Source organism: Amphibalanus amphitrite, unplaced genomic scaffold (assembly GCF_019059575.1).
Source record: "Amphibalanus amphitrite isolate SeventyFive unplaced genomic scaffold, NRLGWU_Aamphi_draft 000118F_arrow, whole genome shotgun sequence".
NCBI lineage: Eukaryota > Metazoa > Arthropoda > Thecostraca > Balanomorpha > Balanidae > Amphibalanus > Amphibalanus amphitrite.
The window spans coordinates 438154-501453 of record NW_024881613.1 but is presented as its reverse complement, the minus strand read 5'-3'; the positions used below and the strand labels follow the sequence as shown (position 1 = coordinate 501453).

The window sequence follows — 63300 nt, the reverse complement described above, 5'->3', positions numbered from 1 at the left end:
AGATGACTGAACTTCAGGATTGATCAACCTTTTCTTCTTAGCCACAGCTTATATACGAGAAAGACTAAATACTTGGTTGATTGACTGCCTTGAAAATTTTATGATCCATCTTCAATTCTGACATGAAGGCACAAAGACAATAGTTCCCTCTCCTCTTGGAATACACAAAACAAAATATGTAATATTTAATAACTTCTTAGTGGATGGACAAGAGCAATTATCATAGCTTCCCCTCAAGTTAACCTCTGGCACTGATGAACTACACTGACACCTCTGATCCAAGATAAACTTGAAATGTGTAAATATGTCTAGTCAATCATGCAACGGATGGAACTTGAGGTCAATATATTTTGCGATATACAACGTTACTTTGGAACCTTTTTGCATGTTTGCTTCATATTTTGTAACAAACGCGCAAGAACTGCAATATTACAGCACTATATGCTTCTGGACAAAATGCAATGGTAATGAAAACTTAGCGCTGATGGTATTCATTCTTGGCCAAACGTAATAACAAAATGTTTTGTAGTAACTATTAAATTCCAGCCAAAAACAGTGCCCGGGTTCAAAAAGAATCATTCCAATGGCGGTCCATTCTTGCGGTCCTGAAATCGCCACTATTTCCGGCCTCTCCAACGCAACTCGTTGTCCAGACGTAAATATGCTGATGCCGTTGACTCAAAACAAGGTGCTTTATTTCTGTTCAATTTGAAAAGGAGTTAGCGAATGAGATGGCTTTGGAAGGAAATTAGGCGAGACATCAGCATGTTGCTAGGTAACATGCGTCTTTTTCTTAAAGGGACCCTCCCACCTTAACATTAGTTTTGAGTTGAGATAGCCAAGTTTGCGGCCAGGCTCAGAAACCACCATTTATCCTGGTCGCAACCCCCGCAGCTTTATGGTGTTCAAGAAATTTCTTCCCTTTACTTGCAGGGTGGGACCAGCGTGGTCCCTATCTCTTAACCATTACGGGAATCTGATGACGTCATCAGGCTTCCGAACGTCCGTTAAATGTTTGACTAAAACGTTTTGTAGCACGCGGTGGTATATGCTGCGTTGCGCGCAACAAATGCCGCACTTTTAAATAAAGTCGCTAGGAACAGCGGAGATCCCAAAAAGTAAACAAAAGTAAAAGTCTAATATCTTGAAAACCGGTGAATATTTTTCGGTGAAATTTGGTAGATATTCGTTTTCGCTCTTTCTGAACCGAGCGACATCACTTTCATGCCAATTCATAAACTTTTTTTAAGGTGGGAGGGTCCCTTTAAAGGGACCCTCCCACCTTCAAAAAAGTTAATGAATTGGCATGAAAGTGATCTCGCTCGGTTCAGAAAGAGCAAAAACGAATATCTACCAAATTTCATCGATAAATATTCACCGGTTTTCAAGATATTAGACTTTTACTTTTGTTTACTTTTTGGGATCTCCGCTGTTCCTAGCGACTTTATTTGAAAGTGCGGCATTTGTTGCGCGCAAAGCAGCATATACCACCGCGTGCTACAAAACGGTTTAGTCAAACCACTGAGCCCTCCTCGCGAGGCCGGTAACGTCAAGATTACTTTACGGTAACGTAAGTTAGGGCCACTAAAAAAAAAAAAAAAAAAACTATAATGAGTCAAACCAAGGCCCTAAATACAAGGTTGCACGGACTTATTTCTACTAAACCTACCAGAATATAGTTTCACGGTTGATTGTTTAAATAATTATTCAATCAAAATTTCTTTATTAATATCTCGTAATCATTTATAAGCAATTTTATGAATCAACTTTCAATTTGCTTGCCTTTTACTAGCAAAATAACTTTTCTAGTATTGGGTCAACATAGTGGTGTAGCAGTAGGAACCACATCTGGCAAAACCCCAATACCTACATACAGCAGAAAAGCAGCCACCAGGTGTCGCTACAGTCGCAGCACAGATGTCGCGCGCGTCGCCAATCGCCAAACTACCGATTTCCATAAGGCTGTATATGTACAGATATGTAACGGAAAGTCGCCCCTTAACCCGCGCCCCACTGGGGGGGGGGCTATTTATAGCCCCCCCTCCCGTTTTTCTGCAATAACTTCCAAACCGCTTGACGGATCGACGCCAAACTTTCAGTACCTTCGGCTGCATCAATTTGACACCTTGTGTCAAAATTTGAACTTCGTAGCTACCATAGGTCGGCCGGAAATGACGTCAGAGTGACGTCATGTTCGTCCGATTTCGACGCAAAACATTGAACCACGGCAATCGCTCCCAAGAGCTCAGTTTTTAAGCTAGATCCAATTTCTTTGCATGAAAGGACTCAAAATCGACCGCGCTATCAAACTGCTATCTCGGATTTTCAAAATTTTGAAAATTTCGAAAATTTTATATAATTATATTCAAAATTTATATTTTTATATTTTTTTCAAAAAGTTTTTGACTTTTCGAAAAAACCGGAATATATGTGACAGAACGCATGATTATGACTAACTCTAGCAAGTTTTAGCTAAATATCTTCAAAAATGGCCAAGTTATACGCATTATTGCAAAAAATTCACAATTATCAATTTTTCAAATCAATTTTTCAGTACGTATTTGACATCGTACACCAATATAAATGGCACCATCGTGTTCCTGAGCTCAAACTGCATCCAATAGACACCTTTTTTGTTGAAAAATTTTAACTTTAAAATTTGACCTTTTTTGACCTGAAAGTGACCTGACCTAAGCTAGATTCGACTCAAAATGACCTCGAATGACACAGACGACATCAAATTCGAAATCTATGGCCTAAATGGACCATAAAACATGCGTCACGTGACCGACGCATGATATAATATTTTCGTGACCTGTGATGACCTGACCCTGACCTGAAAATCAAGGTACAAGTTTGGTACCCTCAAGGTATCTAGAGCATCTGTTCACGAGTGTGGAAACCAAAAATGAGCCTGATCTGACTTGTAAGACGGCGGCCAGAGCCCAAAATGTGAACAAGCCAAAGTGCTTATAATTTTTACTTTGACCTGACCTGTGACGTCATCGGTGACCTCGAGGTCAATGAAATTAGGTTTCGCTCGACAGTTTTTCCGGGGTTATCAGACGCCGTTTGAATTTTGACGATCGGCCCAGTAGTTTCGGAGTTAGGAGGGGGGGCTATGAATAGCCCCCCCCCCCCAGTAGGGCGTGTTATACACAGACCCCAGTGGGGCGCGGGTTAAGGATTACGCTTACATCCTTTGCTTATCAGGTCGATGGTTGGAAATTGGGAGGGTCTCGGCTATTTTCGACCACGGATATGCCTTTATCACATGATTAGGAACAGATGTCCATAAAGTTAGCGTCGTATTCGTATTCGGATTCAAATTCGAGGAATGATTTCGCTCAAAATTGGCATACAGATAGCCCATGGCACGCTGAGTTCGAAAATGGTGACCTTTTTTTCCTAGGTCAAACCGTTTGACCTTGAGAGGTCAAACTACTGCGTACCCTGTAGAATCTTTGTTTATGGTCCGATTTGAAAAATTCGACCACCAGTGTGTTCGTCTCATCGAGAAGCAGTAGCACATTCAAAAAAATCCAAGGTCAAGGTCATAGGTCAAGGTCAAGGTCATTTTAAAAATCGCCGTACCCTATAAAATCTTCATTTTTGGAGCTATCGAAAAATTTCGGCCACCACTGTGTTCGTCTCATCGAGAAGCAGTAGCACATTTGAAAAAATCCGAGGTCAAGGTCATAGGTCAAGGTCAAGGTCACTTTAAACGTTAATTTTAGTCCCCGTACCCTATAAAATCTTCATTTTTGGAGCTATCGGAAAATTTCGGCCACCACTGTGTTCGTCTCATCGAGAAGCAGTAGCACATTCGAAAAATCCGAGGTCAAGGTCATAGGTCAAGGTCAAGGTCACTTTAAACGTTAATTTTAGTCCCCGTACCCTATAAAATCTTCATTTTTGGAGCTATCGGAAAATTTCGGCCACCACTGTGTTCGTCTCATCGAGAAGCAGTAGCACATTCGAAAAAATCCGAGGTCAAGGTCATAGGTCAAGGTCAAGGTCACTTTAAACGTTAATTTTAGTCCCCGTACCCTATAAAATCTTCATTTTTGGAGCTATCGGAAAATTTCGGCCACCACTGTGTTCGTCTCATCGAGAAGCAGTAGCACATTCGAAAAAATCTGAGGTCAAGGTCATAGGTCAAGGTCAAGGTCACTTTAAACGTTAATTTTAGTCCCCGTACCCTATAAAATCTTCATTTTTGGAGCTATCGGAAAATTTCGGCCACCACTGTGTTCGTCTCATCGAGAAGCAGTAGCACATTCGAAAAAATCCGAGGTCAAGGTCATAGGTCAAGGTCAAGGTCACTTTAAACGTTAATTTTAGTCCCCGTACCCTATAAAATCTTCATTTTTGGAGCTATCGGAAAATTTCGGCCACCACTGTGTTCGTCTCATCGAGAAGCAGTAGCACATTCGAAAAAATCCGAGGTCAAGGTCATAGGTCAAGGTCAAGGTCACTTTAAACGTTAATTTTAGTCCCCGTACCCTATAAAATCTTCATTTTTGGAGCTATCGGAAAATTTCAGCCACCACTGTGTTCGTCTCATCGAGAAGCAGTAGCACATTTGAAAAAATCCGAGGTCAAGGTCATAGGTCAAGGTCAAGGTCACTTTAAACGTTAATTTTAGTCCCCGTACCCTATAAAATCTTCATTTTTGGATCTATCGGAAAATTTCAGCCACCACTGTGTTCGTCTCATCGAGAAGCAGTAGCACATTCGAAAAAATCCGAGGTCAAGGTCATAGGTCAAGGTCAAGGTCACTTTAAACGTTAATTTTAGTCCCCGTACCCTATAAAATCTTCATTTTTGGAGCTATCGGAAAATTTCGGCCACCACTGTGTTCGTCTCATCAAGAAAAAGTAGCACATTCGAAAAAATCCGAGGTCAAGGTCATAGGTCAAGGTCAAGGTCACTTTAAACGTTAATTTTAGTCCCCGTACCCTATAAAATCTTCATTTTTGGAGCTATCGGAAAATTTCGGCCACCACTGTGTTCGTCTCATCGAGAAGCAGTAGCACATTCGAAAAAATCTGAGGTCAAGGTCATAGGTCAAGGTCAAGGTCACTTTAAACGTTAATTTTAGACCCCGTACCCTATAAAATCTTCATTTTTGGAGCTATCGGAAAATTTCGGCCACCACTGTGTTCGTCTCATCGAGAAGCAGTAGCACATTCGAAAAAATCCGAGGTCAAGGTCATAGGTCAAGGTCAAGGTCACTTTAAACGTTAATTTTAGTCCCCGTACCCTATAAAATCTTCATTTTTGGAGCTATCGGAAAATTTCGGCCACCACTGTGTTCGTCTCATCGAGAAGCAGTAGCACATTCGAAAAAATCCGAGGTCAAGGTCATAGGTCAAGGTCAAGGTCACTTTAAACGTTAATTTTAGTCCCCGTACCCTATAAAATCTTCATTTTTGGAGCTATCGGAAAATTTCAGCCACCACTGTGTTCGTCTCATCGAGAAGCAGTAGCACATTTGAAAAAATCCGAGGTCAAGGTCATAGGTCAAGGTCAAGGTCACTTTAAACGTTAATTTTAGTCCCCGTACCCTATAAAATCTTCATTTTTGGATCTATCGGAAAATTTCAGCCACCACTGTGTTCGTCTCATCGAGAAGCAGTAGCACATTCGAAAAAATCCGAGGTCAAGGTCATAGGTCAAGGTCAAGGTCACTTTAAAGGTTAAAATTCGGATTCAAATTCGAGTAATGATTTCGCTCAAAATTGGCATACAGATAGCTCATGGCACGCTGAGTTCGAAAATGGTGACCTTTTTTTCCTAGGTCAAACCGTTTGACCTTGAGAGGTCAAAATACTGCGTACCCTGTAGAATCTTTGTTTATGGTCCGATTTGAAAAATTCGACCACCAGTGTGTTCGTCTCATCAAGAAGCAGTAGCACATTCAAAAAATTCCGAGGTCAAGGTCATAGGTCAAGGTCAAGGTCATTTTAAAAATCGCCGTACCCTATAAAATCTTCATTTTTGGAGCTATGGGAAAATTTCGGCCACCACTGTGTTCGTCTCATCGAGAAGCAGTAGCACATTCGAAAAAATCCGAGGTCAAGGTCATAGGTCAAGGTCAAGGTCACTTTAAACGTTAATTTTAGTCCCCGTACCCTATAAAATCTTCATTTTTGGAGCTATCGGAAAATTTCGGCCACCACTGTGTTCGTCTCATCAAGAAAAAGTAGCACATTCGAAAAAATCCGAGGTCAAGGTCATAGGTCAAGGTCAAGGTCACTTTAAACGTTAATTTTAGTCCCCGTACCCTATAAAATCTTCATTTTTGGAGCTATCGGAAAATTTCGGCCACCACTGTGTTCGTCTCATCGAGAAGCAGTAGCACATTCGAAAAAATCTGAGGTCAAGGTCATAGGTCAAGGTCAAGGTCACTTTAAACGTTAATTTTAGACCCCGTACCCTATAAAATCTTCATTTTTGGAGCTATCGGAAAATTTCGGCCACCACTGTGTTCGTCTCATCGAGAAGCAGTAGCACATTCGAAAAAATCCGAGGTCAAGGTCATAGGTCAAGGTCAAGGTCACTTTAAACGTTAATTTTAGTCCCCGTACCCTATAAAATCTTCATTTTTGGAGCTATCGGAAAATTTCGGCCACCACTGTGTTCGTCTCATCGAGAAGCAGTAGCACATTCGAAAAAATCCGAGGTCAAGGTCATAGGTCAAGGTCAAGGTCACTTTAAACGTTAATTTTAGTCCCCGTACCCTATAAAATCTTCATTTTTGGAGCTATCGGAAAATTTCGGCCACCACTGTGTTCGTCTCATCGAGAAGCAGTAGCACATTGGAAAAAATCTGAGGTCAAGGTCATAGGTCAAGGTCAAGGTCACTTTAAACGTTAATTTTAGTCCCCGTACCCTATAAAATCTTCATTTTTGGAGTTATCGGAAAATTTCGGCCACCACTGTGTTCGTCTCATCGAGAAGCAGTAGCACATTCGAAAAAATCCGAGGTTAAGGTCATAGGTCAAGGTCAAGGTCACTTTAAACGTTAATTTTCGTCCCCGTACCCTATAAAATCTTCATTTTTGGAGCTATCGGAAAATTTCGGCCACCACTGTGTTCGTCTCATCGAGAAGCAGTAGCACATTCGAAAAAATCCGAGGTCAAGGTCATAGGTCAAGGTCAAGGTCACTTTAAACGTTAATTTTAGTCCCCGTACCTTATAAAATCTTCATTTTTGGAGCTATCGGAAAATTTCGGCCACCACTGTGTTCGTCTCATCGAGAAGCAGTAGCACATTTGAAAAAATCCGAGGTCAAGGTCATAGGTCAAGGTCAAGGTCACTTTAAACGTTAATTTTAGTCCCCGTACCCTATAAAATCTTCATTTTGTTGAATGTGCTACTGCTTCTCGATGAGACGAACACAGTGGTGGCCGAAATTTTCCGATAGCTCCAAAAATGAAGATTTTATAGGGTACGGGGACTAAAATTAACGTTTAAAGTGACCTTGACATTGACCTATGACCTTGACCTCGGATTTTTTCGAATGTGCTACTGCTTCTCGATGAGACGAACACACTGGTGGTCGAATTTTTCAAATCGGACCATAAACAAAGATTCTACAGGGTACGCAGTATTTTGACCTCTCAAGGTCAAACGGTTTGACCTAGGAAAAAAAGGTCACCATTTTCGAACTCAGCGTGCCATGAGCTATCTGTATGCCAATTTTGAGCGAAATCATTACTCGAATTTGAATCCGAATTTTAACCTTTAAAGTGACCTTGACCTTGACCTATGACCTTGACCTCGGATTTTTTTGAATGTGCTACTGCTTCTCGATGAGACGAACACAGTGGTGGCCGAAATTTTCCGATAGCTCCAAAAATGAAGATTTTATAGGGTACGGGGACTAAAATTAACGTTTAAAGTGACCTTGACCTTGACCTATGACCTTGACCTCGGATTTTTTCGAATGTGCTACTGCTTCTCGATGAGACGAACACAGTGGTGGCCGAAATTTTCCGATAGCTCCAAAAATGAAGATTTTATAGGGTACGGGGACTAAAATTAACGTTTAAAGTGACCTTGACCTTGACCTATGACCTTGACCTCGGATTTTTTCAAATGTGCTACTGCTTCTCGATGAGACGAACACAGTGGTGGCCGAAATTTTCCGATAGCTCCAAAAATGAAGATTTTATAGGGTACGGGGACTAAAATTAACGTTTAAAGTGACCTTGACCTTGACCTATGACCTTGAACTCGGATTTTTTCAAATGTGCTACTGCTTCTCGATGAGACGAACACAGTGGTGGCCGAAATTTTCCGATAGCTCCAAAAATGAAGATTTTATAGGGTACGGGGACTAAAATTAACGTTTAAAGTGACCTTGACCTTGACCTATGACCTTGACCTCGGATTTTTTCGAATGTGCTACTGCTTCTCGATGAGACGAACACAGTGGTGGCCAAAATTTTCCGATAGCTCCAAAAATGAAGATTTTATAGGGTACGGGGACTAAAATTAACGTTTAAAGTGACCTTGACCTTGACCTATGACCTTGACCTTGGATTTTTTCAAATGTGCTACTGCTTCTCGATGAGACAAACACAGTGGTGGCCGAAATTTTCCGATAGCTCCAAAAATGAAGATTTTATAGGGTACGGGGACTAAAATTAACGTTTAAAGTGACCTTGACCTTGACCTATGACCTTGACCTCGGAGTTTTTCAAATGTGCTACTGCTTCTCGATGAGACGAACACAGTGGTGGCCGAAATTTTCCGATAGCTCCAAAAATGAAGATTTTATAGGGTACGGGGACTAAAATTAACGTTTAAAGTGACCTTGACCTTGACCTATGACCTTGACCTCGGATTTTTTCAAATGTGCTACTGCTTCTCGATGAGACGAACACAGTGGTGGCCGAAATTTTCCGATAGCTCCAAAAATGAAGATTTTATAGGGTACTGGGACTAAAATTAACGTTTAAAATGACCTTGACCTTGACCTATGACCTTGACCTCGGATTTTTTCAAATGTGCTACTGCTTCTCGATGAGACGAACACAGTGGTGGCCGAAATTTTCCGATAGCTCCAAAAATGAAGATTTTATAGGGTACGGCGATTTTTAAAATGACCTTGACTTTGACCTATGACCTTGACCTCGGATTTTTTTGAATGTGCTACTGCTTCTCGATGAGACGAACACACTGGTGGTCGAATTTTTCAAATCGGACCATAAACAAAGATTCTACAGGGTACGCAGTATTTTGACCTCCCAAGGTCAAACGGTTTGACCTAGGAAAAAAAGGTCACCATTTTCGAACTCAGCGTGCCATGGGCTATCTGTATGCCAATTTTGAGCGAAATCATTACTCGAATTTGAATCCGAATACGAATACGACGCTAACTTTATGGACATGAGGAACATGCTGATAAGCGTTTTATGTGTCATAACAGCACAAAAGTATTTCTAATCATTTTTCAAAAATAGCCGTTCTGCCGTATCTTTCAGTGCAAGGTGCCGTCGGTCATCCCCGACGTGACGTCACGCCGGGGATTTCCAGATTTTCCTACTAGACTTCGACGCCCCCTGAGTCAAACGTTTGAAATTACTTATAATAATGGTCGTTCGCGCGGTGAGGGTCGTTGGTTAATTCTTTTTTAGTTTTATGTGAAGATGTTGCAAAGCATAAAATGTTTAAAAGCATTTAACGCTGTTTATATGCTTTATCATAATTCATAACTAAGGTTTTACGAGAATCAGAATGGTTGGAATGCCATAGACTTCAAAAATTGTTCACTTACATCTGTGAAATTATATTTATACAATTAATATAGCCATACAAAATATAGGCACAATATAAATAAATATTTCACCGACGCTGCCAGCGCGCTCCCAGCACCTTTCACAAGCTGACGTCATGCTTATTGCTTTGCGGTTATCTTGGAGATACGACTTTGTTGATGTCTCCAAGGAAACCAAATTTGATGTGTGCTGGCCAGGGTATATTGATATGGTGCTGGCAGTGTGCTGGCAGAAGCTGTGAAACAGGGCCCTGATGGCACAGCTCATTTCATTATTTCATTAGTCTTACAGTTGGCAATCTCATTTCACTATGTATGGTAAAGTTAAAGTGACCATCCCACCTTAACACTAGTTTTGAGTTGAGATAGCCAAATTGGTGGCCATGGCCTGCAAATACCGGTTTGGGCACTCACAACATCAAAAAATGCTTTAATTCGGAGATATGGAATTTCAAACATGCAGTTTTCGGATTCTAAGGGGCTAATGCATTGAGATGCCCCCTTAGAATTTGTGACGTCAGCGGTGATCTAACGATTTTAAAACCTTATACTAACATCTTTGTGAAGCAGTGGTGGTATATGCTATTTGCGCGCAACATCTGCCGCAAATGCCGCACTTCCAAAATGAAATCGCTAGGAACAGCGGAGATCCCAAAAAAGTAAACAGAAGTAAAAGTCTAATTTCTTGAAAACCGATGAATATTTTTCGGTGAAATTTGGTAGATATTCGTTTTTTCTCTTTCTGAACCGAGCGACATCACTTTCATGCAAATTCGTTAACTTTTTTGAAGGTGGGAGGGTCCCTTTAACTTCATGATAATACATTTTGCAATTGGTACTACTACTGACCTTGCCTCATTGCTGCAACCATCAAGGAATTTGATAATGAACTGGTCATGCAGATCAGCAATTGATAGGATTCATGAAGTGTTGTGCTTCAGAACAAGAATGTGTTTTTCCAAAGAATTTGTATTTATTGGCAATAAGTAAAGTGCATCATCTATCTGGTCTCTCACTCTGTATACCAGATATATGTATATGGTATGCTTGCAGAGGTTTGCAGAGATCTGTGGTGGGCAACAATGTGCAGAGAAGCCAGAGATGTGGAGTGATGTGCCTCCAATAAGATACAATTGCACCCATTGTGTACCTACCTTATTTATGTTTGATGTCATTCTTTTTTTCAGATGCAGGCTGTCTTTGGGTGTTAAATTGAAGTCAAATGACGATTTAGCAAGCCAACTAATCTGTAATCTCCTGACAAGATCAGCAAATCACCAATGCTTCCTCTAAATTCCTGTGAAATGTTACATTTGGGACTGAAGAACCCTAAGGCACTATATATTTTCTTTTTCTCAAATTAGAGTTATTTAACACTGCATCACCTGATTGAGTAGCTACCCAAAATCACAAGGAGTACCTACTATTCATTACAATTCACTGCAGGTACTGGCTCAGGAATTTAGGAGCACAAGCGAAAGACGACTTCTTTCACCACCCTGAAGAATCCATCATGTCGATGGAGCGGCCGCTGCTGTCTGAGTGCCCCGGGACGGACGGCGGTGAGCCGGAGGCCCCGCTGCCGCCCGGCCGATGCGCCATGCTGTACCTGCTGACGGCGATAAGCGCCATCGGCGGCTTCCTGTTCGGCTACGACACGGGCGTGGTGTCGGGCGCCATGGTGCTGGTGCGCGCCGAGTTCCACCTCTCAGACACCTGGCACGAGCTGATCGTCTCGGCCACGGTCGGCACCGCCTGGCTGCTCTCGATGGCTGCCGGACCGCTGGCCGACCGGCTCGGCCGCCGGCCCGTCATACTGGCGGCCAGCGCGGCGTTCGGCGCCGGCGCGCTGCTGGCCGCGCTGGCCGGCTCTCAGCAGACGCTGCTGGCCGGCCGGCTGGTGCTGGGCGTCGGCATCGGGCTGGCCAGCAGCACGGTGCCGGTGCTGATCGCCGAGGCGGCGCCGGCCGAGGCGCGTGGCTTCCTCACCACCGTCAACATCGCGTTCACCACGGGCGGCCAGCTGGCGGCGGCGCTGCTGTGCGGCGCGCTGGCGGACGTCACCGACGGCTGGCGCTGGATGATGGGCGTGGCCGCGCTGCCGGCCGCCGTCCAGCTGCCCGGCCTGCTGGCGCTGCCCGAGTCGCCGCGGTTCCTGGTGACGCGCGGCCGGCGCAGCGAGGCGGCCGCCGCGCTCACCCGACTCCGGCCGACCGGCTTCCCCGTGCGCACCGAGCTGGCGCGGGTGGCGGCGCAGTGCGCGCGCGAGCAGCGCGGCCGGCGCGCGTGCGGCCCGACGGCGATGCTGCGCCGGCCGGCGGTGCGGCGCGCCCTGCTGCTCGGCTGTGGTCTGCAGGTGATACAGCAGCTGGCCGGTATCAACACGGTGATGTACTACAGCGCCAGCATTATCCAGATGTCGGGCGTGCGTGACCCGACCACGGCGATCTGGCTGGCGGCGCTGCCGGCAGCGGTTAATTTTGCCGGCACGCTGGTAGGTATGGCGCTAGTGGAGCGGGTGGGCCGCCGGCCGTTGACGCTGACCAGTCTGCTCGGCACGGCCGGCGCGCTGGCGCTGTTGGCGGCCGGATTCTGGGTGAACGCGGCCCAGTCTCTGCCAGTGACGGTGCCGGCCGAGTTCCCGCAGTGCCGCCAGTACAACTGCGCCTCGTGCCAATCGGCCGGCTGCGGGTTCTGTTTCGACGAGACGCCGGTCGGGCCGGCCAACGGCTCCTGCCTGCCGCTGCTCGCCGGTAACGCCTCTGCGCCGTCGGCCGAGTGCCGGGCTGCCCACCAGGTCTGGGCGGCCGACTGGTGTCCGGCGCCGCACTCTTGGCTGCCCGTGCTGGGGCTCTGCCTCTACCTGGTGGCGTTCGCTCCGGGCATGGGCCCCATGCCATGGACCATTAACGCCGAGATCTACCCGGCTTGGGCGCGCGGCTCGGGCAGCGGCCTGGCCGCCTCCTGCAACTGGCTGGCCAACCTGGCCGTGTCCCTGACCTTCCTGAGCCTAGTGGGAGCGCTGGGCCGTCCGGGCACGTTCCTGCTGTACGCGGCGGTGGCGGCCGCCGGCTGGCTGCTGCTGCTCCGCTGGCTGCCAGAGACCCGCGGTGTGCGGCTGGAGAACATGGCCGTCCTGTTCGGCGGAGACGGGGACGACCCGCCGCTGGACGAGGTGAGGGAGGTGGCATGGATGAGAGTGAGGAGAAGGAGAGTTAATGCCGAGGTGATGGGAGGGAATGGTGCTCCTAAATGTGACATGACAAGACTGTGCAGCAAGTTGATATGAAATTTATTGATAATGTGTCATGCATCGGTTCTTTCTCATTTTTTTTTCAGAAAAAAATAGTTTTTCCCCATCCTCAGTGTTTTCTTTACCGGGCTGTAGTTTGGGATATCTTGCTCTAAAGTCTGAAGTTTCGTGCCGCTGTTATAATCACATGCCATCAGCAGCGGCTGACCCCTGTCGTATCACCCCTCACAGGACGACTGCGAGCCGCCGCCGGAGGAGGACGCTGCGCTGCTCGGAGCCAACTCCTCCCCCGAGGGAAGTCCCCCCCCCCCGTCTGTCTGCGGGCGGACGGCTCACCCCCGACCTCCAGCCGCGGTGACCGCCCGGCGAACTGAACTGCCTGACCGGTCACTGCAGGGCGAGGCGGGTTCACAGGCTCCAGCGTCCCGCCATCCCCTGCCACAGCCCTAATGAGGCCAGTCGGGGTTCGGTAAAGTCTGCGATTGGAAGCCGGGCGACTACTTTACCGGCCGTGTAACGCGTCTACTTCGGTACCTGGGCGGTAGTTTGTATTATTTTTGGTGATATACGTAACGGTGGTGCTTATCTACTGCATGTGAGTTGTGCGCTGATCGTCATTGCGGGTATGAGTTTTATTCAAGCCTGTATTCCCAAGGTGGTAATCTCGTCTGAAGGAAATAAGTTGTGACATTCTGTGCTTCCCAGGCTCCTCGCCGTCTGTCAGGTTGTGTCAGGGCTCCGTGCAATTGAACACTCCGTTTTCGCTATTGCTTTTCGATCTTACGTTTTCTTGAGGCTTCATGAGTTTACGGGCAGTTTTGTGTATTATGTGTAAAATGCCAGTAGCAACGTCTTCCGCGCGATGAGTGCATCTTTTATCTTGTTTCCTCTTTTGTTGAGTTGTGCCGATCAAGAGACCACCGTCCCACTGTTTTCGTGGGCGGTGTATGTGATATGACAGTGAAGGTAGTTTATATGCCAGATTTACATCCAGTGCCTTCCATGATATCAATGGTGCGACCTTTCGCAATAAAAGCCAGTCGTATTGTCTCTGTAAGATGTATTGGGTGGGGTTCGAACGTGGCTGCAGCGGCTCTAAGGGCGACTCGCTGGCACAATCGCTATGGACACCACACACACCACGAAGACAGGTCGAGCAGAGGGCAGAGCGGCGGCCGACGGAGGGTCCCGGCTGGGGCGCGCGGGCGGCCGGGGTCCTCACCAGACTACAGAGAGGTCGGTCGGCCGCTCCTGATCAAACTACAGACTGAGGAAGGCAGCGTGAACTGGACGCCGGGAAGCGGCGGTGAGCTATACATCGAGCGAGGGAACTAGCTGGTGCGCTCCTCAGCGACGCAGCGCAGGCGGAGCGAGGCCGGGCAGAAGGCCCTATCAGAGAGCTGATTGGAATGACGGCGGAGGGCCGGATAGTATCTCACACTCCTCACAAACACACAGAGAGAAGCTCACAACGCGGACTCGCGTGCAGTGTGCATACGGAGTACCGCCGCCGGGGGAGACTGTAACGTCGCCACCCGGCCCTGCACCTTAGCCACCGACAAACCAACATTGACAGACGCGGCTATCCCACATTAGGTATACCATCGGGCCTGACCCCCGCTACCGAGATAAATATATAAATTAGGCCCCAAACGTCGTCACGGCGGCATAACATAACAATACGCGCAGCCGCCCGGACACGGCAGCTCCGGGCACCGGCGGAAAGAAGCCGAACGCAGCGCACTATCACACAAACAAGTATACGGCAATAAACAGAGTTCCAGCGCCCGCTCGGAGCGGACCTACCGTCCAACAAGATGGACTCGCCCTCCTCCGGCTCAGGACAGGCCTCCCCTCGGTCCGAATGGACTCGCCTGACCTCCAGCGATGTTCGGATGGTTTCAGCGGCGGGGCGCCTACTTGAGGTCCTCCTGAATGGTCTTCTTTATCCGGTTGAGCATCATGGTGGTCCACTGGTCAAGTCGCGAGATGGAGTCGTACTCGGTGACTGTCTCGGTGAACGCGTCCACATTCTCCTCCTCGAGGTGGGTCGATATGCTCTGAGGGAGGGGGAGTAAGAGTCAGAGTCACACCGGCGGGGGAGGAGCAGCAGGTCATAGTCAGTAGTCACCACCTCACCGCACCTGACTGAGGAAAGAGACACGTCTCTTCCTCCAGGTGGGTCGAGATGCTGCGACGGGGGAGGAGGGCATGGTAAGGTAACTGACCGGGGGAGGGCAGCTGCAGGGGTTAGCATCAACACCAGCGGCGGGGGATGGATGTCCACTGTCCAGAGCCCAGACCACGCGACAGGTGTTCATACACCGTGGTAGGACCATGTAGCTAGTCAGAAGAACTGACATTGAAACATGCTATATATAAACAACAGTCCGCCTCAGAAGCAAAGTTTCGGGTTCCCGAACAACGTACCCGGACGTTACACGTAAAACATCACTGGAGAAAACTGCCGTCGGGAGGAAAAAAAGCCGTAAATCGCATGAAAAACTGCCCCAGATACGGCTTTTTTCCTCCCGACGGCAAAAGTCAGTAGGATTTAAAAAGAAAAACAGTATAAGTAGTTTCCGTACCATTAAGCAACACTCTAGGGTGAAGCTGGCGCTGAAGGAAGAAGGCATCAAGTACAAGAAAGGTTGGTCATTGAAAATGGAGGCAGATGAAGTGTCCACGTTAAAACGAAGCCGATTTAGGACTAGGGATTGAACAAATATACCAAATGACTGAGATTACATATAGTTTAATGTATCCCACCTGGGATACATTAGCTATCCCAGGTGGGATAGCCCACTCGTTCAACTGCGGCAGCAACCAGGCCAGGGCCATCAGACCCGCCAGTCGTATCCACCGGTCCACAGAGTGGCGTGACGGCCGACCATCCGAGACAAACCCGGAGTCCCGGCCCGGCCGCCCGGAGTCCCACAACACGCACCTTGATGAGTTTGCACTCGCGCGAGTCCTGGAAGGCGGGGTACATCTCCTGGTAGCGCGTCAGGGCGTTGTTGGCGTTGATGACGTCGATGCAGAGATGGCACAGCAGCGCCCGGAAGAAGTAGTCCTTGGCGCTATACTTGAGCAGCGAACTCTCCAGTGAGGTAGCCGCCACCTGCAGGCAGCGGGCGCGATCAACGGCATCGTTCGAGATATCACAACACAAAGACCTCATACTTTCATATAGCAGAGACGTTCAGATTCTTATCCGCATGACACTAGGTTGCTGCTGTAACATAGTAAATCGGTATATTTTAGTTCGTTCATCGTCCGTTACCTACCGTCATACCAACCAAGTTGACTACGATATAGGTCTTTGGCTGGTCATCCGTTGAACATGCTGAAACGCAAGACTTACCGGTCCGAGCTATAAAGGCGACCCGTTACACATCCACGTGCAAGACCAAATCCGTCATGCGGTATTGCATGTCAGTTATATTATTCATAGCTAATTAACATTCAACGCATGACGGTTCCAGTTCTTTGAGACTTTGGGACTTGGGAGTATCTTAGCATATTTTGTTGAGCAAAAATACCGTAACCTATACATTGGCCGATGAACCTGAATGATAAGCCAGCCCTATCGTCCGACAAAGCGGTCTGTCAGCTTTGTCGATATAGGTCTTTCATAGGTCGATATAGGTCGAACCCCCCCCCCCCCCCTCCTGGCATGGAAGTTGACGTGGGTCGATGGGATGGCCGCCACTTGTGTGGTTTGGTGTGTTCTGCGGTCTGGCACAGCTGCTGCCGCCTCAGAGAGCACGAAACAAACGAGCTGGGCAAGGCCAAGGCAAGGCTAACATATCGCTGAATGTTTACTCAGAAATGTCGCATCGTCGAAACTCAATCGATGCCACAGACACCTTTGGCTGCGCTAAAATCAAGAAAGTTGCTTTGACGAAGATCTGAACCCAGAAGCACGGTTACATCGCCTACATCTTTTAATCAGCGTGTACGGATCATCATAAAGCTGCAAAAGCCAAAAGGTGCTTCATACCTAAAAACGCAGAATTAGCTGTTCGAAGCCAAATTAATAGGTACATTTGGGAGCTGGTATGAGGAGCCAAGAAATTCCTAACCAAAAGTATGGGTGCGCCAACAGGAGCCACGCACCAACACTTTCTGTTCACGCACCCACACCCGAAACAAACGCATCACGATCCTTTTTTTCTGACAGACAGACAATGACAATACAATAGCAATGCAAATTCTCATTGTCATTGTCTGTGATAAAAAATGTCAACTCTGACTTATAATCACGATCTATATAATAATCATGACATCCAATGTTTTATGCCGTCCCGAGGAGAGTAGGCCGCCGGCCGGTGCTCTCACCTGGTCGTAGATGCTGATGGCCTTTTCGTAGTCCTTCATTTCGGCGGCGTACTGCGCCACCTTCAGCTGGCACTTGTTGGCGGAGGAGGTGGACTCCTCGCCGCGGAAAAAGTCAGCCGCCTTCTCGTAGTGTTTGATGCACTTTTCCAGGTCGACCTTTTCGGTCTCGTAGATCTCGGCGATGGTCTGGTGGTGTTTGGCAGCCACCGTGAAGCGGCCCATGTCGGTGAATATGTCGATGGCCTTCATCAACGTCGTTACTGCCTCTGTGGGACGGAGTGGAACATTTCGTAAAATGGTCGAGAATGGAACCAGAGTTTTTATTTTACGTCCCTAAAAAAACTCGCTGCCTATCCTCACAGCAAATAAGTGAGCACCACCTCGACCCCGAACCAAAGCTCAAACCACCTGCATTTCCTACAGCATTTCCTGAATGCTTTCCGGAACTATATGTGGAGAGCGAACGAGGTGTCAGTCAGCGTACGAGACGTCAGTCAGCTGTCAACGGACCTGTGGGGGCAACCTTCTTGTAGCAGTTTGCTGCATCGACAAAGTTGGTGGCTGCATCATGGCGGTTCTGGTTCTTCAAGCTGAGGTTGGCAACCTCACAGAAGGCATCGCCAGCCTTGCTCCAGTTCTTGGACATCTTGAACATGTTGGCGGCGCGGTGGTACATCTCGGAGGCCTCCTCCACCTTTGAGCCTCCACTGTGGGTCATACACCGGTGGTCAGAAAGCGCTCTGTCTCAATCACCTTTCTATCAGATAATTAACTCTTACTCATAGGTGATGCCATTTTGGTAATGGGTGCAAATGACCTCCGTAATTAACCCGCTCATCTAAGCCCCCTGCCCCTCCTGTTGTGACGAGCACATGCTAATGGAGAAGGCCGGAGAGGCAGGTTTCTCACTTTTGAGTTTAGCCTCTGTCTGTTCGAGTGTATTGGTATGCCAAGGATGCCAATGGGTTGATGTTAAGAACAGATAAAACATTGTCAGTCGGGGAAACTATGGTAAAATCTGCTATTTTTAGCAGTCTGCTATTTTTAGCAGTCTGCTATTTTTAGCAGAAATCTGCTAAAAATGGGTACGCATGTGACGTCATCGTACCCAAATATAGCAGATTTGGGTACGGCCCCCGACAAAAGCAGATCTGCACCCTAATTGAAGCAAATGCGCATCAAATGCCTGGCAGATTCATGATTAGAATAGTGCTGAGAATGTCCTCTGATATTTTTGTTCAGATCCGACTATTTTTAAATAATGAATTTGAAATAGTCGGATCTGAACAAAAATAGCAGAGAACACTCTCAGCACTATTCTCATCATGAATCTGCCAGGCATTTGATGCGCATTTGCTTCAATTAGGGTGCAGATCTGCTTTTGTATGGGGCCGTACCCAAATCTGCTATATTTGGGTACGATGACGTCACATGCGTACCCATTTTTAGCAGATTTCTGCTAAAAATAGCAGACTGCTAAAAATAGCAGATTTTACCATAGTTTCCTCGACTGTTGTACATTGTAAGTGCCACCTACTCTTTGCATCACATGCCACTCGAGAGCCAATCAAACTGCCTACACAATGCTTTTTCCTGTGCTAATGAGACGCCCAGCCACACACTCATACTTTTATATTTCGCCAGGACCTGACCTGCCTCGACTTTTCACCCCATTAACTTTTCGCCTAATTTTTGCACTGTAACTATATTTTTGAATATATAAAGACTACCTCCATAATACCTGATACCTGATACCTGATTAATGGGATCGGATGAGGCACTAGGATGGCCTGGTAGATCCGTCTAATCGAGCTCGGGACGCGTCAACAAGCTTGATCTATTGGTTTGCTTGATACTGGAGTTCTCTCCAGTGCTTGTCAAGCCGGTTTTTGTAGCTGTTGGTTGACGGTGCGCAGACAACATCTTCAGGGAGGCCGTTCCAATCAGTCACTACCCGGGCTGAAAGGTGCTGGCGCCTGACTCGGTTGGTTGCAGGCTTCTTGGCGATCTTCAATCTGTGGCCGCGAGTACGCGTTGTGAGTGCAGGCGTGAAGAAGTCGTCCTTGTTCAAGTCGCAGCGACCGTGGATGATGTTGTAGGTCGTGATCATATCGCCGCGACGGCGCCGGTGTTGCAGGGACGGAAGGTTCAGTCTTCTCAGCCTTTCCTCATACGGGAGGTGACGGAGCTCGGGGACAAGGCGAGTCGCTCTCCTTTGTACTCTCTCGACCTGTCGCCTGTCCGCAGCATTGAACGGGCCCCATATCTGATTACAATACTCCAAGTGCGGACGGACCAGTGATTTGTAGAGTACGGGAAGCGTCTTTCTGTCGATGTGCGCGAAGCTGTGCTTGATTAGTCCAAGCATTCGGTTGGCCTTACCGATGGCAGCTGCTGCTTGTTCCCTGAATTTCAGCCGTTGATCCACGAGAACGCCCAGGTCCTTCTCGATTTCTACCGCCTCCAGGGGTGTGCCTGCGATGGAGTATTCAGCCCGCGCATTACGACTGCCTAGGTGCAAGACCGTGCATTTCGTTGGGTTAAAAGGGAGTCTCCATCTGCGGGACCAGGCCGCCAGGGCATCCAGGTCATTCTGCAGTCTTGTGCGGCTTTGTTCAGTGCTAGCTTCAACGTAAACCTTCGTGTCGTCGGCGAAAAGCCTGCAATCACTGGTAACAGCTCGCGGCAGATCGTTCACGAAGATGATGAATAGCACCGGTCCCAGGACCGTTCCCTGCGGGATGCCGCTGCCAACATCAGTCCAGCCGGAGAAGCTCCCATTCACCACAACTCTTTGTCTTCTTCCCATCAAAAACGAACGGAGCCAGTCGAGAAGACCGCCCCGGACGCCCATGTCGTGGAGCTTTTGAATGAGCCGGAGGTGAGGGACCGAATCAAATGCTCGCCGGAAGTCAAGGTAGGCGATATCCACGGGCTTACCTTCCTCCATCTGCCGGGTCCAGTCCTCGAGTGCACTCAACAGTTGTGTTGCACAGGATCGTCCGGGTCGGAAACCATGCTGGCAGTCGGTTAGTTGGCCGGTGTCCGTTAGATGTCTGAACAGCTCGTCACGCACGATGGACTCCAAAACCTTTGATGTCACCGACGTCAAGCTAACAGGACGGTAGTTGGATGGGTTGGTACGTGGCCCCTTCTTGTATATGGGGACGACCTGGCCCTTCTTCCACTCGAAAGGAACCCTGCCAGCTTCCAGTGAGTGATTGAATAGATCGGTCAGTGGTGGGCTCAGAGAGGATGCTAACTCCCTAAGAACTCTGGGATGCACCTTATCAGGACCAGGGGATGATGTCGGGCGAAGGTCGCGAAGCTTGGCCTCCACTTGACCAGGTGTAACTTGAACCGTCTCAAGAAGCGGACCCTGGTAGTTGGAGTTCAGACATGGAACATCTGAGGGGTCTTCGTCCCAGCAGAATACTTTGCTATACGAGTCAGCTAGGACCATAGCTTTGTCAGCATCTGAGTTTGCGACCTCGCCGGTTTCGGTGACCAAGTCATCCACTCTACTCTTGGTCTTTAGCCGGGAGTGAACGTAGCGCCAGAAGGCCTTTGGATTTGTAGAGAGGTTCGCCGCCAGTTGGCGTTCAAAGTCTCTACGCAGGCGTCTGGTAACGGCCCTCAGCTCTGCTCTGACTCTTGTAAACTGGTAGTAGTCGGTGGTGCACTTTGTCCGAACATATTCTCGCCATGCCTTTTTCTTACGACTTTGAAGAGTGATAGCTTCCCTGGTCATATAAAGTTTGTTCTTGCGCCCTGGTGGGTGATTTAATGGAATGCCACGGTCGCAGATTGCAGTTAGCCTGTCTAGAAACACTGCGTAGTGTTCGTCGACAGAGCAGTCTTCAGGGACACTCCAGTCGGCCTCGCGCACCATATGGTTCATCATACCATAATTTCCGCGGTGAAAAGCCGGCTTCCGCGTCGTCGTGGGGTTTCTGGTGTAGCAGCGTATGCCAAACTCCAGAACGGCATGGTCACTACATCCAAGGGGAGGAAGAACATTGAGGTCACATACCATGTCCTCCTCGTTACTCAACACCAGGTCAAGAATGTGGGGTGTTTGGCCCGGCCGGAACCTCGTTGGGGACATCACATGTTGTGTGAGGAAATTGTCCCTTATCACCTCAACAAAGTCATGGGTCCAGTGCCCATCTGGAGCCTTGGGTATTCCTGTCAACCAGTCTATCTCAGGTGCGTTGAAGTCGCCAGTTATGATCAGGTGACTGGGCCGTGTAGATGTTACACAGTTAAGGAGTGCGCCCAACTGGTGGGTTGACTCCCGTAGGCTCGACGGGCTTCTATAGATGCAGCCGACAAGCAGGGTATCGGCTCCCAACAGACGGATCCTCACCCATAAGTGCTCTCTGAAGTGTGTTTCAAACTTGGCTTCTGAGCAGGATAGGGGCTCTCTGACGTAAATACAGATACCGCGGGGTCTCATGGTCCCTTCATTTTGTTCTTCAGAACTAAAGTTAAAAAACGAATGGTATCCAGGGATTGAAAATCTTGCAAGAGGGATGGGGTTAAACAAGGCTTTAGGTAGAGCTTCGGTGATTAGGATAATGTCCGGCTCCACACCAGCTATCCTCAAACATAGTTCATCGCGCTTATTAACTAGCTGGTCGGCGTTCGTGTACATACACTTGAGCATATTTTTTTCATGCCCTAGTCAATTCTGAGTAGGCCCAGCTTCCCCAGTCACTCTCTGCTGTTCACTGTTCTCTGTGTTTGGTGCTTTGTTGCGTGCAACAGCTGGCTGAGTCGGCAGCTGGTCCTTGCTACTTGCTTGTCCTTGTCTGGCTAGTCCCTCCTGTCTGTGACCTGGTGGTGGAACTGAGCTGGTGGGAGGAGGAGCAAGAACAGCCACCTGCCCTGGGTTGTTTGCTGCAGCTGTGGCAGCCTGCTGTTGGACAGGACAAGGGGTGGGGGTTTCAGTCATCATGCTAACAATTCTCCCTCTCCTGATGACCAGGCCAGTTTCACCATTCCTCTTACGCCTGGCCAGTTCGTGGCGCAATTTCTTTCCTTCATCCCTTTCCTCCTTGGTGAGGTCTGGGTTGATGTATATGTTGGTGAACCCAGGGGTATTCCTGAGCTGGGGTGCCATTTTGATCAGCTCCCACTTAGCAGCTTCTGAGTCAAGGGTAGCTACAATGAGTCTTGGCTTCTCTGGGTCATTGCTGGATTTGCCTGCTCTGAAGGACTTGGTGATTCCGACTTGGAGCTGGAATATGTCTCTGATAAGAGCTGTCAATCTTGCTCTGTCATTTGCCATCTTTTCCTCATGTGAGTTTCCATTGGGTTCCTTGAGATTGTGCACTACAATGTTACACCTCCTCTTCTCTTTGTCAGAAAGCACGTTGATGATTTCTCTGGCTGTTGCTGATGGCCTGGTCTGTGCTGAGGCTGATGGCAAGTCATGTATTTTCTTTTCCAGGTTCTTAACAACATCAGCATATGTTCCCTTCTGTTTTTCTTGCTCTTTAACAAGCTGCTTGTGGCTGTTTAGCATGGTTTTGCTTAGGTTGGCTAGCTCTGACATGAGTCGAGCCTGCTCACAGTTAGCTTGTTCAAGCATCTGTCTGTGTAGGTGTAGAGATTCAGCCATTGCAGATGTCTGCTTCGTAACAACTTCCATAAGCTCCTCAAAGTGTTTTTGGTGAGAGACTGTCAGTGTTTCCACCTGGGCTTGGAGTTGGGCGTCACGTTCTTTCAGCTTATCAGTGCAAGCTATGTGGTCTCCCGGGTCAATTTTGAGTTCTGCTTTGCAATCTGCACAAAGCCACAGTAGGTCTTTGTGCAGACCTGCCACTCTGTATGTGGCTAAAGGGACACCTTGACAGGTGCAGTGGTACCAATTGTCGCATTTGTCACATTGGAGGGCTTCGTCTCTGTTACTAACTGTTATGCCACAATCCTTGGATGGGCCTCCTTTGCAAACAGCACTAGCAGTGACACTTTCAGCTGAGCTGCCAGCCCTAGACCGACAACCGAATGGTTTGTACATTTCCTCTCCCAATTTTTGCACTGTTGGTGCACAGTGATTCGGGGGACTGTTTGCAGTGTGGGTTTCACGCCCTGACCCTGGAGATGCGTCCAGTGCCTCCAAATCACTGTCCGATAAGCTGTCATGAAAAACAGATCCTTTGCCTGGTTTGGTTCCAAGTTGTTTTGTGGTTACTTTCTGTTCTTCTGTGCGGACGCTCTGGTCCTGATCACCCATACTATTACCACGAGTGGTTACAGCTTGGTCCGGATTGGGTACAAAGTGCTCACTCACCTCCGTTGCAGGGGAAGACATAAGAGTCTGGCAGTCTGATGGTGCATGTCCTACAACAACTGCTAATTTTGCATCTGATGCCTTACCATTGAGCTTCAGCCCCTTTTCCTTGCCTTTTTCTTGTACCACACTTTCAGCACTATCACAATCGCCATCACAGTTTGAGTTTGGGCGTCCTCTCGCCGCATTTGTCCGCCGCAAACTGCGCCGCTCCATGACACACCTAGCGGTAAACTTCCAAACTTCAAAAATTGCTTTGTTCAAAAGTAAAGCTTATTTGAGTTTTCTTGTTGCTTCACATTCACAAATAATGATTAAACTTCCAAATATTTTCTCTTGATTTCTTGAAGTTTGATTCTTCGCAGTCCCGGAGCTCTTTGACGCACGTCCACCCAGGCCGGGGTCAGGAAGGGAAGTCATTTTTTGTATCATAATGTATCATTTTTTATATTTATGCAGTATTTGCAGCGCAATGTTGAACATGAAATGTCATATTGGAATAAAGACGTACCCAAACAATGAGCCGAGGAAGCCTTTTGAAGAATCCAGCTTCTTCTTAGCGTCAGCCATAAGCTGTCTAGCTTTATCCTCTTCACTCATAACTTCTTTCTTATATCTTCCTAGGAGAACGAAAGCAAAGAATCAATATGGAATGGGGCTTGAAGAAAAGATCTTCAAAGGCTAGCAACAATACAATCCACTTCGCACATACGCAGAATACATCGATGAATCAACTCTTGTGGGCAGCACACGTAAACAATGAAAAATCGTAAGTGGTCTAAAGTTAAAAATATGATGTCATTTTCTATATTTCCGATGCAATGATTCGTTAATATTTGACTTACAGCTAGTTAGTGACGTCAGAGATGCCAAGCGAGCGAATTTGCGCCGTTATTGTAGATATTTTTGCGCGACTTTTCTGATTGATTTTCTTTTGAAATCTTATTTTTGGATACCTTCCCTTTATTTCGGAGACTTTTCTAAAAGTGATCTTGATAGATTCACTTGAAAACTTTCCATTATTTTCATGGTAATTTGACTCACAGTAAGATGAGACTCAATAATTACTAGTTCTGTAAATAATATACGATGAAATAAGAACAGTGAAGTGGTTACCTTGCCCACCAAAGTCTCTATCGAATTCCCGATTTCCCCAGTTTTCCCAGTCATCGAACACTTCCTACTTATTTCCAACTTATTTTGTACTTATGATCTAGGCGTATACAACCGGTGAAGGTGAAACGCTTGGTGAAACGCATCAGCATTGGTTGCTGTGGTTGTTGTGTGTTAAATAATCGGACGTATACCGATAGTGGCTTGAGTTAAATTTGATATTATACAATACCATTGAACTGCTTGAAAGATCGTTGCTTGAAGTTGAAGTGTGATCGGCTGTACACGAATGAGCATCTAATTTTGAGCTGAAATCGATTTCGACTATCCAACAACTTACTTGAACTGAAACTGACGGGAACTGTTGAGACTTTGGAAAGTGTTTCAGGAACTGAAGAAAATGGCATTCACCTTTGCTGCTTTTTCTTACATTTTGGCTCTGATATTTGATGCTGTGCTCATCTTTTTTGCCATCTTTCATGTAAGTATTTTCTGAAAATTTGTATTTTATCAATATTTGATTCAGTATAATGCACCATCATCCTGTTCCGCTGGTGGGTCCAAACCAGCAACCCCTACTAACACAGTTCGACCTCCACTTAGTCCAGAAATTGGTATAACATTACGTTAATAATTCCTTCTCGCAAAACCTGGAGCTGGAGCTGCCTTTGCAGGCTTTTCAGGGCTGCTGCATAATATCTTTAAAAAAAATGTCTCAAGGCTCTAGCAACTTGATTGACACTCCAGAGTTCACCCCACAGCATATGTCCATTCATGCAACTTTTGTCTTACCATAAACATCTTTTATGCATGTGTGATCCAATCCAGAGCAGGAATAGTTTTGACTCATGCTAAGTACCTACCAGATGCAGGCTTAGTTGTAGTGGATCTTTGTTCAGTTTCCCTGCTGATTCAGGACCATGTATTTGGTACATTACTCCCACTGCTCATGTTAGTGGATCCATTGATAGTTGTTCTTTTCACCTTTCAGATAATTGCCTTTGATGAGCTGAAAACTGACTACAAGAACCCAATTGACCAGTGCAACAGTCTCAACCCGGTGAGTTGGCTTAGTGAGCTATCAGATTATTGGTATAGATACAGACTTCGCTAGAATATCCCAACAGTCAATAGTTAACCCTCGCCCGTATAGGTGGGGGGGGGGGGTCGAACGGACCTCCCCTCGGTTTTTCCAGCTGCCGGACACTGGTCACGTGACCACATTTTCCGTTTGACCTTGAGTTGGCACCAGATTTTGTCGACAGACGTGGCGCAGCTTATTTTACTGCATTATTTTAGATACTAAATATTTAGACGCGTGGTGGTAAATGATACCGTGCAAATAATATTGAATCATCGGTGACATAGTTACCATTGATACTTGAATAGCATCAATAAAATACAATTAATCTATTCTTACTCTTCCATTGATTTTATTGAGTTTGCAGGCATAGGTAGAAACTGAAGAGCTGAGCCTGCAGCTTACAGTTGTTCTATACAGTAGCGGCGGAACAGCTTCAATTAAGGGGGGGGGGGGGGCACTGCCGACTTTCGGTCCGATTCTTTCCATGCAACGCCAATAGGGCTAATGTTAAAATGCCAAAATTAAAGGGGGCACGGTGCCCCAGTGCCCTCCCCGTTCCGCCGCCTATGGTTCTATAACTCTAAATGCATAAATCAATGCTACTGAGGGCTGCAAATTTGTTTCACTTATCTTTAATATAACTGATGCCCTATACCTTCATCTACCATTATCTGTAAGAATCTTGTGTCAATCATCACCAGACTTCTTAGTTGTTTTACATACCTACGCCCCGGCCGCGAGAGTGGGCGGGTACGACTCCCTCGCCCTAATTGAGCTAGCCTCGCGGGAAAAACAAGCATGTGTGCCGTTACGGGACCGGGGACGCAGCGATTGATGCACGGTTAAAAAGTCTCAGGTTAACTGGTGGCCTCTGAGGGTCAGGTCAAGTGCCCCGAGGGCCAAAATACGATTTCGGGTTTGAGAAATAACTGCCAAAAAACGGCGCAGAGTCGCGATTTTAGTACCATCATGTTTGTCATGCTCCGGTGCGTCAAAATGGTACACTTTTGTTTGGGTGGGGTCAACATAAGGTGTTCACATCGGGTCAAAGCCAGGTCAGAGGCACTCAGGCCACGAAGTTGGTCGGAGGAGTTATATCGTATATCATTCGATTCGGTAGGTCTTCCCGAGTCTATTGGCGACTTTTCCGACTTGCCAGTTCAATTTTATCAGGAGTTATTGACGAAAAAAACTTGTGACCTTTGTGACGTCAAATGACGTCACGCTAGGTTAAAGATGCAAGAGTGAAGCATTGGACATTGCAAGAATTGCATGTAATTGCGATTCCATGTGCTTGAGCTAGGTTTAGATCATCCTCGGCGTCAAAATTACAGTTTCCATATTTCCCCATTGACTTATAATGGTGATGTCACGCGATCGGCCTGACCTCATGTGACCTCTAGGAGAAATCCGAGATATACAAGTTTTGAGACTCCTAGAGGATACTAGGTCCTGTAAGCATCATCTTGCTGTGACAGCTCCTCTGGCAACGAGGGCATTGCGAAGTTTCGGTATTTTGGGACTATTGCAGAGGTTCACGTGTGACGTCATAAGTCAGTGATCTGACCTGAGACGGAAATGCAATTGGTTTCCAAAGATGCGTATGGAAGCAAAGATAAGGTGCGCCAAATAGCAGCCCTCTAGCTGTAAGGTGTTTTGAGCTATCGCCAAAAGTCGTGAGTGGAGCGCTACTGACTCCTCCGGTCGGCCGCTGGGGGTTAGGAGGCGTGCAGGGTATCGGAAAACCACCTGGTACTTTGCGAATTTTGCCGATAAAAATACGTTTCTTATGCCGACTTATAGCCAAAAGACTACTGAATCTCAAACCAGTCGTATCCTTGCACTAGATGGCTTGGTTTAGACACGTTAGGTCTGAAAAGAAAAGGTCCCATGTATTCTCTATGGGCGCCGCGAGGCCGTTGGCACCGGAGTTTCGGGAAGTGCCCTCGCCACAACCGCACGTGCAGATTTGGTCACGTGACCAAGCGCATTTGCCGCCACTGTATTTATATACACTGTGGGTTTTTCGAGAATAACTCGCGTAAAAAGCGGCCGATCGCGACGAAACTTTCAGTACCCTCGAGTTGATCAATTTTACACCTACTCTCATGGGTGTAGAAACGTTTTCAAAGTTGGTGTGGAGTTTACAGCTATTCTCGAAAACTACCCTCCATTTTTTTGCAGACCCCAAAATCTCATCGGATCTGCATCGATCTCAGGGGGTACTCGGTCGGAAGTTGGGGGAGGCAAACTGCCCCGCTTGTCCCCCCCCCCCCGTGGCGACGCTGATGGTGTTGAAAGTCTTCATTGGCTAGAAGAGCTTAGAGGAGGTTTGAGCAATCACTAGAACAGACCCTATCATGCTCATGCTCGGGTGGAAACGCCAATCAGCTCGTTTATCGCCTTGCCAATCAGCTCATTAGACCGGGAACAGGGGGAGCGAGGGCGATTGCCCCCAGCCTAAGAGCCGAGGGGTGACGTCTCCCAACATTCATGCGACGAGGACAGATCTTTCCTCTTTTTGATGATGACTACACCGAATAGTAAGCAGGAAACTGAAATGGTCGAATTTCGACTCGTCACTCGAAGAGAGGGTCCGTCATTGGAACAAAGCGTAAATACCGCTCAGTGTTCGGCCCTAAGAAGACCCTATCATCCTGCCTTATCTATGAACTCATTCATAGTTTCGTCGCAACCGGCAAAACGCCAGAAAAAGTGTAATATGCGCACAGCGTAATGTGCGTACAGGGCATGCGTATTTGGCTCCCTGTCCTTCGAGGTCCTGAGAATGACAGCGGAATCTGCGGAAATTCGGTGACGATAAACCAAGAGAGGTGACCGAGGATCCTCCAGTGATTCTTCCGCTCGCCGCAGCGCAGCTGTGCCGACACCATCAACCATGGCAGTGGTTTCAGCAGGATGGAGACCATCCTTGCACCGCCTTGCACCGTCCTGAAGACCATGCTTGTCTCAGAGAGTGGATGTGAGAAGTTTAATTTTCCTTGCATATTATATCAAAATTTGGACCGCATTTGGAGTGAGAAGGGCTAAAATTAGTCTGGGCCAAGATTCTTACAGATAAGGTTGGGACACCAGTCACGTGACCCTTTTTCCTGCTTTTCCCAACCCTCCTCACGATTTTCATAAGCCTTGATTTATTCTTTGAAACACTTTGCGCAGAGGCGTTTGTAGTTAATTTATTTACAAAAACTAATTCAATGATATTTTAAATTAACAAACACATATTTACTCGCAATCTCAAACAAAAGTTGAATTTATTCGCGTTTCATTAGATTTATCAGCTGGCAACCATCATCGTCCTCGATGTAGTCGAACTTGGCGCACTCGGATAGTGTTCAAAATTTGTGACGCTTACTAGTTGCTATGGCGACCGGGCAGTACCTACGCTTTTCATTCGTCAACAAGCGCTCGCGGTCACGCTTTTGAGGGTCTTGGTCTTGGTCGTGGGTTAGGGCGCATAGCCTCATCGGGCTCAGAGCGTCCGTAAATGTCTTGTTGCCACTTTCATGTCTTCAGAGTTGGTAGGTAAGACAATGGAGTACTAAGCGTGGCAGTGGAACGGAAAGGCAACAGCGTACCGGATAGAACCAGGATATAGTATTGAGGAATATTTCCAGGTAGGACAGTAGTTAATGTTAGTAGCGAACTATAAAATGGTTATGAACTTAGAGATAAAGAACTGAAAATGAAAGTAACATAAACGACCGGTATCTTTTATGCCTGGCTTTTAACAGTCAAAATAACACTCCATATACATTTAATTTGCCATTGATAAACACTCTGGTAACAATAGGTACGCTTGACTCCTCGTTAGAGTAGGAGGATGTCGTTCATCACCATAACCATCAAAACATGTCTCGATACACTGTGGTCGCAGACCAGTTGTTCAGGCCGTTTACATATGAATGCTTTGGCCGTAGTGTTTTCCTAAGCGCGCTGCGTGGATCCATGGATAGAGAGACCAGCTGGTTAGGTTCGTCCAAACTAATTAGTTTCTAAACTACGTGATCAACTACGCTCGATACTGTCTTAAGTGCCACCACCGTCGATTGTCCTGTCAGTCAAGAAGTGTACATTCATTCACGATCAGTCATACTTCCACGCACCACTTCCACATAACACAGACCACAGTACTGGTGGGACATAGCACACGGAGACAGGAGCAAAACAAAGGACATAGAACATTCATATTACATCTAGCGTGTTACATGTATATAGAGGCACTTCCATGCACACAGGCTTTTGACTCCAGCATTAGAAAACAAAGAAACACGCGTCGGGTATACATACACTATCGCACGTAAGTCGCACGTAGTCTGGCTCGGGCCTTGGTCTGGCTCTATTGTTTCTTAATTCACTGTTTACAGGCGTTTCATAAGATCACACGCTCGCAAGAAGATCATCACTTCGTTCAATATCTCAGGAAAGTCGTCACATAGCAGCGATTTCAGACACAGCTGAACCGCATGTCTCTGACACAGTTGCTGCAATGGTTGTCTCTCGTTGGCGTACATTGGACAGTCGATGAGAAAGTGCTGTACAGAAAGCAGGCAGCGACATCTTTCACACAGTGGTCTAGGCTCTCGATCAATGATATAAGAATGGGTGTACCGAGTATGGCCCAGTCTCAGACGACATAATGTAACCTCTTCTCTTCTACTGGGTCGGCTACTGCTAGACCAGTGTTCCACACGCTCCTTGATAGCTTTCAGAGTAGTGCCAGCAGGGTGATCAGCCCAGAACCGACCAAACATATCTCTGATCGTAGAGCGGATTGCAGGATAAAACTCTCGCATCCCAAGCAGTGGTGTAGTTATATCATTCAGGCTCATGGCCACCTTCGCCTGTATATCAGCCGTCTCGTTTCCTGTTATACCAGTGTGACCAGGTATCCATAACAGGATAATCGAGAAACCAGTATCAAGAAGAGTGTGGACATGGTCCAAAATCTCGGTAATAACAGGGTTAGTTGAGGGAGGGTTTCCAATGGCCATCGTCACGGACAAGGAGTCAGTACAAATCACCCATTTCTTGTCACGCTCAGTTTCAATATAGCACAGTGCTTTTAGAATGGCAGTCGCCTCTGCTGTGAAGATGGAACACTGTACAGGCAGTCGGTACTTCCCATAGCGATCACCATGAATATAAGCACATCCTACACCATTTGGGCCCTTTGCACCATCAGTAAAAATGAAGGCATAGTCAGCATAAGAATGTCTCAGTTCATGGAAATCACACTGGACTTTTAGATTGTCGAGGCAACTTTTACGTTCATCAGTAAGTCTTAGTATCTCGCATCTCTGTAAACGCCAAGGCGGTATATGGCTCTCTCTCAGTGCAATTGCAGCAGGAAATACATATCCACTTTCGTCTACCATCTGGAGCATACGTTCATACAATGGAAATCCCGATATTCGTTTCATATATGCCGCCTCCACATGGTGCAAAGCTGCATGTCTCAAAATAAGATGTCTACACGGGTGAGTATCTCGGCTTTTAACTTTAAGACAAAATCTCAGAGTTAGTTCGCATCGCCGAAGTCTCAGCGGAAGAACATCAGTCTCAACCAGCAGTGGTAAGATCGGTGATGTACGGAGAGCTCCGGTTGCTATCCTAAGGCACTGATTTTGTATGGAGTCAAGTGATTCTACCACCTTGTTCTGAGGTCCATCTAGAATCTGGCAGGCATAATCAAGAATAGGTCGTATCATGGATTTATACATGCGTATCAATACACTCCGGTCCGCCCCACAACTTCGTCCGGCCAAGCATTTTAAGACAGATATCCGTTTAGTAGCTTTACCCTTAACATACTGCACATGTTTAGTAAGATTCAATCTGGAGTCAAAAATGACACCCAGAAACTTCACATCATCACAGTAAGGGAGTGGCTGGTCATAAACCTTCAGTGATGGCAAATAAGTCAGTTCTTGTTCTTTCATATAGCGCCTAAATATGACGGCATTGCACTTATTTGGGGAGAAGACAAACCCCCAACGATCGGTCCATTCGGTGACACTGTTCAGAGCTGTCTGCATTTTTTCAATTAGGGGCAAAATCCGCCGACCTCGTACCCACATGGAGCAATCGTCCGCGTATAGGGCATACGAGACATGTTCAGGAATATTGGCAAAAATATCATTAATCATCAGGTTGAACAAGAGCGGGGAGATCACGCCTCCCTGCACGAGTCCATTCTCCTGAGTGAAAGTGTTTGAGAGCACGCCATTTTTAACTTGGAACGTTCGTTCCTCAAGGTAAGATTTAACAAAGTGCATAAGCCTTCCGCGGAGTCCAATGGTATGCATACGATGGAGGATGGCCACTTTTGATGTGAGGTTATATGCACTTTGTAAATCTAGAAACACTGCCAATGTATACTGGTGATAAAAGAATCCTTTCCGCACCTCGGATTCCAATCGAGTTAAATGGTCAGCTGTATTCCTTCCCTTTCGGAACGCACACTGGAATTCAGATAAGATACTGTTCTGTTCAACATACCAGGTAAGTCTCTTTGTCACCATCCGTTCCATGATCTTGCTAAAACAGGAGGTAAGCTGTATAGGTCGGTAGGATGCAGGCTCGTCTTTTGGCTTGCCCGGTTTAAGAATTGGTATTATAATAGAGTGTTTCCACTGTTGCGGTATTTCCTCAGCACACCATATGCAGTTTATCATGTTCAGCACATGTACCAATTGTTCCTGGGAGAGATGTTTAAAAAACGCATAATGGAGGTTATCAGGTCCCATTGAGGTATTTCCACTCTTAAAGATCGCTTCTTTTAACTCAGGCAGTGAGAATAAATCATTGTATACTTCCTCGTTCTGAGACACGAAAGAGGGAAGATGAGCGCTCATCTCCCTCTCGTGCTCGATAAACCTTGGTCTGTAGTGTAGGGAAGATGATAGATCAGAATAAAATTGTCCTAAAACATTTCCCACTTCCAGCTGGTCATCAATCACCTCGTCTCCAACCTTGAGTACGGGTAACGACTTCCTGTATCTTTCTTTGCGAGTAAATTTCCTTATTATTCCCCATAGTTGTTGCAGTGGTGTGTTCACATTGAACAGGTGTAAAAGTTTCTCCCACGACTCCTTTTTCGCTTGGCGAATAATTCTCCTGGCCCTAGCCTTGGCCTCCTTGTATGCCATTAGAAGTGCAGTGGTTCGATTACGTCGAAAACGGTTCAATGCCGTTTTTCTAGCACGAATTGCTTCCTTACAATCCTCATTCCACCATGGACAGCTATATTTGGGAGGACCTGTTTTCTGTGGAATAGTTTCACGTGCAGTCGACAGAAGTTTCTCCACCATAGTTTGATAGCTCGCATTCATGTCAGTCACATCAATGTTGTCAAAATTACACTGGTCAGTAAATTCACACCACTTGGCCTTATTTAAGTTCCATCCTGCAAATATGTCCCGCCCAGGCTCAATAAACGCAGATTGTAATTGTCCATCATAGGAAGCATATATGGGACAATGGTCACTGGCATGAAGATCTGAATCAGTCCTCCACTCCATATATTGTCCTATTTCACTGCTGGTGATAGTAATATCAATGTGTGACCAGAGTCCCGTATACTCGTCCATGCGTGTGGGACAGCCATCATTCAGGAGGGTCAGAGCATTGTTCCTTATGATACTTTCAATTGAATTCCCTCTGGCATCACAGCGATCCGATCCCCACATATAATGTCTCGCATTAGCATCAGTGCAAATAATAAAAGGCTCGGGTAATTGCCCTACGAGATTGTCAATCTCAGTAGTTGTAACCTGTGGGTTAGGAGGTAAGTACAAGGAACAAACACATATACGTTGGCGACCCACTTTCACACAACACGCAATAGCTTGCAGTGCTGTAGTTAAAGGGACCTCATAATGTGGAAAAGAATTGCCAACATAGATACATACACCACCACAACGACTGTTGGAAGGTGAGTATCCGTTATACAGAGTAAAGTTGGGAATACAAAAATCATATTCATCTGTGGAGAGGAAATGAGTCTCTTGAAGACAAATCACTTCACACGCTTTCTCAATAAGAAGAGGTTTAACTTCAGCCCATTTAGAAATTAAGCCTCGACAATTCCATTGCATAACATTCCATGCCATTGTTAGTACCTTGTTAGTTTCTTTTTTTTTGTTTTTTGTTGTTGTTGTTTTTTTTGTTTTTTTTTTGTGTTTTTTTTTTGTTTTTAAGTTAGGGTATGATCACACACAGGTGTGCTGTCTACGTTCCCTGTGCAGACTTGGGCGGATCCGACCACGACTTCCGTGACAGAGATGTGGATCTGTCTCTGCTCACTCCTGTCCTATCATTGGGTTTGGTAGGCCTGAGTATAGGGGGTGATGGGGAGATCTCATCTGAAAGCATGAGCTGTTTTTGTTTGTTTTTGTTTCCTCCTTTGTTGCTTTTGTCTTTCTTTGCAGGCTTAAATGGCCCAGCATCGTCTCCAGTGCCACTGCTCCCTTGCGGGGCTGTGGAACCATGGGATGGAGCACTGTTGCTGGGCTGAGTGGGTTTTCTTTTGTTTCCCTCAACCTCAGTAGGGAGAGAAGCGTCCAGGGCCTGAGTCAAATCGTCCATGTCATCCTCGTCACTTTGTCTGTTGTGCATACTGAGGGCCTCCATTGTGTTTTGCGACTCCTGACCATCACCATCTTTTCCACTTAGCCGTCCACCCAGAGTAGAGCCGTCACTACCACTGATCTGGCAGGTACTACTGGTTGAACGTTGCGTCAGCAGTCTTTCCAGCAGTGCCACCATTTCACTCATCTTTGACTCTAACTTTGTCACTTTTTCCTTTAGCTCATCATCATTGGCAGCACTGGGGGTACGGACTGTGTTGGCATATGACCGAAGTAATGGGGGAGGCTCATGCCTGTCATCATAGAGTTTTCGCGCAGCAGAGAAAGAGATCTCCTCCTCCACCTTGATCCGACAGATCTCTTTCTCCTTCATCCACCGATCACACACATGATCCTGGCAGGAGTGTTCCTTCCCGCAGTTAACACAGTGGGGAGCACAGCCACCCTCATGGGGTACCAGTCCACATCTCAGGCACACTTTGTTTTTTGTGCATCTCTCAGCTGTGTGGCCAAAAAGGCCACACTGATAGCACTGGAGAGGGTTAGGCACATGTCTGGTAACGTGGTATGTCACATAATCCAGTTTCATTTTAGAGGGGCACGTCGGCTTATCAAAAGTCAGGAGTAGAGTCGCTGTAGGTACTACTTTACCATTGACCTTACGAGTGAATCTCTTGGCACCAGTGACGCCATGGTCACTCAACCAGCCGACAATCTCGTCCTCGCTCAGGTCCTCCAGGTCATAGGCACGGATTGTGCCTCGGGAAGAGTTGAGCCTCCTGTCCTTTACTACCTCACAAGTCTCACCAGCAAGTTGTTGAGTTTTCAGAAGTTTGTCTGTTTGGGTCTCATTCTTTGTTTTGACCAGAAGGGAACCATCGCTCAGAAAGTTTGCTTTCTCCAGTTTGTCACTGTTTCCCAGGACTCCACGGATCCCCATCTGCACCCATGGCCAGCCTCGAGATTTAAGGGTTTTGTCAGACGTTAGGCTTATCCTCAAGTACGAGCCCTGACTAGTCTCATCTCTGTCAAAGAACGTCTCATCAGACCTCACTCGTTTTCCGGGCCGTAAATCCGGCCCAGGCCCCATCCTGGAGCATAACCTCCTCTTCGAAAGCGATAAAAGCTTGACACCAAATCAGTAATATCAAAGGATACTCGGAAAATAACCAAGTGGTAAGTACAAAAAACAAAAAACAAAATGTCTTCCACTGCCACGTGGCACGAGGCGAATATTCTTGCACGTCTGTCCCTCGCCAGATCTGAAACAAGAATGTCACGCTTTTGAACACAGTCTTTATGCGTCAGTTTGTGTGACGCGTCATATCTGAAACATATTTCGTGAGGCTCCAAAACCATTCAATTCATCTCCTTCAAAAGAAGTGTTTTGTATTATTTTCGATATCTTTTTTGGGCTTAATTGCTAGCTCCATTCATCGTATCTGGCGTGAGGATAGTCATCACTCGGGGACCAGTCGTTGATTTTTTTTTTGAATTTTGAATTTTGCTCCCGACAGGCCGAGGCCCTGGTCGGGGTAGGGGGAAGTTACGCAAGAAACAACGACGAGGAGAAGGTCTTGAAAAAAGTCGCAGGGATTGCATTGAGCATTAAATGACGAAAATATTTCTACCCCCCACCGCCTCAGGCGATCACGTGCTGTCACCCACCTGGTCTGGGCTTAGAATAGGCAAGCTTTTATTTCATGCCAAAAGCAGCACATTCGGAAACCGTGAATGGGTATACAGGGCCTTGCGTGAATGCTTGTCTTGTGTCTACCAGCAGCAGACTCGCGAATATCAATCCACTGCTAGATTGACGAACGTGCACGTTTCTGCAATGTTCAGACACCAATATTTTCTAAATAAAAATTATTCACTTTTAAAATGTAATATATAACAAATTGGTAAGTAAATAAAGTTGAAATGAAGCCACTGCCAGCTTTAACAAAAAAAATACAAAATACCAAATGCATGAAAATGGTCTTTTCCTGACGAAGGAAAAACTTTCATATGGCGGGAACAACAAATCAGGTATCACTGTGCTATTGCAACGATTATGGCGCAGAGCACGTATACACATGTGCTTTAGCCTTTAAGTCAACAATACATCATTCTTATTTTAAAAAAAAAATTGTCTCATGAGTCCATAGTAGTAGGTATATCGTAGAGCCAAAGCACATGGAGAAGGTAATTGTGCCCTACTGACTGTGAGGTTTGCTAAAAAAAAATTGCTAGCTCATTCCCCACAACTCGTCGAATACTGCTGTTTGTCAGGCTGGGGTTGATACCAGAGCAGGTAAAAAACCAGCATCTTGAGGCATAATTCTTAACAAAAAGAACCAGGGCAGTTGGACAATGATAAAGGCTTGAACAATAATAATCATTTTCATCATGCATAAATTGTGTAACTGTGATATCTAGTGGGTGCATGCTTCCATTAAATGCTTCATACAGTTCTTGCTTACTGCTGATTAAAAATGACATGCTCTTTGGATATTTTTCTGAAACTAAATATGATTTTTTTCTGTAAACTTGCATATTTTGGGGTGCTTCTGCCAGTGAGGGATGCATTTTTTTTTTGGCTCAGTGGGTGCTCGAGCACTCCCATACCCCCACCCCAATTATCCGCCTTTCTGGACTATGGAGAACCCATACTGATTTCTTCTGGCCTTTAATCATATATTGCGTTTTTTTACTTTACGAAAAGTGCATGAGAAGTGTTATCACTTAAAGTTGGTGTGGAAAATCCACATCAGCTTTCAAGTTGGTGTGGAGCTCTCCACACCAACCACATACGAAGTTACGCCCATGCCTACTCTGAAAATTTCATGACCCTGCTCAAAATGACCTTTGACCGGTGACCTACTTTTCGAGACCATGTTTGGCCGGAATCGCGATTCGGCGTATGTCGGCTCGCATTAGCCGCGCTTTTGCAGTCTTTTCGTGGTTTCAAGCGTTCAAACATGTGATTTGATGTTGCCCCCATGCATGAGGGTGGGTGTCAAGGTCACCTGAAGGTCAGGTCAGGTCATTCACCTTTGAATGATGACCTCGGTTCACTTTTTCGAGTTTTACATGTTACTAGGCCAGTTTTTGGAGCTGAATTCGAATTTAGCAACCATATGAACATTTACGAAGTTGTTTTGGTGCCTTTGTAACATGTTACAAAGCTGTCAGAGGCGGTTTACACCTACTATGAATACCCGGCAGGACCCCTACTGGATGACCTGACCTGACCCGACCTGGCCTAAATGCATGAAGACATCTGTGATCAAAACTAACATGATATTTGTGATCAACACCCCGAAAAACCCCATAGCAGCCACACATTACGACGCTCCAACAGGTCCCGATTTTCCCGACTTTTGAGTCATTGACCTGACCCTGGAAGGTCAACCAATGACCTAGGACCTTAAAATTGGGTATCATCGGCTTCCTCTCGTCACGGGCAACACGCTCGTTTTTTTTTTCGCAAAGCTCTAGCTCGATCCGGGGCGAAACGGCAAGGGAGGTCCAACGGACCCCCCCCCCCCCCTCCCCTTATAAAACACCAATACGGGCTAGGGTTAATTACTAGGTGGTAATCAGTTAACATGTCCCCAATCTTACCATGAGCTACAGCACTGATAACATGTGAAGGCTTCCCTTAATGGTGTTTTTATATTGATGGTCATTTTCTGCCATATTATTTAATAAAGAATGTCTGTCTAATTTCAGATGTACTGACTAGGGAGCATTTTATTGATGTTACCAATTACCATATAATTAAACCCTGTGAACTGATTTCAGCTGGTGCTGCCCGAGTACTTCATACACCTGGTGTTCAACTTTGTGTTCCTGGTGGCCGGAGAGTGGTTCACAGTCATCCTCAATGTGCCTTTGATTGCCTACAACATCAACAGGTGAGTCATTAGTCCATATTTTGGTGTGACATGTGTTGCTTGTATTTTTTAAGTACTTCCTTTGCTTAGTTACATGTGTGTGCATTAGAAAACACATTTTGTTTACCTTCAATCATCATACAACTAGGTACAGTAACTATTTTCTTGATGCTGCCAGCGCTAATATCAACTGAGTGCCTTCTTTAATTTACCCAACGGCCTCGATCCTGACTAGATGTGACCGCGACCCACGCCGTACTTGATACATTCCATGCCTAACCTGATGTGACCGCAACATACCCCGGTTAGTGACCTGATTAGACTCTGCAGCACCCTCCACTGGTGCAGCACCCACCTGAAGCGGTGATCTATCGAAACATCGACGTATCCATACCAGTGACCTGACGTGACCGCGACCTCCAACCCACACCCTCACACAATGTTGTGATGCGATTGCGTCCCCACCCCGGCCAATGACCTGACCTAATCTGACCCCACAGGTACCGCACGCGCCCCGTGATGAGCGGCCCGGGCCTGTACGACCCCACCTGTATCATGAACGCAGACACGCTCAGCAAGTGTCAGCGCGAGGGCTGGATCAAGCTGGCCTTCTTCCTGCTCTCGTTCTTCTACTATCTCTACGGGTGAGTGCCGCGCACGGCGGACGCGATGGTCGATGTGCTATTTCTGGTAGGCATCTATAGGGTCCCGCCGCGATTTTTCCTAAGTGATATGAAGACACTGCTGACATGTCCTCAACCCAGCTGGTTTTTCGTTCACGATAATCGTTGGTCAGCACTGGTTTTTAGTTTGCCCTGCTGGTACGTTTGCAGATGTTATTGCATGCTCGTCTCCCCGGGGGCCTGAGTAGGTATATTCCGGCTGCTTTTTACCGAGCTCTATCGAAATGGATGCTGGAGAGAAGACTAGCTAGGTGACCTTTGACATACTAAGTGTTTTTTTCGCTCGTTCTACCATTCCACCTCTGCCAGTTGTGCAGCGCGGCTGTATGTTTACGCGAACCCGGCCCTGAACTGTGTACCTTGGCTAACTGCCGTCTCTAGATAGCCAAACTCGCTGAATAAGCTCTCTCCACGTCACTTAACACCCCCGCGCCTCCCGCCTGGCAGGATGATCTACTCGCTAATCTCGGTCTGAGCGGGCGCCGGCCGCGCGAGCCCGACCCTGCGGCTCGTCTCCGCTCCCCCGGCGGCGCGGCGCCCCCCGTCCGTCCGACGTGCCACGTGCCAACGTCTGTCCTACCGGACCTCAGCGCCCGCGGGCCGAGCGCTGGGCTCACACGGGCCCCGTGTGAGCTGAAATCATCCAGCGCCCGCGGGCCGAGCGGCGCTGAACGCTGGATCTCGGTACGGCCCGTTACGTGAGCGCAGTAAAGGTTGTGGCCCGTATCCAGTTGAAAGGCGGCTGCTTGAGGCAGCTGCTGCCCTGCACCCAAACAATCACATGCTACGTGATATTTTATTGGTGGGTGATTTCAATACTTGATCGCACGGTGATTTACCTGACTCAGCAGTGTCGCGCGTTGTAATAAGAGGCTAGTCACACGTGTGTATCGTAGATGGGAGATTTAATACAAAACTGTGAGACAGCCACTGGACGAGATCACATATCAACATCATTTTCCGCTCGAGTAAAGTCTACTTAGTAATATTCCATCGTTGCAAAGACCATTCATTCTCTTAACGAATAAAGGGACTGAGAAAGCTAGACGCTAGACATCACAAGGAAAAGGAAAGGCATGCTCGACACAGCACATTCCAGTAGTAAGCGGGACGTAATACGGTGTCAAGCAGATCAACAGAATAAATGGATCCTCACACGTGACTAGAATATTTGGTGTTCGTCTCGAAGCTGACTAGATGACCTACAGCCACCGACGTCCCGGGCTTCCCCACCCGCGCCCGTGCGCTGGTCGCGGGGTGTCCGTCGGACCACCCCCGTCCGATCGATAACTCTGCTCCCCTCGGCTCCCCCCGCGCCTCACTCGGCGTCGGCCGGCTGGCTGCGGCCGGCCTGCACCTGGGCGTCCCTCCGGCCGCTGTCGGCGGCCTGCGCGGCCAGGCGCGCCCGCTCGGCCGTGCTGGCGTCCACCGGCGGCCAGCCGGTGCCGCCCAGCTCTGCCAGCACGGTGTCGCGCGCGGCCGCCAGGTGGCGCTGCTGATGGCGCCGCAGTCGCGCGCGCGTCTCCTTGCGCTGCACCTCCGGCAGCACGAAACTGTGCACCAGCTCCGAGACCAGCTCCTCTGACTGCCACTCGTCCCGCGGACTGGCGAGGGGGGGGGGAGGGGCGTCAGTTGACCGTAACTCGTTCCGCAGACTGGCGAGGGGGGGGGGTCAGTTGACTGCCACTCGTCACGCGGACTGGCGATGAACGGGGGGGGGGGGGGTCAGTTGACTGCCACTCGTCTCGTGGAATGGCGATGGAGGGGGGGGGGGGGGGGGGGGGTCAGTTGACCGTAACTCGTTCCACAGACTGGCGAGGGGGGGTAGGGGCGTCAGTTGACTGCCACTCGTCGGGGGGACTAGCAGGGGGGACAGTTGACTGCCACTCGTCTCGCGGACTGACGAGGCAGGGGAAGGGCGTCAGTTGACTGCCACTCGTCGGGGGGACTAGCAGGGGAGGGGAGGGGGGGTCAGTTGACTGCAACCTGTCCCGCGGACTGACGGCGGGGGAGGGGGGGGGGGCGTCAGTTGACTGCCACTCGTCACGCGGACTGGCGAGGGGGGGGGGGTAGGGGCGTCAGTTGATTGCCACTCGTCACGCGGACTGACGAGGCAGGGGAAGGGCGTCAGTTGACTGCCACTCGTCAGGGGAACTAGCAGGGGAGGGGGGGGGGGGTCAGTTGACTGCAACCTGTCCCGCGGACTGGCGAGGGAGTCGGGGTGGAGGGTCAGTTGACTGCCACTCGTCACGCGGACTGGAGGGAAGGGGGAGGGGGAGGCGTTAGTGGGTGCCGGAACGGGGCCGATGGACGAAGGATTGAAGTCGGTGTCTTGATGGAACATATAGTACCAGTAAAACGCCTTTTGGGCGACCAACGGAGCGAGCGAGAGGATGGGCCTTGCACGTGCGAAATTGCGAGGGGGTACCTCCAACTAACTTGTGCACTGCACCCTACTAACCGGTCTTTAGTGATGTGCCAAATTTCAGCGCAATCGGCCTAGCCGTTCTCGAGATCTGGAAGCGGCACACTGCACGTGCGCACGTGCAAGCGGGGTCCAAACTGACTTTTGCACGGCACCCTACTAACTGGTCCCCAACCGTGCACCAAATTTGAGCGCAATCGGCCCAGCCGTTCTCGAGATCTGGGAGCGCCCCCTGCACGTGCGCACGTGCTGTAGCACCCCAACCTTAACACATGCAGATGAATTATCTGATGGAGACCTAACTGTGTACCGAGTTTCAATTCAATCGGCCCAACCGTTGTGCCGTTATTGAGGTTGCAATTTTGGGGGTTCTTAAAAAATGTCCAACTTTACCACGCGCCACGTGCGGTGGCTGGCAAGAACGCATGGTGGCCATCACACCACAGAACTTTTACGTCCAAGTGACATTCAGTAAAGAAGACCGCTTGTCAATCGGATGTCCCGTTCCTAAGATATTAGCTTTTGAAGAGCGTCCCCACGGCCGGCCGGCCGGCCGGCCGCTCATACTCAGGATTTTCCCTTAATTCAGTATGAGACTCCGCTCGCTTCGCTCGCTCCGTAATTAGTTCAGTACACTACATACCAGTATAACGCCTTTTGGGGCGACTAACGGAGCGAGCGAGAGGGTGAGCCTTGCACGTGCGAAATTTCGAGGGGGTACCTCCAGCTGACTTGTGCACGGCACCCTACTAACCGGTCTCTAGCGATGTGCCAAATTTGAGCACAATCGGCCCAGCCGTTCTCGAGATCTGGAAGCGGCACCCTGCACGTGCGCACGTGCAAAATGGGTCCCAACTGACTTTTGCACGGCACCCTACTAACCGGTCCCTAACCATGTGCCAAATTTGAGCGCCATCGGTCCAGCCGTTCTCGAGATCTGGAATCGACCCCTGCACGTGCGCACGTGCAGCAGCACCCCAACTCTGGCACATGGATATGCATTGCCTAGTGGGTACCTACCTACATGCCAACTTTCAGCGCAATCGGCCAAGTAGTTACCGAGATATTGCAACAATTACAAAAGTGACACCTCTTCGTTTTGCACGTGGCACGTGCATAAGGGGTCACCCACATGCATCGGGAATAGTCCAATACTTGGTAGAAGGAATGAAGCTACCCTACAAAAATTACCGCGTGTAAATCGGTCAAGTGGTTGCTGAGATATAAGCGTCGCAGAATCGTGACCACGGCCGGCCGGCCGCTCATACTCAGAAATTTCCGTTAATCTAAGGAAAGACTACGCTCGCTTCGCTCGCTCCGTAATCAAATGTAGCGTGAAAAAAATAATGCAGTTAGAGGAAAATGCAATTTGCAATGTGAACCCCAAACACCTATCCCTAAAAAAAACTAAATCCACCATCACCAGTCGTATTGATCATTGATCTTTTGAGTAGCCCAATGATCAATAACATGTGACATCGCAACCATCTAGTTTGTTTCCAAGAAAAAATATCTGACCAGTGATGAGAATGGTGATGGAATATCAACCGCATCTGACCTAATCTAACAAAAGGCAGCCGCAGCTGGCGGCCCCGTCCGTGCACTCACTGCTGCTCCAGGTCGTGGACGATGTCGTTGAGGTGGGCGGCCAGCTCGCGGACGTGCTGCCGCGCCTGTTGGTCGGCCGTGCGCTCCGTCGACTCCAGGATCACGTCCTCCAGGTAGGTGTCCACCGACTGCTGGTGCACCTTCATCGTCTGCGCGAGCCACAGAGACAGGGGGTCAGTCAGGCAGATTTGTGCGTGGATGTGATGTTTATAATTGTTTAGTAGCGTTTGCTGTTCACTTGAATCACTCCAGACAATGGAAGATTGTCGATCGCACCAATTGTTTGAGGACTATCACATTCATCCGTAATGCGTAGCACGTTGGCGTCATTTACTCGAACTAGTTAGCTTCTCATCGATGAAAGATATCGATTTGCGCGACAAACTTGTCACGATACACGTCGTGCTATCCACCGCATAACGATAATCTGCTTGGCGACTGGCGTTACCCGTTTGAATATCTCGTCCATCTCCCGGCGTCTCCTGAGCTGTCGCTGCCGCAGGCCGGCCTCCGCCGCCTCCCGCCGCTGCCGCTCGCGCTCGGCCATCAGCACGAACGCGTGGATGCGCCGCTCCTCCTGCCGCCGCAGACGGGTACGTGGGGTCACACAGCGGGCGTTGGGTGACATTCCGTCAAAATCACCGCAGAATTAGCCACTCTGATATAAAAGTAGTCTGCTTAATGTGACCAAAAGTGGGCATTAGCACGCGTCCAGACATCATTAAATTGACCAGACTGAGACTGCGTCTGCGATTGACCAGACGTAGAGTGCGTTGCCACTGCGTTATATCAGATTACACTTCACTGAGCAGCGAGTGTTACTGAACATTTAAGGTCATCATGACCTAATGTGACGTGATGTGACACATTGGCTACGTTTCCATGGCACAAGCTAAGCCGATTTTGAAAAATGGATTTGCTCCATCATGGCATTTAGGAATAATTTAAAAATGTAACTTAGGTGCTAGCTAAAACCATATGTACGCTCATTTTTTGCATAAAGTAAATAGTTTCCCAGAAAAACGCACGTGAAATTTCGCTAAATCGATTTAGACGTGTCATGGAAACGTAGTGATTATCACAAGAGATAGGTGGCACAGTGTCGCAGCTGCAGCTCCTGTCACTAATAGCGAGCCCTGCACACTGGTACCGAACCCCTATGGAGGGGTGGTGACAGTAAGAGTTCGCCATTTTGACCAGCACCGTCTACCGCTGCGGCATCGGGTGCCCTTCGGTCCACATGGTTAGTTACTGACCTGCAGTCGGATCAGCTCGTTACTCAGCTGGTCCAGGAGGCGGGCCACCGTGGCGCCCTCTATCCGGCTCAGGGCCTCGTCCACATATTGGTCCTGTGGGGGAAGGCGTAAGTGAGATACATTGCCTGCCTGTGAGAGATTCATGGGAATATGCTGCATTATACCTGTCAGTCTTTTCTGTGTCATAAACGACACCAAAGTAACTGTTGTAATTCGATTGTGACTGTCGTTCCGAAATAATGAACAGACATGCATGTCGACCAATTAACCCGCGCGGGGCTGGGGTCTCCAGCCGAACGCGCGGGGCTGGGGGGGGGGGGGGGTAAATTTTACCCCCCTGTTATCTCCCGAACTGATACTCCGATTTGGAAAATTCAAACGCCAATCGAAAGATCTCATCACGAACAACTAAAAACATGTACTTAATTTAAAGTTTGAGGTCAAGGTCAGGTCAGGGGTACAAATTGCAAGTTCCTATAACAGTATCGGCCTTGCACCGTAGTTGCCGAAGAATGGAGTCATGGACTGAGACTGATTGCCCAAAACGTGTTCTTAGGCTACCAAGACAATATTCGTTGCATACAATATCATTCAGAGGTCAAGGTCAAGGTCAGGTCAGGTCAGGTCAGGTCACCAAAAACAAAATATAGAAAAGGGCATGTGCGACACATGTTTTATGGGTCATTTTACTCATAGAACTCAATAGGCACACTCAATAAGTGATATGGACCACCTCTGGATGAATTTCAGGTCGAGGTCAGGTCAAGGTCAGGTCAAGTGAGGTCAAATTTTGAAGTTGGTTGTTAAGGCCTACAAAGGTGTCTATCTGATGCAGTTTTTCACGGCGAATCGAATGGTGCTCTTTTTGTTTCCGTACGAGGTCTAGAACTTCCAAAAAAAATCATTTTTCAATTTTTTTGTGTGTCGTGACGTCATAAAATGTTTAATAACTCCCACATTTTTGAACCGATTCTTCTAAAAATTGGTATGTAGGTGCACATAGACCACTTCTCTGACATATATTCCGGTTTTTCGATACACTCAAAATTTTGGATTTTATAATTATTTTCCCCAAAAAGTCAGTTTTTTGGAAAATTTGGGCCAAAATCCAAAACTTTCAAAAAAACCGAGATAGCCATTTGATAGACAAAGTAGAATTACGTATAAACTTTTTTGTTACGTCTTGATTCCTTTAAAAATGAAGATGTTAGCAGCGTTTGAAATTTTGCCGTTTTTGAGGCGAAATTGGCGAACATGACGTCACTAAAACGTCAATTTCTCAAAAATTTTCCGACGGATTTCGCTCAGATTTTCAGGAAACGTGTCAAATTGATGTAAGAAAAGGTACTGAAAGCTTGGCGGCGCTGCGCGCCGCCGTTTTTGAGATATTGCAAAAATTCGCGAGGGGGGGTAAAATTTACCCCCCAGCCCCGCGCGGGTTAAGGCAGGTTCATTAAACTTAGCCTAGTTTGCACTTCCAATTCTAAAAGCCATCGGTTCTCTGTCATCCCCAATATCGCACAGTCATGTATTGCAGGCAGTACTTTGGTGACCGCCGTGAACTCGCCTGTTTTCCAGCGACGTCGCGCATGCGCTGCATGCAGAGCGTGCGCCGCTGGTCGCGCCCCTTCTCCTCCATGGCGGTATTCTGGAGGGCGTGGGTGCCGCGCAGCTCCTGGATCAGGTCGTAGCGACGCTCCACGCCGCGCTCCATCTGGCCGGGAACAGAGAGGAGAGAGAGAGAGAGAGAGAGAGAGAGAGAGAGAGAGAGAGAGAGAGAGAGAGAGAGAGAGAGAGAGAGAGAGAGAGAGAGAGAGAGCGAGAGAGGGAGAGAGAGGGAGAGAGAGAGAGAGAGACAGAGAGAGAGAGAGAGAGAGAGAGAGAGAGAGAGAGAGAGAGAGAGAGAGAGAGAGGGAGAGAGAGGGAGAGAGAGCGAGAGAGAGAGAGAGAGAGAGAGAGAGAGAGGGAGAGAGAGCGAGAGAGAGAGAGAGAGAGAGAGAGAGGCGACAGGTCAGAGGTGGACGCGGGCACGGGATCCACAGTGACGGGCAGGCCAGAAGGTAAAGACTCATGAGTGATGACTACCTACAGTAACCTGCTTTATGTTTCACGTTCAATCATCAGGTGTCCCTTATTGTGCAAAGTCTAGTCCGAGCATGTCAGTCCAGTGCTGTGTTTTAGAGGCAAAGGCCACGACCCCGTTCTGCCCCGTCAGTTGCTAACGTTACACCTCTGGTACATGGATTTGACCCCTATAAATCGTAAAGACTAATATCACAGTGGGTACTGCATGGCTCATATTATTTGACAGATACCACATTTTCGCCTCTGCGGCCGGCCGGCGCCTCACCCGGATCTGGACGGCCCGGCCTCTGAGGATGCGCTGCAGACAGATGGCCGCCTGGCTGCGGTCGCAGTCCTGCGCGTCCGGCGCCGCCACCGTGGGCGTCACCGGCCGCGGCGGCGGGTGCTCTATCTTCTCCAGGAAGCGCGGAGAGGTCGACTCGGTGCCGGCCGCCGCCAGCTCCTGCTCCGCCTGTCAGGAGCAGGACGGTCAGACGGTACAGAAAGGTCAGATACACCACACTGTACCCTTATACAGCGCTGATAGCGTCACCCAGTCGACACGTCAAAGCTCCCCTTCCCTAGCCGATTCCCACCTGTCGCAAAAATGCGTTATAGAACCGGAGACTTCGTTGTATTATTGTGCATGAAATGATTATTGATTAATATTCTGGTAGAAGTGTATTCCGTAGTCTTATCATGCTTCATAATTTCCGCTTCTTAAACATAAATGAACAGTTAGGTTGTTGCAGTTATACGCGGCAGCCTTTAGGCTTATCAAACCATTTATCAAACTATGTGCCTCGTCGATCCGCACCACTGTGTTTAGGACCGCCTACATTGCACGTCTGCCACCCGAGCGGTCGCTGACCTTGATCATCCTGTGCACGTCGAGCAGCTCCTTCTGCAGCAGGTGTTTGCGCGAGTAGCGCTGCTCGATCAGGTGGCTGACGGGCAGATCGGGCATCCGGATCACGGGCGAGGTGAGCTGCTCGCCGTACACCTCCTCCAGCGTCTCCACGCCTGCCGGCCGACACAGACGGACGGACGGACGGACGGCAGGGGCGGGACAGTGTCAGGCGTCAGCCGGGCACGGTGAGGTGACTTTCAGCTAATGGGATCACTGAATCCCGTCAGCGGAAAGAAATAACGACAGAAAATTAGTGTCGTCGTTAAAAATATAAAAAATATCGATCCTATATCAACAAGACAATTATAGGCAAGTAATATTTTTTCAGTCGCACGACTAGTAAAAAGATCGTAACCGATAGGCAAGTAATATTTTTTCAGTCGCATGACTAGTAAAAAGATCGTAACCGCATATCACAATCAAGCCAGCAACCATCGTATTATTGTATGCTCCACGAACCGCTTTTGCGCTTAGCATGCTGTAAGGGTTACAAAGTTGCGTGATAGACCAGCTAAGCATGCCTGCCTAAGCGGATAAAGTCAAACGACCCCTCACTCCATCCAGTTCCTGTTTCATTAGACGCATCCATCACAGGTAACCCATGTCCCTGTAGTCGCCAGTCACGCCCCGGTAGCTGAGTACGTACCCCGTCTCGTCTCCAGATAGGGCAGCTGGAGGCGCCGGGGCTGGCCGCGCAGGTGGTCGATGTCCGCCCCCTGGCGGGTGAGCGGCGCGAACGCCGTCGAGCCGGGAGTGTCGTACTCGGCGATTATGTCGCGCTGCTGGCCCGAAGCCTGGCCGAGCTTGTGCTCCTTCCAGCGACGCAGGCGACGCGTGTCTGGATAAATGGGCGGGGATTTTGGCGTTAAAGTAGCATCTCAAAATGGTACCGAGTAGATGTGAATTGAATAGATGTCTATTCTTTGTTAATGGATGGCGGAGAGAAAATGAATGAATGGAAAGAATGACAGGCGAAGCGCTTGCGAAGAATCAGGCAAAAAAATGTTTGGGGAATAGAATACCAACATCGGTCAAAACAACAACGTGTTTCTAGACGTGAATGATAATCATGAAATTGTCGTACGACAAACATCGCTATCGTCGTGGGCCATGACTGACCTCTGGCGTACTGGGACTGAATGCGGAGGATCTGCGTGTCCCGCTCGGCGACGCGGATCTTCCAGCGCTTGTCGAGCCGACGGGTCACACGCTGTTTGCGCCGGTCCTCCTGCTCCTTCAGCAGGTGCTTCATCAGCTCCAGACGCAGCGCCTGCCGGCCGGCCAGACACGCTCAGACCGGCGCCGAGCAGTGTGCGATCTCAGAGGAATCTCAGATAACGGAATTATAGCGCGATGTCAGGCTGCAGCGTTACAGCAAAACGTGACGATCGTCATGAACATTTGATGACTGTGTCTGCAGCTACGATGACTAAGGTCAGGTTGGCCAATTGAGCTGACAATGGACAGAACAGATCACCAATCCCCAGTCATCCTACACAGACTTCCATCCAGCAGCACTCGCCTGAATCTGGCTGATCTCCGCCTCGCGGACGACCCACTCCTGGCGCTCGATGCTCTCGATAAGTTTGATGCGCCGCTCTCCGTAGCAGCGGTCGCCGGTAGGCGGCAGTGTCTCGCCCCAGCAGCGCCGGTTGCGCAGCCGCTCGATCATCTCCACCTCGGCCTGGCCGGCCGGAAGGCCGTGACCTGCCCCACAATCCCAGGGTTAGTTAACCCGACTGACGGTGTCAAGCAGGACACGGCGCGAGGAAAGACGCAGGTCATTGGTGATTAGCTGCAGGGGGGTACGTACTGAAACATATTGAAAGATATCGGAACCGGCAAACAATACTAAAGAGCAAAAAACGGGGCGGCGCTCAGAAATTAACACTGAACGACGTTAAAATCTAAACAATGAATTATCATGAGATTTATGCCACCTTCCGCCGCCCACTGTCCTATACCAACAGAAACATTGCCTGGCCCGGTGACTGACCCCAGGAGAGGGCAGCCACGGTGAGCTCCTCGGCCCAGTCGCCGTCCACGACTCTGTAGGGCGGCGAGTACGGCTCCGTCTGCGCCTCCGACTCGCGATAGTCGGTCTGCGTGCCGCGGCTGCGCACCGCGGCCGCCGGGGGGCTGACGGCCGCCGCCGCCGCCTCGGCCGCCGCCGACACCTGCCGGGCGGCGGCGACCTGGGCGGCGCTGTCACCGGCGCCAGCCGCCGCCAGGTGCAGGCCGGCCGGCAGCACCGCGTGCTGGTAAGCCGGCAGCATGCTGCGCGCAGAGGATGAGTACGTCAGTGATGCCACATTTTTGTAGGATCGAAGCAAGTTGTGTTCAACGACGATATTTTCGTAGCATGAGCAACATTACTGCACCCGGCGCTGGGCTATCGTGGATTATCATGCTTGCGACGCTGGAAAATGCATCTATAAAAGTTGGTTAACTCTAAAAAGGCAACCAGCATCTTCGAATCGAAGCACAATGCATGGACTGTATGAGTCTTATCTGGCGGTTGGGACGTCAAATATGATGTGAAACGGATGCGCTACCACAACCGGCATTTACTTACACATTGAAGTATTTGAAGCGGTTTTTGCCCGTGATCTCTGGATCATTATTCGCCTGTTGCTGTTGTCTGCAAAATGGCAACAAAATCATATATCGCATTTCAATATAATCGCATTTCATAACAGCCGCACGGTCATATGCTTGGTAAATCGGCACTCATAACGTAAATGATCTGTGATCCACGCTGATAACATCAGGTGGGTTCGGCGAGGGTTAAGCATGAAGTGATCATAAACAAACGTCCAAATATCGAAATTTCGAAACGATTGTTTCTACAACTACTAGTTTCTGTTTTGTACCCATTCAGTCTCAGTACGCCAGGGTACAATAAAACAACGGTACCACTTACGTGATCCTATAGTCCGGCTTCGGTGGGGGGAACGTCTTGCGAACCAGCTGCCACGAATAGCCTTGGTAGTTCGGCAGGGTGCTAAACATGCACTCGAAGTTCGGCACACATTGCTGTAATCAAGAGATATTATTCACCTTGACGTGGTCGATACAGCATCAAATACCAGGCAATTATTGAACATTCCTTTTTCCATTGGTATTGATTGACTGAAGTTAGAATAAGTCATCGCTGCCAACAACGTGGTGAAAAGTGCTCAATATTGCGATAAAATAAGCTCTGGATCACTTGAAGATGGCACATTCTCCTAGAAAAGTGTTGTTTATGGCAAAGGCAATTTAAAAACGGAGTCTATGTAACTTCTCCTTGCTTTTCTGAAAAAGGAATACAATAGCCATAAGACTCACCAGTCTGGATATCTGAAGAGTTGCATGGTATGCTTCTTTCTTCTGCTCCTTCTCACTGGATACAACATACAACGGATCTGGAAATATACACGAGGTGATGTCCGCGTCTTGTGCCTCGACTTATCGTAACTTGCAATACAGTGCAACGCAAAACAATATCTGAGCCGTGAGGGTACCGTGTACATAATGTAAAAAGCGATACCTGTAAGCGGGACGTAAGAGCTTCTACAATTCTATGCAACGTTAAAGTTTAAAACGGTTTAACGCATCACGGACGGCTTCATAGGTATCCCTTGAAGTAAGCCCGCCGATAAACTGCAATCAATATCGCACAATCATGCACCTGAACATACATTTTCAAGCGTGAAGTTGATGTACTCGCCCAGTGATGTTGTCCATTCATTCATCTCTTACCATACACAAAATCCAAGGCTCTGGATGGTACAACCTTTTTGGTTGTTGTTATGGTCTTCGTAACTGACGTCATTTTCGGTGTTGCATGGGCCGATTGTCACCGAACAGCAATGCTTATGGTTGCTCTGAAACATAGTGTTAGTGGGAGGTGTTAGAGTTGATTGGGTTGTGAAGATATGAATATCCGTTTTTATCGTGACAAATGCGGGGTCCCATCCCAAGAGAACTGAAAGCAGTAAGCACGAGCAATCATGATTCATGAGCAATGAGCGCATGAACCAGCCTAGGTGTTTTGCCAATGTTTACGACTAGGTGCAACAATGTCGACGTACAGTCAAGAGACATTTGGGTAATTGCTTTGACTTTCTTGCTCGACACCTTTTGCGAGGTAATATGAGTCAAATGAAAACGAACATTTTGGCACGACACAACGCATCAGGACGCATTTTGACCCACGGGATCAACTACTGAATCAATGAAAGACAACAACATGAAAGATCGACATTTTTTGACAATTTGAAGCTTGTAACACCTTGCTTCTTATTGCTTAATGCTTACCATTTCAAAAATATCATGCAAATGCCAGCCGTCATCGGTCATACCAAGACTACTAGAGCATGTGGTCATACGGACTCACCGGTGCGGAGGTAATGCAAGATCATTTCACATCGTCCTGCGGTAGCAGACTTCAGCGGGAACCGTTGACGAAGATCAATTGATATCTATTTATAAGTGAGCGACCCAGGTCAACCTCCAGCCTTCAGGTATGCTTTTACGCCCACACCTCACACATACCACGGGCGCGACCCAAGGTCGTACACCGGATCACACATCAGTTGAAATAAAACATGCATTTAGGTTCACTGGTAAGGGGATCGGAGAGGCCTCGCAAAACAGGCTCATCGGAGCCTTTATGCCTCCCGTCTCAGTCCCTATCTATAGTCTACGCTGCGTAAAACTCAATGACTTCGGGGGCCCGCGCCCGGGCCGTATCAGCAACAGCATGCCCTTGTAAAACACCGAACTCGAAATGTTATACAGAGGTCTGTTTCACTAACAAATAAAGTTTTCAATTACAAAGAAAAAACTTGAGTTTTAAAGAAATAATTACCAGCATTAGGGATTTGATTTGGATTTCACGAAACTTCCGAGCATGAATTTTGAGTTTACAATTTACGGACTATTTTACAAGAAAAAAAAAACTGTAAGAAATATCGAAATCGCAAACTTTGTTTCACGAAGACCACAAACTTGGAAGAAAACGTTGTATGTAGTATGTACTTACAAACCGGAAATTCCAGTGGCCTGCCCTGACGTTCGGAATTTTACTTTTTGTGCAATAATGCAATCAGTTATCAACTATTTGAACAAACAAATATGCTATGCTGAAACATTTTATGCTCATTTTTACTTAGCAAAATTCCTATAAACCCATTTACACGTCCCTACAAAAACTAGCAAAGTAGGAACATAGGTATCTTGGTACGAACCCCAAGACCGTATAACCGTATAACAGCGATAACAGCGGTAATAATTGGGTAATAACCAAGATACCTATGATACAAAGAAACAGCGATACCTATAAAGTAATAACAGCGAACCCAAGGCGCGAACCAGGCCAATCTTCAAATATCGTCATGTTTTGTCATTCGCGCGCCATAATTGCATTCAACAGTCTTCTGCTGTAAAACATTTTGCGTGCTATTTTCATTCAATAATAAGATATTGTGAACTATCATTTAAAATATTTTGCAACAACTTCATTACATATAATTTAATCATGCAAATTTTGACAAAAAAACTAGACATAATTTGATAAACACATACCACATCGGTAACATTTTATATTTCTTGATTGTAAACAACTTCACTTATTTCACTGCTTCCAAAGCCTTTTATCTACAGTCTAGGTACACCCTATACCAAGGCTATATACCCTATACCCAAGATTCTTACAGATATACCACTATATATGGCCTTGGATATACCAATCTTAGGTACATACCAATCTATACTATACTGCCTTGCTCTTATCGGTGTTATCGGTTAGAGCCTAGAGGGCCTTGCTTTTATCGAAGGTGCCAATGGTGGTGAAGTTAAGTGAAAGCGGATTTTACATACTTTGCAAAAATACTTATGAATTGTAAAGTTCAAACACTTGCAATCGCAAGTTTTTAGTGAAACAGGCCTCAGGTGTGCGCAAGCGAGAGGTAATTCGCGAATAAAAGCTACTAATCCCACCAGGGCCCAGGGGTAGGTATATTGACTTACACCACGACCACTTCCACTCACTCCACAAGTTTACGCTATTTAGTAGGGCCTTGCTCCCCGCGAGCTCTACACACGCTTTCCAAGGCCTTATACGTTTTCCCCGCTGACGCAATGCGCAATGGGCGGCAAGGGCAGGGCCATATAAGTTGGGCCAAGCCCGTATATAGGCGGGATCGGGATCGGAGTTGGGCGGGATCCGCCAGGGATCCGCCGCGGCCGCCGCGGCTTTGCGCGGTTTTCATCGGTTGCCATGGTAACGTGGTGGGTGCAGTAGGACGGGAGACGGGACAACACTAATCGACCGCCACCCTGGCAGCCCTTCTATAACATAAAAACCACTTCGTTGGTCGGGGCAATCTTAGCATCATTCGAATCAGCGTCTGTGATTTTATCAGCTATTTCGAATATGCAGACCTCAGGTGATATCGGTGACCTTGAAAGGTCAACTTGACGATTTCGCCTATTGCAGCCATTCTATAGCTCAGGAAGTACTGAACCGATCGAGACGGAAACACCACCAGTCGATTCGCCTAATGGGATTTCATGAACCGTTGTAAATAAGGTGACCTCGGGTGACCCCGTGAGGTCACATGAGCGTTTTCGCTTGTTGCAGCCATTCTATAACTCAGGAAGTCCTGGGCCGATCGTCGATTGATCGATCGATACGAAACCACCACCGTCCACCAGCCGATTTGCCGTATGGGATTACATCAGTCGTTTCGAAAATGGTACGGCCAAGATTCCTAGGGTACGGCACACATGCGGTGCCTGCAAGACAAGGGCCAGTCAGTAAAACTATGGGAGTATGGATGCTTCCTGAATTGTCTGCGGTGGCCGGGGTTACCTGTCTGGTAACCCGAGGCCGGCGTGTATGTAAACCGGTTTCTCGCGTGTATCCATATCCGCAACCAGTTTTAACCACCCTCCCAGAAGTAAGGTTAGGTCCCATTGCAGTGTAGTGTAGTGCCCGCTCTCAGTGACAGCGGTTTTTTTCGCGTGAGTTATTCCTGAAAACCGAGGGGATTCCCCTTAAAGGTAGTGTGCCAGCTTTCTTGGACCGTATGGAGTTAATGGCCCAGATAAGGAGAACCGGATTTTTAGAACTTATCCATACCTTCAAAACTCATGGAAACGTCTTAAATTCTTCAAATTTTGAGTACCCCAGTGCGAAATTCGCCCCGACGGGTTGTCGGTCGTACCCCAACCACATTTCACACCACTATGAACAATAAATGCACACACTGAAATCGCTATTACCGATATGCTCATCCAATCAAGTTTCGATAAACCCGTTCATCATCATCTCCTGCGGTTTCGAACACGCCTGTTAGGTGGCTTCTGATGCTCGTCGAGGTCGGAATTTCCAAATACGCGTGGTGCGTCGGGCCCAGTGCAGTGGTCGGGCCGCGCGCTCTGACTTCGGCCAAGAAAAATGCGTCAGCTGATCATTGTCATTTCTGCCACTTGCGTGTGGTGAAATGGGGTCATAACTTATAAGACGGCTTTTTCATATCAATTATTTTACATAAAATCATATTTCAAACCATAAATAATGTTCGACAGCCAAATAAAAGAAACAATACCAATACGGGCTTACAGTTTAAGGCTCGACATTGTGTTGTCTACGATTAGACAGCTGATAACTCATTCCCGTACGTCGTATGGTCGTAACACTATAATGACCTTTGCTTATTGTCACAAGTGCGCCGCATTCGCGATTGTTGCCCGACGCCTGTTTGCAGGTGAGCCCACTACAGTTGTTATACATATCTAAAAACCGATAAACTTTTAGGCGAAAAAGGCACTATTCCAGGCCCATTTTTGATTTTTTTTTTGCGATATTAGGTAAAAACAGAAGCTTCTTATCCTAGGAAAAATAAAATGGGAAATCTTTCAAAGGTGGCACACTACCTTTAAAGAAATAAACGTTTCACAGTTGACGGCACGCAGAGCCAAAAGTGTCTGACTCCACCCCCCCCCCCCTTCCCCCGCCTATAAGGCGAATATATAAACACGGGCCATTCCGCGGTGTCTGCCGGACGGCGGACAAGGCTGTGTTTACTCCACACTCGGGTATATAGCCGCGGGACCGGCGCCGAGTGACCACCAGTAGCGCCGGCCGGCCGCCATGTCGCTGTCGCTACAGCCTCTCCGGCTGGCGGGACGGCACGTCCTGCTGCTCGCCTGTCTGGTCTCGGCGAGGATCGGCTCGCTCTCCGCCGAGGGCTGCTACGACGCCGACAGGAACATCAGTCGCGCCCACGGCGAGCAGTGGCTGCTGGCCGACTGTGGCGGAGTGGCCCACTGCAGGTACGGCAGCACCTACCTGTTCTCGTGCCCCATGGCGGCCGAGTGCCGCCGGATCAGCGACGGCGACGCGACGGCCACCTTCCCGCGCTGCTGCCCGCGCTTTGCCTGCGACGCCTGCTACTCGGAGCAGCTGGGACGCCAGTTCAGCGGGGGCAGCCACTGGACCGAGAGTCCGTGCGTGAAGAAATCGTGTCAGCTGGGCTTGTCGGGCACGATCTACGTGGAAGACGAGACGTGCGAGCCGCTGGGTCCGCCGCCGTCGCTTGACTGCGAGGTGATGCTGCAGGACGAGTCGCGCGGCGAGTTCCCGCTGTGCTGCGCCCACTACCGGTGCCCGGGCCTGTGCCGGTCCGGGGGGCGCTGGGTGTCGGCCGGCCACCGCGGGGACAGCTGCCACGAGCACTCAGAGCAGGCCGGCGACACCGACAGCGGCTCCTGGGGGTTCTGGTGAGCGGCGCAGTCTGCACGGACTCGGAGGGGCGCGGTGCTTACCACGGTTATGGTGAGCCGTGCCGTCTGTCTGAAATGTACGGTGTACGTACTAGTGATGTCAATTTCAGAAAACATATGTCCAATGTCCGTCCAATGTCCAATACTTACGTCGACTGTCCGTCCAAAAATGTCCAAGCCAGCCATTTGTCCAAAGATGTCCGACATCTACGCAATAGTTTACACTCAACATCGCTATTTAATTTGCTTTTAATGTATCGTTACCAGCTCAAAAGTGGCAATCATATCGAAAGCTGAGCTTTCTAATAGCCAATCAATGTTAAATACGCTTACTTTATAAAAATGTTGAGGTGTAGCAAGCGATTGTCCAAAATTGTCCAAAGCCTGCTGTCATTGTCCAACCGAATTCCGAGTTGGACATTGGACAAAATCGGAATTCCGAAGATTCAAGTTCCGATTGACACCACTAGTACGTACATGCTCACATGTGTATGATAATTGCTGGCCAAATGATGTTGAAGCATGGCAGACCATCTTGGTCCACTCATAAGCGCTTATGTGGTAGAAACGCACCCACTCGCGTTACACTATCAGCTTCATTGACCAGTGACCTTACCATAGACCATTGCGTGCAGTATGGAGCGGTAGTAGGTATAGGTATAAAGGTCCATGCGTATACAAAGCTTGTGTGTTTATTTTCCATGTATCCGGGCAACTATGAAATAAATCAAAGACGAGCGTGATAGATTGCAACTTTTAATTAAAATAAATAAAAGCGACAGCTAAATTGCCAGAGTGCGCGATGTCCGGGGCAATTACAACCAGGACGTATGTCCTCGATCTCACACACATGCATTGACAATGAGCCAGAGGTGCAGCCGGTGTCGTTTACGCAGCCCGTGTCCATAGCGCGCTGTAGTAAACAAGCGCCATAAGCGGGGCGTCTGTCCGACGATGCCATCGACAGCGACTCCATCCACTACGGAGCACTGATGACCGGGCATGTGACGGTACTCACAGTGTCACGTGAGTCGCGACGCACACACACAACGCACTCCTGCCAGCCACAGTGACGGGTCGGCCACCGACCGGAGGGGACAGCGACCGGGAGGTCACAACGGGCGCCTGGCCAGTGCTGGCCGCGCTGGCAGGAGTGCCTCGGACTGGTGAGGGCAGAGAACACTCGGCGAGTACCGCTGCAGCGAGAGGTTGGCTGCTCAGTTGTCGTCGTTGCGGCTGTTAGCCCCTGTCTTTTGTGGATTGGACTGCGTTCTCAACTGGTATTCGTGAAGCGGGATCGGTCCGGAGCAGGATTTGTCCGTAACTGAGCAGCTATGCGATCCCTGTGTGCTGGCGCAGTTCACCTGCTGCCTCTGTTGGTCGTGCTGGTGGTCACGGTGCTCTCAGTGCCAGCGTCTGCGGTTGTGGCCAGCGGCCGGCGAGGTCAGGGACGGCGGCTGGTCGGCGCCACCCCGGCCGAGACCCTGTCCGCTGTCAGTCAGGAGCGCTGTCAGCTGGCCTGTCATCAGCGCACCGGCTGCCGCAGCTTCAACTTCCACCCCGGCACCGGCCACTGCCAGGTGTTCACCGTGACCGCCTGCGACTCCAGCAGCTACATCGTCGAGCCGGCCGACGGCTGGACCTTCTACGACGTGGTGGACGACCTGTCGGCCGAGTCCGGCCAGACGCTGTGGTCGCAGGAGGCCTGCGTGCGCGACGGCCGCTGCCGGGAGTCGTGTCTGCGCCGGCTGGGCCAGGGATGCCGGCACACGCAGCAGTGCCAGCCGCTCGTCACCGGCGTCACCAACTGCAGCGAGCTGGTCTGCAGCTGCAGCAACGCCTACTGGCGGTACAACGAGACCCTCTGCATGCCCCGGTACAAGACATTCTTCACCGACGGACAGTCGTGGGTCTGGAAAAAGATCGTCAACGGAATGTGCTCCACCGACTTCCGGATCAAGAGTACCGGCACGGTACAAATAGGCGTGTTTGAGGCATACACACACTACACAGGACGGTACATTTTGAAGATTAGCCAGACAAACATCTATGTTTGTCGCTATGAATACGGAGTTTCCAGCCAACATCTTGGCACCGTTTCGAAGACGCTGGAGACTGACAGTCGATTCGTTCGGATAAATTTCAACTGGTGCAGTGGTCAGCTGCGTGTCTCAAAGGGACTCGGCACAACGACTCTGTTCTCCTGGAACGACGCCAGCCCTCTGCAGCCCAAATACCTGGCTGTACGCTCGTCGGGCAGGACTGCGGGCTACTTCCGATTCGCCGGCGACCTGGTGGACCCATGGTTCGGCGACTGGAGCCTCGGCCGCGTCTACTCAATCCCGCGCGACACGATGATCGCGCGCCGCCGGCACGAGCAGGACTTTTGGGTGGAGTTCGAGTGTCGCATCAAGCGCGACTGCAACTGGATGGCGCGCGAGCAGACCACCTGGCACAATTCAAACATCTGGAAGGTGATTATCGGCGGCTGGGACAACACGCACAGCGCCATCCACCGGCACGTGTCCAGCGTGGGCTGGCAGTCCTACTCACACACGGCCACGCCGGCCATCCTGAGCGCCACCGAGCTGCGCCGGTTCCGGATCTACTTCAGCCCGCAGGCGATCCGCGTGTACCGCGACAACCAGACCGAGCCCTTCATGGAGCACCAGGTCGGCGCGCCGTTCACCATCAACTACGACGGCCCGCACATGTGCTGCAACGTGGAGAACGTCGACTTCCGGCTGGTGCAGTTCGACGCCGGTTGGGGGTACGAGGGTGGCTTCCGCTGGGGAGAGAACCTTGTCGACTGAACGTCGTTCACAGCTACTGGGTCACCTCTCCGTCTGCCTCAGCCACCGGCCTGCTGGGCTGCAGAACCACTCAGCAGTAGTCAGTTAAAACTCAATAGGTACAAATATCCAGTACCTTATGGTTTAGATGCATTTTAGCATGTGTTTGTATGATTGCACCCGTGGTGCTCCCTCTTGGCCGTGGTGAGTTGAAGGCTTGTTTATTACTGAATTATGCTGAATTCCTGGGGAATATAGGTAAAGCCTCGTTCTGCTGAAACATTATTATCTTGTAACTTACTACAGCATAATAAATTAATCAAGTTGTGCAGTCATTGTTAGGTATATACCTATTCATGTAGGTAGGTACTACATAGGTATTCATATAGCCGTATATGTACAGTGGGTCTATTTAAGATCTCCAGAGCCACCACGTGGCGCTACGGTCGGGGTAGGGCGAGTCCAACTCCCGAGGGGAGCGAGGTCACCGGTCATTTATCGGGGTTACATCAGCACAGTAAATACGTATTTAGCCGCTAATTCGAATTAGGAACGCATTACCGACTCATGTAGCCACCTGCTAGTACGAATCGGCGATCCGATCCGCGGTTACATGAGCAAAGCAAATACGTATCACGATCGGATTCACCGCTAATGCGAATCAGGAGCGTACTACCGACTCATGTATCCACCTGCTAATACGAATCGGCGGTCCGAACAAAATCCGCTGGGAAAGAGGCTTAGAAGCGAATAGGACCAAGATACGTATTACAGGAACTATTTCTTCGCAAAAAGAAACATTAAAATGCAAAATAATAGGTATTTTTTCATTTTCTTCTTTTGAAATAATATTTTAAAAAATATGTCGGTATTTTGTCAAGTTTTCAACAATAAATATTGTGAAAACCAAATAGTAAATATCCACATAATTTCAGTTGAAACATTTTTCTGACAGCACTACAGACGAATCAAGAGAGGCAATTGCCCAATGAGTCAAAGCAAGACAACTTAATGTTCAACTTTTTTTGTTAAGTTAATTGAGAATGTTTTGAGCAGATTAAATGCAAAAAAGACATAAGATAATAAATTTTTAATTTAGTCACCTCTATTGCTACGGAAGTGCGCCACATTTGTATGCTATTCCGTTTGTAATGCGCATCGGGCCGAGAGCCAAACTAGATCCGTTTGACGTCACTGATACGAATTTGCTCATGTAGTCGGTGCACTGAATGCGTTCTTGGGGAGCTGATGCGAATTAGCGTAGTGCGTACTTGGAACGGATCGCTCATGTAACCGAAACGTCCGAGGCACACGATTCGGGCCGTATTTCACAAGAACTATTCTTTGCTGACTGGAAGCGTCAAAATGCAAAATAGTAAGCATTTTTTTTATTGGCTGCCTCGTAGAAAATAGCAAAAAAATGTTGGTATTTTGGTTTAGTCTTTGCATGTGAAATAAAATGAATGAAATATTTTGATAGATAATTTTTCTGACCACCCTGCCGTCGCTGCATGACGAATCAGTGCCCACTGACTTAAAACAAGAAAACTTTGTTTTCATTTTTTGATTTCATGTTAATTTTAAATGTTTTTGAGCCTATCAAATGATATAAGTATTTAAAATTTAGCTCAGTCGTCCCGGTAAATGCCGCAACTGCGCCATGACTGTACGCTAATCCTATTCCGTTTGTGATGCGAATTACCGACGTCTGTATACTTAGCGAATTATTGACATTGACGTTCAGCGACAGATTCGCGGACCCCTAGGAATCCGCTGAAAATCCCTATATAAGGGTTACTTGGGGCGTAGAGTCGCGGGGTGCAATCCGTTAAACCCTACACCTAATACTTTTCCCGCTAGAGGGCAGCAAAGTTCCAGCGACAGATTCGCCGGACCCCTAGGATTCCGCTGAAAATCCCTACATAGGGGTAACTTGGGGCGTAGAGTCGCGTGGTGCAATCCGTTAAACCCTACACCTAATACTTTTCCCGCTAGAGGGCAGCAAAGTTCCAGCGACAGATTCGCCGGACCCCTAGGAATCCGCTGAAAATCCCTATATAGGGGTAACTTGGGGCGTAGAGTCGCGTGGTGCAATCCGTTAAACCCTACATCTAATACTTTTCCCGCTAGAGGGCAGCAAGGTTCCAGCGACAGATTCGCCGGACCCCTAGGATTCCGATGAAAATCCCTACATAGGCGTAACTTGGGACGTAGAGTCGCGTGGTGCAGTCCGTTAAACCCTACACCTAATACTTTTCCCGCTAGAGGGCAGCAAAGTTCCAGCGACAGATTCGCCGGACCACTAGGATTCCGCTGAAATAGGGGTAACTTGGTCGCCGGACCCCTGGGATTCCGCTGAAAATCACTACATAGAGGTAACTTGGGGCATAGAGTCGCGTGGTGCAATCCGTTAAACCCTACACCTTATACTTTTCCCGCTAGAGGGCAGCAAAGTTCCAGCGACAGATTCGCCGGACCCCTAGGATTCCGCTGAAAATCCCTACATAGGGGTAACTTGGGGCGTAGAGTCGCGTGGTGCAATCCGTTAAACCCTACACCTAATACTTTTCCCGCTAGAGGGCAGCAAAGTTCCAGCGACAGATTCGCCGGACCCCTAGGAATCCGCTGAAAATCCCTATATAGGGGTAACTTGGGGCGTAGAGTCGCGTGGTGCAATCCGTTAAACCCTACACCTAATAATTTTCCCGCTAGAGGGCAGCAAAGTTCCAGCGACAGATTCGCCGGACCCCTAGGTTTCCGCTGAAAATCACTACATAGGGGTAACTTGGGGCGTAGAGTCGCGTGGTGCAATCCGTTAAACCCTACACCTAATACTTTCCCGCTAGAGGGCAGCAAAGTTCCAGCGACAGATTCGCCGGACCACTAGGATTCCGCTGAAATAAGGGTAACTTGGTCGCCGGACCCCTGGGATTCCGCTGAAAATCACTACATAGGGGTAACTTGAGGCGTAGAGTCGCGTGGTATAATCCGTTAAACCTTACACCTTATACTTTTCCCGCTAGAGGGCAGCAAAGTTCCAGCGACAGATTCGCCGGACCCCTAGGATTCCGCTGAAAATCCCTACATAGGGGTAACTTGGGGCGTAGAGTCGCGTGGTGCAATCCGTTAAACCCTACACCTAATACTTTTCCCGCTAGAGGGCAGCAAAGTTCCAGCGACAGATTCGCCGGACCCCTAGGAATCCGCTGAAAATCCCTATATAGGGGTAACTTCGGGCGTAGAGTCGCGTGGTGCAATCCGTTAAACCCTACATCTAATACTTTTCCCGCTAGAGGGCAGCAAAGTTCCAGCGACAGATTCGCCGGACCCCTAGGATTCCGATGAAAATCCCTACATAGGCGTAACTTGGGGCGTTAAGTCGCGTGGTGTAATCCGTTAAACCATACACCTAATACTTTTCCCGCTAGAGGGCAGCAAAGTTCCAGCGACAGATTCGCCGGACCCATAGGAATCCGCTGAAAATCCCTATATAGGGGTAACTTGGGGCGTAGAGTCGCGTGGTGCAATCCGTTAAACCCTACACCTAATACTTTTCCCGCTAGAGGGCAGCAAAGTTCCAGCCACAGATTCGCCGGACCCCTAGGAATCCGTTGAAAATCCCTATATAGGGGAAACTTGGGGCGTAGAGTCGCGTGGTGCAATCCGTTAAACCCTACAACTAATAATTTTCCCGCTAGAGGGCAGCAAAGTTCCAGCGACAGATTCGCCGGACCCCTAGGATTCCGCTGAAAATCACTACACAGGGGTAACTTGGGGCGTAGAGTCGCATGGTGCAATCCGTTAAACCCTACACCTTATACTTTTCCCGCTAGAGGGCAGCAAAGTTCCAGCGACAGATTCGCCGGACCAATAGGATTCCGCTGAAATAGGAGTAACTTGGTCGCCGGACCCCTGGGATTCCGCTGAAAATCACTACATAGGGGTAACTTGGGGCTTAGAGTTGCGTGGTGCAATCCGTTAAACCCTACACCTTATACTTTTCCCGCTAGAGGGCAGCAAAGTTCCAGCGACAGATTCGCCGGACCCCTAGGATTCCGCTGAAAATCCCTACATAGGGGTAACTTGGGGCGTAGAGTCGCGTGGTGCAATCCGTTAAACCCTACACCTAATACTTTTCCCGCTAGAGGGCAGCAAAGTTCCAGCGACAGATTCGCCGGACCCCTAGGAATCCGCTGAAAATCCCTATATAGGGGTAACTTCGGGCGTAGAGTCGCGTGGTGCAATCCGTTAAACCCTACATCTAACACTTTTCCCGCTAGAGGGCAGCAAAGTTCCAGCGACAGATTCGCCGGACCCCTAGGATTCCGATGAAAATCCCTACATAGGCGTAACTTGGGGTGTAGAGTCGCGTGGTGTAATCCGTTAAACCATACACCTAATACTTTTCCCGCTA

At 48.5% G+C, this 63300-nt stretch overlaps 5 protein-coding genes across 12 annotated transcripts; 3 read left to right on the top strand and 2 right to left on the bottom strand.

Annotated features, from left to right (window-relative positions):
• The first annotated feature begins 10974 nt into the window (after positions 1-10974).
• LOC122381324 (proton myo-inositol cotransporter-like) lies at positions 10975-14094 on the top strand. The gene is made up of 2 exons (XM_043365354.1): positions 10975-12966; positions 13276-14094. The coding sequence occupies exons 1-2, from the start codon at positions 11305-11307 to the stop codon at positions 13492-13494; spliced, it is 1881 nt and encodes a 626-aa protein (XP_043221289.1). The 5' UTR covers positions 10975-11304; the 3' UTR covers positions 13495-14094.
• Positions 14088-36277, bottom strand: LOC122381325 (alpha-soluble NSF attachment protein-like). 2 transcript variants are annotated; one of them, XM_043365356.1, is made up of 6 exons: positions 36161-36277; positions 35542-35754; positions 17896-18092; positions 17386-17651; positions 15992-16165; positions 14088-15104 (listed from the first exon to the last, which is right to left on the bottom strand). In XM_043365356.1, exons 2-6 carry the CDS (start codon positions 35580-35582, stop codon positions 14961-14963), a joined length of 822 nt encoding a protein of 273 aa, XP_043221291.1. In that variant the 5' UTR covers positions 35583-35754; positions 36161-36277; the 3' UTR covers positions 14088-14960. The 2 variants fall into 2 exon arrangements, with proteins under 2 accessions (XP_043221291.1, XP_043221290.1); XM_043365355.1 differs by lacking the exons at positions 35542-35754; positions 36161-36277 and adding an exon at positions 24195-24527.
• Positions 24887-39986, top strand: LOC122381326 (protein cornichon-like). Of its 4 annotated transcripts, none has more exons than XM_043365357.1 (6): positions 24887-24919; positions 25166-25277; positions 25788-25856; positions 38282-38394; positions 38874-39017; positions 39504-39986. In XM_043365357.1, the coding sequence occupies exons 2-6, from the start codon at positions 25197-25199 to the stop codon at positions 39529-39531; spliced, it is 435 nt and encodes a 144-aa protein (XP_043221292.1). In that variant the 5' UTR covers positions 24887-24919; positions 25166-25196; the 3' UTR covers positions 39532-39986. The 4 variants fall into 4 exon arrangements, with proteins under 4 accessions (XP_043221292.1, XP_043221295.1, XP_043221294.1 ...); XM_043365360.1 differs by having other exon boundaries at positions 24909-24950; XM_043365359.1 differs by lacking the exon at positions 24887-24919 and adding an exon at positions 24932-24965.
• LOC122381323 (cilia- and flagella-associated protein 91-like) lies at positions 39839-53532 on the bottom strand. 4 transcript variants are annotated; one of them, XM_043365353.1, is made up of 17 exons: positions 53409-53532; positions 51701-51785; positions 51064-51188; positions 50650-50726; positions 50243-50355; positions 49895-49960; positions 49316-49596; positions 48842-49026; positions 48439-48589; positions 47966-48157; positions 47281-47432; positions 46696-46881; positions 45913-46059; positions 44346-44438; positions 43538-43666; positions 43090-43238; positions 39839-40660 (listed from the first exon to the last, which is right to left on the bottom strand). In XM_043365353.1, the coding sequence occupies exons 3-17, from the start codon at positions 51134-51136 to the stop codon at positions 40375-40377; spliced, it is 2280 nt and encodes a 759-aa protein (XP_043221288.1). In that variant the 5' UTR covers positions 51137-51188; positions 51701-51785; positions 53409-53532; the 3' UTR covers positions 39839-40374. The 4 variants fall into 4 exon arrangements, with proteins under 4 accessions (XP_043221288.1, XP_043221286.1, XP_043221285.1 ...); XM_043365351.1 differs by lacking the exon at positions 53409-53532 and adding an exon at positions 52643-52661 and having other exon boundaries at positions 51701-51926; XM_043365350.1 differs by lacking the exon at positions 53409-53532 and adding an exon at positions 52643-52661.
• A 1882-nt stretch (positions 53533-55414) lies between these two features.
• Positions 55415-56839, top strand: LOC122381322. Its single transcript, XM_043365349.1, has 2 exons — positions 55415-56186; positions 56572-56839. Exon 1 carries the CDS (start codon positions 55463-55465, stop codon positions 56093-56095), a length of 633 nt encoding a protein of 210 aa, XP_043221284.1. The 5' UTR covers positions 55415-55462; the 3' UTR covers positions 56096-56186; positions 56572-56839.
• Positions 56840-63300: the final 6461 nt, after the last annotated feature.

Excerpts from the sequence above, each read along its gene's own strand:
- LOC122381322 (XM_043365349.1), top strand. The coding sequence starts at position 55,463 with ATGTCGCTGTCGCTACAGCCTCTCCGGCTGGCGGGACGGCACGTCCTG.
- LOC122381323 (XM_043365353.1), bottom strand. The coding sequence starts at position 51,136 with ATGACGTCAGTTACGAAGACCATAACAACAACCAAAAAGGTTGTACCA. Across the intron at positions 49,597-49,894 it reads CGCTTCAAATACTTCAATGT|CATGCTGCCGGCTTACCAGC; the intron begins GTAAGTAAATGC and ends CTCTGCGCGCAG. Across the intron at positions 44,439-45,912 it reads GCGACGTCGCTGGAAAACAG|GACCAATATGTGGACGAGGC; the intron begins GCGAGTTCACGG and ends CTTCCCCCACAG.
- LOC122381324 (XM_043365354.1), top strand. The coding sequence starts at position 11,305 with ATGTCGATGGAGCGGCCGCTGCTGTCTGAGTGCCCCGGGACGGACGGC. Across the intron at positions 12,967-13,275 it reads ACGACCCGCCGCTGGACGAG|GACGACTGCGAGCCGCCGCC; the intron begins GTGAGGGAGGTG and ends CACCCCTCACAG.
- LOC122381326 (XM_043365357.1), top strand. The coding sequence starts at position 25,197 with ATGGCATTCACCTTTGCTGCTTTTTCTTACATTTTGGCTCTGATATTT. Across the intron at positions 25,278-25,787 it reads TCTTTTTTGCCATCTTTCAT|ATAATTGCCTTTGATGAGCT; the intron begins GTAAGTATTTTC and ends TTCACCTTTCAG. Across the intron at positions 39,018-39,503 it reads TTCTTCTACTATCTCTACGG|GATGATCTACTCGCTAATCT; the intron begins GTGAGTGCCGCG and ends CCCGCCTGGCAG.
- LOC122381325 (XM_043365355.1), bottom strand. The coding sequence starts at position 24,283 with ATGAGTGAAGAGGATAAAGCTAGACAGCTTATGGCTGACGCTAAGAAG. Across the intron at positions 16,166-17,385 it reads CCATCAGCATCTACGACCAG|GTGGCGGCTACCTCACTGGA; the intron begins GTGAGAGCACCG and ends CGCTGCCTGCAG. Across the intron at positions 15,105-15,991 it reads GCGAGTGCAAACTCATCAAG|AGCATATCGACCCACCTCGA; the intron begins GTGCGTGTTGTG and ends CCCCTCCCTCAG.